Below are 60,948 nucleotides of genomic sequence, written 5' to 3' on the forward strand. Positions count from 1 at the left end.
ATTGCCCCCCCCCACAGCTCCAGCAACCAGGCTGGGGCAGGGAATTAAAGGGCTGAGAGCTCTCCGCAGCGGCAGGAGCTCCGGGTCCTTTAAATCCTGGCTCCAGCCGGGTAAGGCTCAGGCTCCCCACAGCCATGGGAGCTCCGGGCCCATTAAATCCACGCTTGAACCTGGCTGCCAGAGCTGCGGGGGCAATTTAAAGGCCCTGGGGCTCCCAGCCACAGCCAATGCTCCAGGATCTTTAAATCTTGAGAGGCCCGCCCCTTCGGGTTGAGGCCACACCCCCTCAGGACTCCGGCAGAACCGGTAAGTCCTGGAAGTTACTTTCACCCCTGACTTAATCATTCCTTTACCTGTGTTCACCTTGTGCGCCGGTGACTCCCCCGAGCCGCAGTCGCATTCCACCTCTAAGGGGGTGAACAAAGAGAGGCCACCATGCTCATTGGGGTGCTCGTTGGGTTTTGGGTTCGGGTTCCGGCGTATCCATCAATGGCTGGGCCAAAGGGCTCCCCTCGGTCGCTCCCTCCTCCTCCTCGGCACTGTCGCTGATGTAGCGCTTTCTCCACAGATGGTCAAAGACCCTCGGGGCGAAGACAGAGTCTGAAGTTCTCACAGGGGTGGCGAAGGACTCCAGGTTTCCTCTCAGCAGCCTTCCCACGATTTCTAAACCATGTGTCCTTGGCGAGAGATGGCCTCGTCCGACCAGCACTGGGAGTTATGAGGTGATGGTGCTGCACCCTGATTGGCAGAGGGCCCTGGGAGGAGTTCTTAGTGGGGTCAAACAGCCCACTCCCGGACAGGTCACCCTCCCCCAGAACTCGCCCTGATTGGTCAGGATGCCCTCTGGGGGTGGTCCTGTCAGGACAAAACCGATCCTAATTGGTTGAGGGCAGTGAGAGGAGTTCTTAGAGGGGTCACAAGACACACGTCGGGATAGGTCACCCTTCCACCCCAGAGCTCGCCCTGATTGGTCAAGTCTCCTCTTGGGGTGGTCCTTCCGGGAGGAAACCCATCCTGATTGGTAGAGGGTGGTGGGAGGAGTTCTTAGAGGGGTCACATGACACACCTGGCTTCCAGTCGTGTGGCTGCCTTGACCACGAAGTAATACCCCCATGGGGCGGGACTTCCGGAGACAGGTGGGAGGGACTAAGGGGTCATGGGGCGGGGTTAGGCTTTGATTAATGGTGGGGCCTGTCTACTGCTGCCGGGTGTTGAGTGTTTGCAGGCAGAACCGGAGCCAGTGTCCATGTCCAGGCCAGAGATCGAAGCCGGGTGGTCGGAAGTATGAGGCAAAGTCCATATCCATGCAGAGATCGAAGCCATGTAGTCGAAATTGAAGGGGCTGGGGAAGATCAGGCGGAGAAGGAGGTGGCAGGGCTGGAGCGGGTGGCTGGAGGGCCTGGAGCGAGGCTAGAGAAAGGCAAGGAGAATACTGAGCCGGGGTTCAGAACCCAATTCTGGAGCCAAGAAGGGTCACACCAAAGTCATAGCCAGAGACCGGAGTCAAGAGTCCAGCCAGAGTCAACAGCGAGAAACCAGAGGGCAGGGCAGGGCAGGGCAGGGCAGGGCAGGGGGTACATGCGGGCGGGAATGAGGATGACTTACTGGAGCCCTGGAGACCCCTCATCGGGAGACTCCCTTCCTAGCAATAACAGAAGGACAGCGGGGTGACAAAGATGTCTCTGAGCCTGGGCTCCAAGCCAAGGGGAGCTCCCATCCAGGCTGTGTGCCAGGACCCCGTCCCCCTCCCTGTTCATTTCACACTCACAGACCCCCTGGCCGGAGGGGAGAACAAAGGGCAGAAGCGAAGGTGCCCCTGGGGGAAAGGCTCTAGGCCGGGACCCAGTCCACTTCCCAGATCTACACCCAGGATTGTGTGACCAGGCCCACAGCCCTTCCTCTGCATCTCAGTTCCCACCTGCCACATGGGGAGGCTCCTCCCCTGCCCCAGGGTGTTCGGGGGGAGTTTCATTCCCGGCTGGGAAGGGCTCAGATACCAGGTGGGTGGATTGGGCCCCGGCTGGGGGATGGTTGGACATTCGCTGAGTCAGGGGTGACAGGGGCCATGGGAGGGTCTGAGCAGTGATGACGGGGGAGGGGCCCCATGTCAGGCCACCCCTCCCAGACTGCAATGGCTATTGAGCACAACCCCTGGCTCTGCGGATGCTCTCACTTCTGGGCCAGCCCCACAGCCTGATTCTTCCCAACCAGTATCTGGCCTGGCCCCAGCCCCAGGGGTCGGGTGGGGCAGGGTGTCCAGAGAGAGGTGCTCGGCCTTGGTTTCTCTCAGTGCTGTGGGGGGCTCTATGGCCGCTCCCCCCAGCCCCTCCCCCCAGGCACAGTGAGACAGAGCAGTACCTGCGGCAGGGGGTCCGAGCTGGTCATGCGAGGGGGGGGTCTTCAGTGCTGCCCCACAGAGCACAGCCCCTGCAGGGCATCGGGCACCTGGCCCAAAACCCTGATGTTAAACAGCTGGACCTTTATGTAGGCTGCGATGTCCTCCTGTTGCAAGGGAACAAGGATCAATCAGAGACTCCGACACCCACGAGAACGAAGGGTATTAACGGCACCGGGAGCCAGCAACATTTCCTCCCCATGTCTGAGGGATGGATTCCCCCACCCAACCCCCGAGACAAAATCTTCTCTGTTCTCTAGTGACTTCCATCCCCTCTTCCGCCATTGTGGAATGAACTCCTTCCCCCACTCCTCTCAGTCCCCCTGAGAGCTGTTCTACCTCCCAACCCAGCGGGAATCCAGCTCCGCTCCCCAGAGTCCCCTCAGCCACCCTCGCCCCCTCCAGCCGGGGGCTGGGAGGCTTTGGGCAGTAGTGCCGGCGGGTGAGAGGAAGTGGACACCTTTCCCCAAGAGATCCCCATGTCCTTAACGTGATGCCATGGGCAGTGGCTCTGGTGAATGGGGCACTTATGCAGCCTCTGCTGACTGACTCCTCCAGTTCTCCCAGAGCAGGTGGGGGCTGGGATAACACGATACCAGAGCTCTAGGAACCGGCCTGAGGCCCCGAGGGGGATGAAAAGCTCACAGAGGTGGCTAGGGGAGTTGGCAGCCCCTAGTATGAGCAATGGCAGCGTGTCGTGCTGATGTGACGCCTGTTAGGAAATAGCCTTGCTGGGGAGCTGGGTCTGCCCTGCTTTGAGCTGCTCAGGGGAGAAGCTGGCACCGACCAATGGCACCTGTCTGGGGTCACCCTCTCCTTGCTCCCTGGTCAGCGCATGGGGATGGGATGGAAGTGATTTTCAATGGCCTGGAAGTGAAAGGCCCTGGGGGCGTCTCCCCAGGTGACCCCTCTTTGGTTACCTCGTCCTCTAGCAGCTGGCCGGCTTCCCCCAGGATGGAGTACGTCAGCAGCAGGCCAGCCTGGCTGACGCAGAGTAGGGGGTGGTGAATAGCCAGCAGGCCCGCCTGGAGGAAAGACCTTTCCTGCTCTTCTGTGAACAGCTCGCCAAAGGCCTAAAACCAAAAGAACCAGAGCCCTTACAATGGCCCAGAACCAGGCTCCAAATCCCTCGAGTGTCTCACAAGGTGGAGAAGAGTCCTGGGGCAGCCAACCTTTGGGGCCCCATGGACCAGGAACCCCCTTCAGTAGGAGGCTGCAGGCACTGAGGCCTCCAATAGCTCTTATGGAGCAGGATTCACCGCAGGTGCCATGAGATGCTGGGAATGTGTCTGCGCGCTCTGGAACCCAGCTCACACAGACAGCCCAGGACCCCTGCTGCTCCCAGCAGCGATAGCTGCTGCAGCTCACCCGCTAGAGGTTCAGGGTCTTTTAGATCTGGTTCATTCCCACACCTCACCCCACGGACATTCCCAGGAGCCTCACATACTCTGTGGAAATAAGGAGCAGGCTCTTGCCCTGTGTCCATGACACACTCACTGCAGCAGGAGACAGCTCCACACCTGAGCTGCTGCAATGCACCGGCGCAGAGTCCTTACCTCTCCCACCCTGGCCAGATTTCTATACCCCAGGCGCTCGGGGTCATGGAGCCCGTCCCGGCACCACAAGTCTGGGGCCTCGCTGATGTTGAGCCCTGGGGGAGAAAGACACACCCATTGGGGAGGTTTGGCCTTCCGCTTTCAGTGCCTGTTTCCTTCTGGGTGCACACTGGCCAGGCTCCTCCTGGCATCCGCAGCCCAATGGAATCACAGGGTCCATGCCAGGCGGGTTAGTACCAGAAGGGGGATTTGTTTCAGCCATCACCGTAATCATGTGACCCTTACGGTCATGGGGGTGTCTAATACTGAGAACCCCCCACACCCACTGAAGTCAAGATCTGGCCCTGGTTACCCAACTGGTGACACCCTACAAGCTTTGTGTCCGTCCCCTGTGGTGCCTGCTCCTGCCCCTGCCCTCATGATGGGCTCTTTCCCTCCATGTGTCTCAATAGCTCCATTCCTGTCCCCTCATGAGCTGGCTGCCCCGTACTGGGTGGGCTGATTTCCCTGGGCTGGGGGACAGAGCCGGGCTCTGAGATAAAGCAGCCAATTTCCTTGGCACTTTCACACTCATCTCCCTAATTCAGAGAGAGGGGGAGAGAAAGAGTCACCATCTAAGCTGGGGTTGGTCTCAGAGGAGGGGGCTTCTTTCTGCAGGGTCCCACTGCCCAGCAGAGGGAGTCTCAAAGGAGGGGCCTTGTTTCTATTGGGATTCCTCTTCCCCGCTACAGCGGGTCTTAGCAGAAAGGCCTTAGTTCTAGAGGCGTCCCAATGGCCAGCTGGAGCTAGTCTCCCAGAGGCTCGTTTCCATGGGTCCCATTGCCCAGCTGGGTTTCTTACCCCTCTTCCGGAGCAGGAGCCAGTAAAGCCAGTAGATCCCACCCCTGGCATGCCGACTGATGTTACTGGCTGGGTGGGATATCCAGAGACCAAGCTGCAGCACGAATTCTCCTGCCTTGGAGAAGGCGGAGGAGGTCTGGTGGAAGGAGGAGGAGAGGGGAATCCATCACTATTCTCCCTTCAGCTCCCCAGCGCCCCTGGACCTGAGCTCTGTTCCCACCCCTCTGTAGGAGGCGCTGGGGGAGAGGAGTGAGAGCCCTCTTCCTCTCTGCTCCCAAGGGAGCTCGGAGCAAAGGGAGCAGGGCAAGGGCCCTCGCTGAGCACTCGCTGCCTCGCGGCTCCAGAATAGCAAGGGCCCTGAGGCCAGGCACGACCCTGCCACCGAGCGGCCTATGGAACGCAGTCCCTTACGGACCCGGGGGGACCAATTAGCCAGGGGATGAGGAACTTGACTCTGCAGGACGCTGGGGTCAGAGGTCACTTACGTCAAATCCAGGCAGGGAGGTGGCGAACTGGAGCAGGGCCGCGCTGGTCTGGACGGCCCTGGCTCTCTCCTGGGGGTTGTTTGCCAGGAGAGAGCGATGGATGTGCTGCAGGAGAAGGAGGCAGGGGAGGGTCAGCGGGCAGGCGAACATGCTCTACAAACCAGCCTCTCCCCCTCCCCAAGGGGCTGACACTTTGTGCTCAGGGTGGAGTAGCCGAGCCCTGGTGGCAGAGCTTGAAAAGGGGGTTCAGTCTCTCAGGCCCCAGCCAGGCCTGGTGCTCACTGTTAGTGCTTAATGCAACCGTGCAGAGCTCTGGCTGACAGTCCCAGCTCCTTCCCCCTGCACTGGCAGCTCTGGGAACGTGTGGCCGGCTGGGTCCAAGCTGGGAGGACACAATGGAAACGTGGCTCTTCTAGCCTCTCCTTTACTGCCCTCCCACAGGGCTCAGGGCAATTCCACCCCAGACCGTCCATTCTACTCACCTCCAGGAGGTGCTGCAGCTTCTCCACGGTGGGGGTCTCTGTTAGCTGGCTCCTGAGGATGGTGTCCAGGCTCCGCGAATAGTGGTTGTGCAGAGCCTGCAAGAAGAGGGAGCACCCGTCAGTCATGGGACATGGGGCTACATCAGTCAGGGGACAATGAGGAGGATTCTCCAGGAGCCCTGGCAAGACTCAAAAGGCACATCCTGGCCTCTCCCATTCACATCACTCCAGGGACACTTCGCAAGAGTTCATGGCCGGATGCCTGCTGCCTCGTCAATCCTTGCTCTTCGCAGTTCTCTGTGCAGGGCCTGGTACCCAGCAGAGTATGGACCAGCCAAACTGCAATGGGTGGGAGGTAGGATCCCCGGGAGAGTCCAGGCAGGAGATCAGAGAATGAGGAGAGGAGGGAAGGCTGGGATCAGCCACGGAGGGGTAACGCAATCCCCTCTGAACCCCTGATCCATGAACAGCACGTCAGGATCAAGGCACATGCCCTGGACCCCACACCCAAACCAGCTCCAGGGCTCAGGACCTCCATGGGGTTGGACAGGGAAAGCCGCCCCCTTCCCGAAACCAGTGTCTCCCTGCGCAGACAGGGGTTGGAAGTTGGACAGTGTCTGCGAGGACCTTGGCCTGTGTGGGACAAATGTCCCCACTTTGGGGTGCCAGATAACAGAGGAGATGTGTCCCCCCATTGGGGGTGAGGGATTCTCTGGTGCAAGACCCCCCTGCCTGGGTGGGGACGGAACAAGGAGCAGGACAGACTGGGGGGCAGCGCAGCTGGGGGATTTTTGTACCTCAGCTCCGCCCTGCAGGTGCTGCTGGATCACCAAGATGATGTCTTCCTCAGGGCAGAAATCCTGCTCCTCCTGCTCCTCCTCCTCCTCCTCGCACTCCTCCTCTTCCTCCTCCTCAGGCCACGACACCTGGGCACTGGGGGTGTCTGCACCAGGGAGGGAAGGAGAAAGTTTAATCCCTTCTGCTGCTGGGGGGATGCAGTGGACAGAGAAGGCTCCATGTTTCCCCTTTCTCTGTAAGGAGCCCCATGGCGGCGAGGGCCCCACCCTGCCCCTCCCAGAGACGCCCTCAGCCCCATCAGCCTCAGGCCCCCCCCAACATGATCAGGGAGGCTGGAGCTCCCCGACTCCACCCAGCATCCCCTGCCTTGGGGCATGGCTGTGCCACCCCCACTGGTGTTAGGGGGGCTCATGTGGGTCAGTCCCGGCGCCTTGGCGAGCCCATGGGCACAGGGTGTTACCAGTCCCCCACCGCCCCAGTCCTCCTCCCTTTCCCCTGGGTCTCCCCTCACCTCCAAAGAAGGAGCCTTCAAAGACCGGGCTGCCAGACCCCACGGAGGAGCTGCTGGCCCCGCAGGAGTACGCGGAGCTGCTGGAGTTTGTCCCGCAGTCACTCAAATCCTGCTCGCGGCTGTTGGGATGCTCCTCTATGGCCAGGGTGGGGCCGGCGGGAGGCTCCGCAGTCGCCGGGGTGGGGCCGGCGGGAGGCTCCGCAGCCGCCGGGGTGGGGCCGGCGGGAGGCTCCGCAGTCGCCGGGTGGGGCCGGGCGGAGGCTCCGCAGTCGCCGGGTGGGGCCGGCGGGAGGCTCCGCAGTCGCCGGGTGGGGCCGGGCGGAGGCTCCGCAGTCGCCGGGTGGGGCCGGCGGAGGCTCCGCAGTCGCCGGGTGGGGCCGGCGGAGGCTCCGCAGTCGCCGGGTGGGGCCGGCGGGAGGCCCGCAGTCGCCGGGTGGGGCCGCGGGAGGCTCCGCAGTCGCCGGGTGGGGCCGGCGGAGGCTCCGCAGTCGCCGGGTGGGGCCGGCGGGAGGCTCCGCAGTCGCCGGGTGGGGCCGTGGGAGGCTCCGCAGTCGCCGGGTGGGGCCGGCGGAGGCTCCTGCTGGGCCCTGGGCGCAGCTCCTGGCTCCTTGGCTTCCTGCAAAGGAAGCCCCAGAGCTGCCGCCCCGGCTCCTGCCCTCCCTGGCTCTCTGCTCCATGGCTGAACCCGGGCCACCTCCGCTTTCGCCCAGAAGGTGCCTCCGGGTCAGCTAGAGGAGCTGCTGTCTTCCGCCTCCTCCAGCAGGCGAAGCAGCTCCTCCCTTTCCCCTGGGCACGAGCCTCTTCCCTGCCCGCGGGGACAGAGGGGCCGCTCTCCACCTGGGCAGGCCGGCTGATGTTTGCTGGCCGTGGATCCACCTGCCCGGCCTTCCTCCTCAGCATCTGCCGGATTCGCTCCATCCTGGAAGTGAGTGGGGAGCAGCCATGAGTCTGGCTTCAAGGCAGCCTCTCATTAACGAGCCTGCCTGCTCCCCTGCCCACCTCCCCTCTGCTGAGGCAATTTCTCCTCCTGACACATCCCACCCCAGGGCACAGGAACCCTCATCCTGGGGAACAAACCCTGACAAGGGACGGGCTGGGAGCCCTAGTGGTGGGATATTCCCACCACACGGGGGATGGTTCTGGAGAACTCCACTTACTTACTCTAGATCGGATGGAGCAGGATGGCAGATGCTGAGGGTTGCTCCTCTCTTCACCCTCCTCGATCTCCTGCACCCAGGTGGCCGGCAACGGGTGCCGCTCAATGCCCTGCCCGCAGGGCAAGGGGTAGACACCAGCGATCGAAACTGGCTGTGAAAACAATACAATGCCATTAGCGGAACGCTCCTGGGACACTCCATAGCTGTACCGGGGCCACCTCCATTTGGGCCCAGAAGGTGCCTCAGGGTCAGCTAGGGGAGCTGGGCTCTTCTTCCTCCTCCAGAAAGCCAGAGCTGGGAAGTGCCAGCAGGACTCGATTCCCAGTCTCCCTGGCTCCGAGTGTGACCTGTTGTACTGACTGATGGATTTGCTCCTTGTCCCCCATCCCAAGCCAATAACACATCTCTGGGTTGGCAGTCATGAGTTAGACCTTCTCAGCACCCCTCTGTCTCCCGCAGCCCTCAGCTGTTCCTTGGACTGCGGTGGCTTGGACGGTAACAGGAGTGGATATTGTTACTGGCTCACTGGGTGGTTCTAGCCAATGAGGGTCTCAGTCTAGCCTCAGAGGCCCACACCCCCAGACACTACAGGTCAGGGTGGATTGATTTCATTCCAAATGTTTTGTAGTTGTATTTTTTAGTTATTTTCCTAACGAGGGATTGATTCTCATGAAATTCTTAGTGGTGGCCGATGACAAAACACGGAGCAATGGTCTCAAGTTGCACTGTGGAAGGCTTAGCTTGGCTATTAGGAAACACTAGTTCACTAGGAGGGTGGTGAAGCCCTGGAATGGGTTCCCTAGGGAGGTGGTGGAATCTCCATCCTTACAAGTTTTTAAAGGTCAGCTTGACAAAGCCCTGGCTGGGATGATGAAGTTGGGGTTGGTCCTGCCTGCAGCAGGGGGTTGGACTAGATACCTCCTGAGTTCTGTTCCAACCCTAGTCTTCTATGATGCTAGGAATAGGGATCCATTCAAACATGTTGACTTGCTGGTTTTGCAGGATACAGAAAAACAAAAAGGTTGACAGAACCATTTGTTTTCATTTCAAACAAACTGAGGTAAGGAAGTATCTCTAGTTCGTGCACTGAACTGATTGTTCCTGCTCATAATGTCCTTCCAGATTTTAGAAGTAGTAGCTCACACCTCCTCCTCTCTAGCCTTTATTCATATTTTACAAGGGGAAAAGAAGCCTTCATCCTTTTCCAACTCCCAATCAGTTTCTTACATTTGAATGAAGTAGCTGCATCAACTGGAATGAAGAAAATATTCTTTCTGCACCCGCAGAAGAGGTTAGTGCTGCCAAAATCTGGCTGAGTGTTTCAATCACTTCTGGACCCCCAGGTGCTTAGGCAATGACTTCCAACAGTTCAGTGCTTTGACTTCCTCTGACACTTGGCAACAAACATGGACTTCTTCATATATGTAGTTATTTAAATTACTTTAATAGGCTGGAGCAACTAGAGGCCTTAACATCACTTGTCATCATTTCAAATTTTATACTGGATAAGTTTAAAAAAAAACTTTTTCAATATAAATTTAAAACACCCAGTTTAAATAAAAATAAAATCTCTTTTGGGGGGCGGGGGTTGGGCTGTGAAAAAGCCACTGATTGGTCTTGCCCTTGATTTTAAAAGAACGACTTCATCTGAGAGAATCAGAAACTGCTTGTATTCTAGTCAAGGAGAGGAGGCTGCAAAATTCATCCTAGCAGTAATTTGTTGGGCTTTATTTGCTCAGTCTCAAACAAACAAGTGCGCAAAACTCTAGCTAGTCTCTTTTATGTAGGCCCAGCTAAGAGGTGGTGGGAGGGGCAGGAATGCTGTCTCCCTCCCGGATCCAGTAGCAATTGCACAGGATATTGCCACAAAACCTACATTTTACTGCCAAACTCTCTAAGCCAGTCCTCTTCTGCACTTCCTGGGTTCTAAGTTTCAAATCCACAAAACCTTCCCCTTGACAGTCACTGCCCAGGTGGTGCAGCAGGCAGAGGAACCTGAGCGGTAACATTGTGACACCAGAGGTAACTCAGCCACCTGTCGCTCCCTGACTCCACGAACCCTGAGCATAAACCCAAAGCCTGAGCCCTGCCTTGGGCATCGCTCCCACGGAAACCTGCAGGTTCCTTTACTGACTTATGCAAATCACCTGTGGAGAGTTAGCACTGACTGGCTGAATTCACTCCCAAGTCACAACGCCCTTCAGTTTACAGCACGAATGGAAGGGGCACAGGGTGGAAATCAGGCTTTTCTGGTGGCCCGTTTTCCAATTGAGAAGAAGGGACAAGAGGGAAGGAGGAAGAGGGAAGCAAAATGGCCACATTCCAAACGCCCCCAGCGAGTCACAGGTTAATTCCAAGCCCAGAGAAAACCACTGTCGTCTGACTTTCTCTTTCACTTCGGCCATAGAATGTGCCTCAAAATAATTCCCATAGGAATTAGAGCAGGTTTTTAGTAAAACACCCAAGCTTGATTTTAAAAGAGGCCAGTTGTGGAAAATCCAGCACAACCCTCAGGGAATTGCTCCAAACTCTGATGTTAAAAATGCTCCTCGCCTTCTTTCCAGTGTGTATTGGTCTAGCTTCAGCTTCCAGCCATTGTCTGCTCATAACCTTTCTCTGGTAAAGGGAAGATGGAGGCTTGTGGTAGCAAGGCTACAGGGATCTGCGAGGTTCCCCCTGCCCCGCATCCCTGTCCTGCCTGGCTGTTGGCAAGGGAGCTCTGTGAGGTCACAGACGCCTCACTCATAGAATCATAGACTATCAGGGTTGGAAGGGACCTCAGGAGGTATCTAGTCCAACCCCCTGCTCAAAGCAGGACCAATTCCCAACTAATTGTCTTTGCTCAATGGGCTGAGTTCCTGCCAAAAGCTTTTGTGAACTCACTGCCACACCCACCTTTCCCTGGCAGGCCTGACCTCTGCCCCTGGCCAGCCCAGCTGGATGTTTGAGCTGCACCCCGGATCACCCCACTTGCTCATTATTGATTCTGGGGAGCAAGCAGGCTACCCAGTAAAACAGCAGAGTCTGTTCCACACCCCACACTGAGTTTTTCATAGAGGCATCGGTTGTGAAACAATTCAGTCTCCTAATCGGGCCTCTATTTCACGGGCTATGAAATTTCACACTCTTAGCACCCTATTGAGCCCAATTGCTTGTAATTCACTAAAAGGCACCTTCCCAACCAGTTATGATGGTAGGACACCAGGAAACAGAGACTCCACCTCTCCCCTGGGTAATTTCTTCCAGTGGCTAGTCTCCCTCACTGTCATCATTACACTGGAAATTGACAAGCTCTGATAAGGGCCCAGTTTATGACAAACTTTTAAATAATTTAAATAGAAGAGAAAAAATAACATTCAGTAGAACATGTTCACTGCCAAGTTTTTCAGACAGTCGCACCACTGATGTGATAGCTAAGGCCCTGGAAGCAGAGTTAGCTGAAATGCTAACCCAGCTTTGGGCAGCAGTAGCTTCCTTGAAAGGTGCAGAAAATATTGTCTTCCTTTCACTTTATTCAAATCGTTCAGTTCAATCGACTAGTTTGTTGAAATTCAAGAAAGCCATTGGGAATTCACAAAACAGGCAAACTTGTTTTCCTCCCTCAATCTAGGGATAAAAACTAGGGGATAGATCTACTGGTTCATCAATCTAGAAACTCGTGGAGACAAGAATGTATCATTTCCCTTCACTAACCACACATCAAATTGCCTTTGTTTAAGAAATTGGTTAGTTTAAAATGCAAAACATTTTGATACAACTTCTTTCTTATGCTTCTCTTTCTAGCTCTGGCATGGCCTTGCTGTGTGACCAAAGAGAGGTCACTTCTTTTCTCTTTCCCTCGGTATCATGGGGGATGGAGAAAATTCTCTCAGCCCTAGCAGGAGAGAGATTTGAGCAAGTCAGGCGCGTTAGGGTCCTCGTGCTCTAAAGGACAATGGGCGATTGTTGTTTGGGGCAAGAATCCCAACGGATTTGTTACTTGTCCCCCAACCAAAGCCAATAACACATCTCTGTATTTTCAGTCATGAGTTAGACATTCTGTCTCCCGCAGCCCTCAGCTGTTCCTTGGATTAGGGAGGCCTGGATGGTAAGAGAACTGGAATTATTTTAACGGCTTCTTGGGTGTTACTAGCCCATGAGGGTCTCAGTCTGGCCCCCAAGGCCCACATTCCCAGACACTAGAGATCAGGAGGGGTTGATTTCACTCAAAGTGTTTTGTAGTTGCGTTTTTGAATTATTTTCCTAATGAAAGATTGATTCTCATGAAATCTTAGAGCTGGCAGATGACAGAACAAGGAGCAATGCTCTCAAGTTGCAGGGTGGAAGGCTTCGATATTAGCAAAACTTTTTCCCTAGGAGGGTGGTGATGCCTGTGAATCTGCTAGGATAGAGTCCCTATCTTGTACTTAGAGCCTATATTTTTCTTACCTTCTACACAGATGACAACGTCTTGGAAATAAATACACACGGGAATGAAACACACGCACTGAATCACCTGCACACCAACGGCTCTTGGGCTCGGTGAGAGGCCGCGAGCTGGAGGCTTGCTGCAGCAAGGCTACAGGGCTCTCCGAGGTTCCCCCTGCCCCGCATCCCTGTCCTGCCTGGCCGTTGCCAAGGAGCTCTGTGAGGTCACAGACGCCTCATCATCGTTGCCCAATAGGCTGAGTTCCTGCCAAAGGCCTTTGTGACGTCACTGCCACACCCACCTTTCCCTGGCAGGCCTGATGTCTGCCCCTGGCCAGCCCAGCTGGGTGTTTGAGCTGCAGCCCGGATCACCCCACTTGCTCATTATTGATTCTGGGGACCAGCCAGGCCACCCAGTAAAACAGCAGAGTCTGTTCCGCGCCCCACACTGAGCTTTTCATAGCGGTTATGAAACAATTCGATCTCCTAATCTGGCCTCTATTTCACAGGCTATGAAATTTCACACATTAGCTCCCGCTCCCCTCCCAGAACCAGGGATGGAACCCCGGATCCCTGAGTCTGTTCCTGGCTGGTCTCGATTCGCCTCAGCACCTGTGCAGGGAACAGAACTAGGGCTGCAGTGCAAGCCTCGCCCACTGTCCCATTGCTCCTCCCATAGTCTCCACCCCAAGCCACAGGTGGCTACCAGGCATCAGTAGGTTTCAGAGTGACACCAGCATGACATGAAGAGGGGCTGCTCCAAGCTCTCTCAGGGCCACACCTTTTTTTTCCACCCAGCCAAGCCCACAGGAGCTCTGGGTCAGGACAGCCCCACGCAGCCTCCAGCGAGCGGAGCAGTCAGCCCCTGGCTTTGAGGCAGCGGGTTATAAGCCCAGCTGGAGGCACTGCATTGGAGTGGGGGCTGATTTTGGCCAGCCCCCAGTTGCGGGTGTTGGTGCTGAGGAAGCCACCGCATCTCTGAGCCCGTTATCACTGATCCCACGGCTCTCTGGCTCGGAGCCCAGCGTTTTCCTGCTTAAATCTCTGATTTACAGGAAAGCGAAAGCAAAAGCTCCCAGACCCTCATTTCCCCATCGTGAGAGCTGCCTATTTGCAGCTCAGCCGGCGGCAGGATGCTCCTGGCCAGTGCTCTGGGCTCAGGATCCCCTCAGCTGGCCCGTTCTTCCGCACCCCCCTGACCCCTGCTCCTCACCACTTCCAGGGACCTGTCCACGCAGCCCGTTTCCAGCTGGCCATGGGCACCGGACAGACGGCTCGGCCCGGCTACCTCCCGGGAAAACCTGGGCAGGTGGCCACCCGCCTGGGGATGGTCTCACAGAGCAGGCCCAAGTCACAGCCCTGATTTCTCCTCCCCCGAGAACGGCCCAGCAAGGACCAGATCTCAGCTAAGCCACGCTGGCCAAAATGGGTCAATGGTGCACGAGCATCCTGGCAGCTTTCGCAATGGGGCGGAGGGGGCAGACAAGGGTCCATGAGCTTCTGCTTTTGCTTTCCTGTAAATCAGAGATTTAACGAGGAAAACACTGGGCTCCGAGCCAGAGGACCCTGGGACTGGAGATAAGGGGCTCAGACTTGCCATGGCTTCCTCAGCATTGGGGGGCTCTGCTCTGAGCTGGCTGCGCTGCTGGTGCTGTCGTCCCCAGCGCATGGTAAGAGAGACCAAGGGATCCAGAGAGGGACACAGTCACGGGGAACAGACCAGAGGGGGCAATCCTGCCCCTAGGGGGGTAATTGACTGGAGGGGACGATCTTGCCCCACCCCCGGGGGGGGGAAGAGAATGAAGGGGACAACCCTGCCCGTCGTGTACAAACTCTCTCTGAGAGGTTCCCATTGTACACAGTTCCCAGGGTAATCCTTGTGAGTGGGTGTATCCCCCTTAATGGGCCATCAACGCTGTCTGGCCTTTTCATGGCTTTGGGGGTTCCCATCCTCACAACATATTTCAGTCCCACACTCATAGCAAAACCTCATAATTCCAGATACAACAACAACACATACAACTCAACAGGGTATTAATATTCAGCCGATGGAGACTTTTAAAATGATGCATCACAAGGCATACTTTGTACAAACCGTATCATAATTATATCACCATAGTGAATAAGGGGGTGGCAGGGTGTCAGCGTTCACTCAGAAACCTACTGACACACAGTAACCATCTGTGATTTGAGGCAGACTATAGACATTGTGGGAGGAGCTGGGGATCATGGGCAGAACTTGTATTCCAGCCCTTTTCCCCACCTTCCACCCTCCCCAACAGGGGCTGTCTGCTCCGCTTGCTGGAGTCTGAGCTGCTCCTCCCCCAATGTCTCTGACTCTGTCATGTCTCCCCAACATTTCCATCCCTCCACAGGTGCAGTGGAGAGTCAAGCCCAGCCAGGTAAAGAGTCTGGACTCCTGGGTCCTATCCCCAGCTCCGGGAGGGGAGCGGGATCTAGTGGTTAGAGCAGAGGGAGCTGGAAGCCAGGACTCCTGGGTTCTGTCACCTGCTCTAGGAGGGGAGTGGAGTCTAGTGGTTAGAGCAGAGGGAGCTGGAAGCCAGGACTCCTGGGTTCTATCCCTGGCTCTGGGAGGGGAGCGGGATCTAGTGGTTAGAGCAGAGGGAGCTGGAAGCCAGGACTCCTGGGTTCTGTCACCTGCTCTAGGAGGGGAGTGGAGTCTAGTGGTTAGGGCAGAGGGGCTGAGATCCAGGACTCCTGGGTTCTATCCCTGGCTCTGGGAGGAAAGTGGGGTCCAGAGATTAGAGCAGAGGGGGCTGAGATCCAGACTCCTTGGTTATTTCCCAGGCTTGGGGCAAAGAGTGGGGTCTGTCAGGTGAGAGCAGGGGGACTGGGAGCCAGGACTCCTGGGTTCTCTCCCTGGTTTTGGGTGGGAGCTCTGCACTTTGTCCCATGTTAACATGGCTCCCTGGTTTGTGCAGTGTTCAGTTGTATCACAGGGGGGCAGGATGCCCAGGAGGGTTGATGGCCCTGGCAGGTCAGTGTGCAAGTAAATAGTCACCCCACCTTGTCTCTCTAACAGCCCGGGATCAAGTCGGCTACAGCACTGCAAACAGCTACAGTGAAACTAACATTTACTAAAAGAACTGGGGTACTTGTGGCACCTTAGAGACTAACACATTTATTTCAGCATAAGCTTTCGTGGGCTACAGCCCACTTCTTCGGATGCATAGACGGGAACATATAACAAGAGTGTGTATATATATATATATATATATATATATATATATATATATATATATATATATATATACAGTGGCAGAGCTCTGACCTTGCTCCCATGGGTCCTGCGCTTCCAGGCGGTTTATGCTGCCTCAGTGGCTCACTGTGACCCTCCACGTAGCCCTTCTCTCTCTAGGGCCAGGGTTACAGTCTACTGAGCCCTTTTCATCACAGGCTGCAAGGCAGTTGGTGAGAGAACTCCCACAGTCTCTGTTCAGCCTCCTGTCCTGACAGGGACCTGACTTCCCCTCCCAGGAGCTGTTCCTGTAGTGGTGGGTTGGGGGGAACCCGGGCCCGCCCTCTATGCCGGGTTCCAGCCCAGGGACCCTAATGGTAGCAGTTGTTGGCAGCCAACCTTTCACTGCCAGAGTTGCTACATTTCCCTGGGCCACTTCCCCACAGCTCTCCTGCTTCTCCCTTCTTCACCCTTAGCTTAGGGCTCCTTTAACGATGGTTTGGGGGTGTGTTCATTCACCAGCCCTTCAGCCGCACTTCCTCTCCTCTGGCTCCCTGACTCCCCTGCCTGACTGGAGTGAGCCCTTTGTATAGTATCAGCAGGGCCTTAATTAGAGTCAGGTGGTCACATTAGCTTAATGGCCTCACCTGACTCTTTGCAGGTTAATTACAGTCAGGTGTTCTCATTAGCCTGGAGCAGCCCCTGCTCTGGTCAGTCAGGGAACAGAAAACTTAATCCAGTGGCCAGTATATCTGCCTTCTGCTACTCTGCTGTACCCAACTGGCCTGGGTCTATCACACTATATATATATACACATACAGAGAAGATGCCATACCAGCTCTAAGAGGCTAATTAATTAAGATGACCTGTTATCAGCAGGAAAAAAACTTTTGTAGTGATAATCAAGATAGTCAGTTACAGACAGTTGACGAGAGGTGTAAGGATAGTTATCATAAGGAAATAGATTCGAGTAGTGTAATGACTCAGCCGTTCCCAGTCTCTATTCAAACCAGAATTAATGGTATCTAATTTGCAAATCAATTCAAGCTCAGCGGTTTCTCGTTGGAATCTGTTTTTGAAGTCTTTCTGTTCCAAAATTGTCACCTTCAGGTCTGTTACTGAGTGCCCAGCAAGATTGAAGTGTTCTCCTGCTGGTTTTTGAGTGTTAGGATTCCTGATGTCAGATGTGTGTCCGTTTATTCTTTTGCATAGAGACTGTCCACTTTGGCCTATGTACATGGCAGAGGGGCATTGCTGGCACATGATGGCAAATATCACAGTGGTAGATGTGCAGGTGAACGAGCCCCTGATGGCGTGACTGATGTGATCAGGTCCTATGATGGTGTCCCTTGAATAGATACGTGGACAGAGCTGGCATCGGGCTTTGTTGCAAGGATAGGTTCCTGGGTTAGTGTTTCTGTTGTGTGGTGTGCGGTTGCTGGTGAGTATTTGCTTCAGGTTGTGGAGCTGTCTGTAAGCGAGGACTGGCCAGTCTCCCAAGATCTGTGAGAGTGAGGGATCATCTTTCAGGATAGGTTGTAGATCTTTGATGATGCGCTGGAGAGGTTTTAGTTGGGGGCTGAAGGTGATGGCTGGTGGCGTTGTGTTATTTTCTTTGTTGGGCCTGTCCTGTAGTAGGTGACATCTGGGTACTCTTCTGGCTCTGTCAATCTGTTTCTTCACTTCAGCAGGTGGGTATTGTAGTTTTAAGAACGCTTGATAGAGACCCTGTAGGTGTTTGTCTCTGTCTGAGGGATTGGAGAAAATGCGGTTGTATCTTAGAGCTTGGCTGTAGACAGTGGATCGTGTGGTGTGTTCTGGATGGAAGCTGGAGGCATGTAGGTAAGTATAGCGGTCAGTGGGTTTCCGGTATAGGGTGGTGTTTATGTGACCATCGTTTATGAGCACAGTAGTGTCCAGGAAGTGGATCTCTTGTGTGGACTGGTCCAGGCGGAGGTTGATGGTGGGATGGAAATTGTTGAAATCATGGTGGAATTCCTCGAGGGCTTCTTTTCCATGGGTCCAGATGATGAAGATGTCATCAATGTAGCACAAGTAGAGTAGGGGATTTAGGGAACGAGAGCTAAGGAAGTGTTGTTCTAAGTCAGCCATAAAAATGCTGGCGTACTGTGGGGCCATGCGGGTACCCAGAGCCGTGCCACTGACTTGAAGGTTTTCATTGTCCCCAAATGTGAAATAGTTGTGGGTGAGGACAAAGTCATAAAGTTCAGCCATCAGGTTTGCCGTGGTGGTATCGGGGATACAGTTCCTGGCGGCTTGTAGTCCACCTTTGTGTGGAATGCGGTGTAGAGGGCTTCTACATCCATAGTGGCCAGGATGGTGTTTTCTGGGAGATCACCGATGGATTGTAGTTTCCTCAGGAAGTCAGTGGTGTCTCAAAGGTAGCTGGGAGTGCTGGTAGCATAGGCCCTGAGGAGGGAGTCTACATAGCCAGACAATCCTGCCGTAAGAGTGCCAATGCCTGAGATGATGGGGCATCCAGGATTTCCAGGTTTATGGATCTTGGGTAGCAGATAGAACACCCCTGGTCGGGGTTCTAGGCATGTGTCTGTACAGGTCTGTTCCTGTGCTTTTTCGGGGAGTTTCTTGAGCAGATGATGCAGTTTCTTTCAGTAATCCTCAGTGGGATCAGAGGATAATGGCCTGTAGATTGTGGCGTTAGAGAGCTTGTTATATGTTCCATTCTATGCATCCGAAGAAGTGGGCTGTAGCCCATGAAAGCTTATGCTGAAATAAATGTGTTAGTCTCTAAGGTGCCACAAGGACTCCTGTTCTTTTTGCGGATACAGACTAACACGGCTGCTACTCGGAAACCCAACATTGACTGATACAATTCGAATCCTTCCCAGGCTGGTAGCGCAGGAGCTCAGGCGAGGTGATCACCATGGTCCCGTCTGGCTTGAGAATCGACGTGTCTGTGTCTGTGTCTGGGCTTTCGGACGTGACCCGGGCAGCATCCCAGGATCACAGGACGGGGACTGCAGCGAAGAGCAGGCCTGGCTCCTCGCCCCGATTTCTCCTCCGAAGGGAAACAGCTCGGACGTCAGATAAACCTCCCGGGGCCAACGTGAGGAAACAGGCAGGAAACATCCTGCTGCCGATTTGGCTGCAAACCTCACGGCGGCGGGGAGGAGATCTGGGGGAGAGCAGCTGTTCCGAGCAGCCCCCCACTGTACCTGCCCCTCTCCCCTCTTCTGCCCACATGCCCTGCCCCGCCAGCCACTCCCTGCAGTCTCTCTCCTAGTCTCCTTTTCCCTCCACCTCCTTCTTCGCTGAAGTTTAAGCCCAGATGCCAAGGATCCGCCATTCCTCTCCCCCCTTCCCCAGCAGGGATCAGCAGCAGAGCGGGCTGGGAGGAGGGAGAGGCACACACGCAACCAGGCTGGGGAGGAGGGAAAGTTACCGGAAAATAAAAGCAGGTGGCGTTTGCTTTTCCTGCCCCTTCACAATATTCCAGTGTCAACAAGAGGACACTGACACTCAAACAGTGGAGGAGGGGGACGGACCTGGAGCAGGAAAGCGGCTGCAGAACCAAGGGAGGGAACGAGCTCTCAGCTGGGGAGGAAGATGGATTCGCCCTTGCCAAGGCTGGAGTAGCTGAAAACGTTTATGTAGGGAAAAGGGACGTGATTTTTTTTTTCCTGTCGGTCCAACTCTCTCCATGTTGAAGGGGGGAGCGTTCCAACAGGGCAGAGCTGAGCGGGATTTGAACGGTCCCTTCAAGAGCGCAGCACCGTCTTCCTCCCCTGGGGGAAAGACCTTTAAAACCAGCCTTAAATAACCCAAACCAAGGGCCACGGTTCAAACGAGCGTTGGCGGCAAACGGCTCCAGCCCCGCTGCTGAAGCATTGTTGAAACTGCCCCCGAGTTATACCCAGGACGATGCCCCTGAGCCATGTGGGGCCACCAGGGGTGTAAATCAGGGCAGGAAAAACGCCTGGTGCCTGAACCGAATTCCTTTTGCTATTAAACTGCACCTCCCAAGCGCCTCCTTACTTGTCAGGATCAGCGGTAAATGCTCTATCATAGAGAGAACAAAAGGCCATTTGGGGTTGATGGGCCAGAGCGGTGGCAGGCAGGGGCCTGGATGGGGGCTGGACTCAGCGATTGGTATCAGCTGTTTCCTTCTTGTCATTCAAATGGCTCAGGGGTCATGGCTGACATCCGGCCATCATGTCAAACGCTTCCCTGGGGCCTTTTGACAGGCACCCCCAGGCATCTCACTGCCGAGCCCCTGTCCTAGGAGGAGAGGAGAGGGGGATCCCCCCCCTCCGTGCAGCCAGGGGCCAGTGCTTGCCACTGCCACGCTGGAGCCTCCACCTTGATTTATGGACAACATTGTGCAGAATTTTAAAATATTCTGCACAGAATTTAACTTTTTGGTGCTGAATTTCCCCAGGAATATGGGGCGCTGGGCAGTTGGGGGAGGGGCTGTGAGGGGGCGCTGGGCAGGGGGCTGGGGGAGATCGCTGGGTAGTTGGGGGCTGTGAGGGGCGCTGGGCAGTGGGGCTGTGAGGGGCGTTGGGCAGTGCAGAGGGCTGGGGGAGATCGCTGGGTAGTTGGGGGCTGTGAGGGGTGCTGGGCAGTGGGGGCTGTGAGGGGCGCTGGGCAGTGCGGAGGGCTGGGGAGATTGCTGGGTAGTGGGGGCTGTGAGGGGTGCTGGGCAGTGGGGCTGTGAGGGGCGCTGGGCAGTGCGGAGGGGCTGGGGGAGATTGCTGGGTAGTGGGGCTGTGAGGGGCGCTGGCAGTGCGGAGGGGCTGGGGAGATCGCTGGGTAGTTGGGGCTGTGAGGGGCACTGGCAGTGCGGAGGGGCTGGGGGAGATCGCTGGGCAGTGGGGCTGTGAGGGGTGCTGGGCAGTGCGGAGGGGCTGGGAGATCGCTAGGTAGTTGGGGCTGTGAGGGGCACTGGCAGTGCGGAGGGGCTGGGGAGATCGCTGGGTAATGGGGGCTGTGAGGGGCGCTGGGCAGTGCGGAGGGGCTGGGAGATCGCTGGGTAGTGGGGCTGTGGGGCGCTGGACAGTGCGGAGGGGCTGGGGGAGATCGCTGGGCAGTGGGGCTGTGAGAAGGGTGCTGGGCAGTGCGGAGGGGCTGGGGAGATCGCTGGGCAGTGGGGGCTGTGAGGGGCACTGGCAGTGCGGAGGGGCTGTGGGGAGATCGCTGGGCATAAGGATCTGTCGTGGAGATCTCTGGGTGAGGGGCCCCTGGGCATGGGGTTGCTGGGTATAAGGGGCAGGAGGGGACTGGGCAGGGGGGCGGTGTAGTGGGGCACACTGGCAGTGCCGGGCTGGGGTTGAGTGACATAGTGATACGGACCAGAGTTCCCAGCACAGGGGAGGGTGGTGTCTCCAGCCTGTCCCGAGAGCAAACAGTCCTTTCCCACACACGGGGTGACAATGCGGCATTCAGGGGAAACTGAGGCACGGCTAGAGACCATAAAAATGTTTCAGAAAATTCCCACTTTGTCACACTTGGTCTGGGGAGTCAGAGCTGGGCCTGGCACGACGGGGACCCAGGTTTTGGTGGGGGAGGGAGTCTGTGCAGTGCCCAGCATGATGCAGAGATGGATCTCAGTTCGGGGGGGGGGGGGGCAGGTCTGTGCCCAGGGGCCCTGATCTTGGGCAGTGTCTGTACAGCGCCTGACACAACAGGGGCCCCAATCTTGGTCGGGGGAGTCTGTGCAGCACCCGGCGCGATGGGCAGTGCCGGCACTCTGCCCTCCCACAGCTAACACCAAGCCACCGAGCCCACGGGAGGCTGTGGGGGTGGCAGGACTGGCCCTAGCGGGAGGTGGCACCAGCTGCGACGGGGCAAGTCGTGGTTGCTGCCAGGAGAAGACAGAATTTGCAAAGCCGATTTATTGACGATTTTCAAAGCACAAGTCCCGAGATCAGAATGGCTACGGGGCCCTTCCCCATCGGCTTCCCAGTCACCCCGGGGGGCGCTGCAGAGCTGCAGGGAGGGCTGGATGAAACCCCCCACCCCTACGCTCCCCATCCCTGTAGCACCCCTGAGCTTCCATGCACCAGCCTCTCCCAGCCGCGTCCCGTAGACCCCAGCAACGTGGGGCCCACACACGGTGCTAAGGGGGGGTCTATACACACCCCAGCTGGCAGGGGGCTGCCAGCTCTGCTCTCTCTGCAGCTCATGCTCAGGAGGGGGGTTCTGCTCCCATGTTATCTGGGCCGGGGGGTTGGCGCGGGGGGGGAGCCCCAGGGGGCAGGTCACAGGGCCGGCAGCAGGAGCCCAGCAAGGAGCAGAGCCAGCGCTAGGCATGAGCAAATTAAGCCATTGCTGAGGGGCCCCGGTGGGGTGGTACCGGCACTGAGTACGGCAGGAGAGACGATCGAGAGGCCGGTGCCACCCGTGACATTCTGGATCCAGTTGACATAGACTGGGACCCGGACGTACACCCCTGGTGGGACAGGTGTGGACTGTGTGCACTTAATCCCCCAGCTGACGAGCCCAGCCAGGATGAAGTTGCCATTCCTTGGACAGACCAGAGGCCCCCCGGAGTCACCCTGGGTCAAGAGAGAGGGACATAGCGGTCAGAGAGGCTCCCTTCCCACAAAGAGGCTCCTGTTTTTCCTCTAACAGATGCGGGGAGAGAACCCAGGAGTCCTGGCTCCCAGCCACCCCTGCTCTAACCACCAGACCCCACTCCCCTCCCAGAGCAGGGGAGAGAACCCAGAAGTCCTGGCTTCCAGCCCCCCTGCTCTAACCCACCAGCCCCCACTCCACTCCCAGAGCCAGGGATAGAACCCAGGAGTCCTGGCTTCCAGCCCCCCTGCTCTAACCCACCAGCCCCCACTCCCGTCCCAGAGCCGGGGAGAGAACCCAGGAGTCCTGGCTTCCAGCCCCCCTGCTCTAACCCACCAGCCCCCACTCCCCTCCCAGAGCCTGGGAGAGAACCCAGGAGTCCTGGCTCCCAGCCCCCCTGCTCTAACCCACCAGCCCCCACTCCCCTCCCAGAGCCGGGGATAAATCCCATTTCCCTCTCATGCCATGTCCTGCTGCCCTGCCAGGGCAGAGCTTCCATCCTTGTTAGGTTTGTTTTCTCTGGCATTAAGATCAGGTGAAGTTTAACCCTCTCAGTTCGGTGGGGCCGGAGCTCAGAGAGTTTCCCCCCATCCTGGGGTGACTTGAGAGATCTCCCAGAATGCACTGGTGCTGGAAGAGCTGCTTTCTCCATCAATGAGACGCGGCGGACGATCAAATTAAAACATCACCCACCTGGGCCTTGTTTGAGAGCAGGGGAGGAAGGGCCAATGTTCGCAAACAGAACAATGGGCCAGATAATTTCAAGCAGCCCCAGTGCTGCCCCCTAAGCAAAGTATCTCACCTTGCAGGGGCCATTAGGGTCACCCCTGGACCCAGCGCACAGCATGTCATCTTGGATCCAGTGGCTCTGTTCCCTAAAGTGCTGCCCCCCTAAGCCAAGCAGCTCACCTTGCAGCTATCGCGATTGACTTCAGACCCAGCGCACAGCATGTCCTCTTGGATGGGACGTTTGCAGTCCCGAAAGTGGTCTCTGCAGGTTGACGAGTCGACGAGAGGAACCCGCAACTCCTGAAGCGTCTGGGGCGGCGGAAGCGTATCTGGAATGAGAGAGCCGGGGATGGAGCCACTGAGAGGATGGGGGAGCTGGAAAGGACGGGGACGGGCTGGGGAAAATCTCTCCCAGTCAAACGGACTGGCCGAGCCTGTGAGCAACGCCGCCTTCTAGGAGCTGCAATTCACAGTGCACATAAACGTCACAGGGGAGAGTCTTTGTGTGTGTGTGTGTGTGTGTGTAGTGCGGCCCCCTGCTGGAGAGGACTGGGGCAGTGTGTGTGTACAGTGCAGGAGGGGATCAAGGCAGTGTGTGTGTGTGTGTGTGTGTGTGTGTGTGTGTGTGTGTGTGTGTGTGCAGTGCTGCCCCCTGCTGGAGAGGACTGGGGCAGTGTGTGTGTACAGTGCAGGAGGGGATCAAGGCAGTGTGTGTGTGTGTGTGTGTGCAGTGCTGCCCCCTGCTGGAGAGGATCGCAGCTGTGTGTGTGTGTGTGTGTGTGTGTGTGTGTGTGTGTGTGTGTGTGTGTGTGTGGTGCTGCCCCCTGCGGGAGAGGATCGCAGCTGTGTGTGTGTGTGTGTGTGTGTGTGGGTGTGTAAAGTGCCCCTGCTGGAGAGGATCGCAGCTGTGTGTGTGTGTGTGTGTGTGTGTGTGTGTGTGTGGTGCGGCCCCCTGCTGGAGAGGACTGGGGCAGTGTGTGTGTACAGTGCAGGAGGGGATCAAGGCAGTGTGTGTGTGTGCAGTGCTGCCCCCTGCTGGAGGGGATCGCAGCTCTGTGTGTGTGTGTGTGTGTGTGCACGGTTTCCCTCTTGTGGCTACACACCCCTGTGTGTTCAGAGCTCCGGGGAAGGGCTCTCAGACTCTGGAGGCATTAGCCAGCCCTTGGGATAGGGGCTGAATACCAGCCCCCCCAATCACCCATTAGACCCATCACATTCCCATCCCCCCCTCACCTTTACACCCCCATCCAATGAGGCCCCAGCCCGTGACCCAGCACTTTTCCCCGGCTGGGAACTGGGTGGAGGGGCCCGGCAGGGAGACGGGGCGGATGGTGTCCGTGAAGGCGACAGGTTCTGTCAGCTGCACCAGGGCGACGTCGGCGACGCCCGTGTTCTCGTTGTAGTCGGGGTGCCGGACGATGCGACGCACGGGGGACGAGATCCGGGTGGGGGAGGGGTTGGAGAGCTGGTGCTCCCCCAGGTTCATGCGATAGGCAGAGACAGGGGTAGAGCTGGAGGAGTGGGGACAATGCACCTAGGGTTACCAGATTTCAAGTTCCCCAGAAGAGGACCCAGCCGGGGCAGGCGGGAGGCGGAGGGGTGGCACAGCTGGGGGTACCGGAAGGGGGGGTGTACTATGAGGCAGTATTTCAGGGTGCTGGCGGGGGTACCCGTGGCCTCACTCTCGAGGTGGAGGGCAGCTCCAGCTCATCAGCATCTCTCAGCTCCGCTTACCTGGCCAGCTGGCCAGGCCACGGTGGGCTGGATCTGGCAGCCGCGGATGCAGGGGAGGGACCAATCGGGGAACGGAGACAGCTCTTTCTGAGCTGCAATGTCCGCTCCACAAAAAGCCTCTTCTTTGAAAAATCCACCCGGACAGAGAGCAGGAGATCAAAAAAGAAGAGATGTCCAGGAAAACCCAGTGGCGAGGGGTGGGGAGGGATATACTATGAACCTAGGCAGGAATGCAGCCAATTCTGCGGCACAGTGTCTGGGGAGCAGCTGCACAGCAAAGCACTGGCTCCTCTGGCACTGAGATGCGGCCACCTCTGGGGTGGGGCAGCAGGGGAACAGCCGCACCGTACCATGGGGATGGCGGACTTCCCCAAGAGCGGGATGTCAATGGTGTCTCTGAAGCCAAGTAAGGGGAACCTGGGACCCACCCTCTCCCTCAGTTACTCACAGATCGAAGCAGTGAGCAGCTGACACCACCCACTGGGCTGAGATGAGGGATCCTCCACAGATGTGGTAGTATTCACGCTTGTTGTCATATTGCTGCACACTGACCTGCCAGGGCCATATACCCTCCTGTGCATCCTGCCCCCCTATGATACGGCTGAACACTGCACAAACCAGGGAAGCCATGTTAACACAGCACAAAACACACGTCTCCTGTCCATAACCAGGTATAGAACCCAGGAGTCCTGGCTCCCAACCCCACCCCATCCCACTGTGACCCAGTAGACCCCACTCTCCTCCCAGAACCAGGGAGAGAACCCAGGAGTCCTGGCTCCCAGCGCCCCCCCCCTTGCTCTAACCACTGGACCCCACTGCCCTCCCAGAGCAGACAATAGAACCCAGGAGTCCTGACTCTTTACCTGGCTGGTCTTGACTCTCCTCAGCACCTGTGGAGCGAACGGAAATGTTGGGGAGACATTACAAGTCGGGGCCTTAGGGGAGGATCAGCATTAGGGTCCATTGAGGGTGGGAGGCTGGGGAAAGCACTGTCCCATGGCTCCTCCCATAATCCCCATACACCACCCCAAGCCCTATTTGGCTACCGTGCGTCAGTAGGTTTCAGAGGGAACGCTGATATGAGCTGAGCAGGGGCTGCTCTCAGCTCTCCGTGGCCCACACATCCTCCCTGTACCCACCAAGCCTGAGGGCAGGGAGGGTTTGGGCGCAGCAGCTGGCAGGGGGGCAGTGACTCCCGTGGGAATGAGTCAGAGGGGCTGGAGGGGTCATGCCGGCCCCTGGCGCTTGGGGGTGGGATCAGGGTGGGTCCTTCATGCACCGCAGAGCTGGGCAGCAGCACAATCATTTGTGCCCCTCACTACACAGGATCTGTTTTGCTCACCTCCCCCCAGAGCCACTAACTGTTGAACCCAGACCCTGGCAAAGAGCCAGAGCCAGGCCACTGGGGCAGGATCGTCCCCCCCAGTCTATTCCCCCTGTAGGCTGCAGGGTCACCCCCTCTGGTCTGTTCCCCGGGGCTCTGCATCTCTCCAACCCTCGGTCTCTCTTACCATGTGCTGGAGACGGCAGCAGCAGCAGCAGGAGCAGCGCGGCCAGCTGGGAGCAGAGCCCCCCCATCATCCTGCCCCACAGGAGCTCTGGGTCGGGACGGCCCAGCTCAGGTTCCAGCCAGCGGAGCAGACAGCCCCTGGCATTGAGGCAGCGGGTTATAAACCCAGCTGGAGCTGCCCCATGGGGGTGGGGACCGATTTTGACCGGACCCCCAGCTTCCTGGGAACATCTGATTTACAGGAAAGCAAAAGCAGTTCATGGGAGTTCAAGGGGTTGGGGGTTCATCAGAAAGGACGTAGGTTGCCCCCGCGGTATCCGTGCAGTTAGGTTACAGTTTGTCAACAACAAGAGGCCTGTTCCTCTAACCAAGGCCTGCCCAGCCCTGGCGCTTGTGCACGAGGGATACAGACTGTTGGGGCACCTGGAGCATCGCAAAGCCGCCCCAGAACCCTCTTAAATCAAACCGTCTTCTGCTTCGGCTGGACCTTTTCATTTCCCACCCCAGGCCCTCCGCATTCGGACTTAATCATGCCCCCTCTGATTTCAACAGTGTCTCAGGTCTCTCGTCTACTGGTTCATATTATTTAATGCTGTACAGAATTTATAGCAGGGACAGGCAACCTATGGCACGTGTGCCGAAGGCCGCACGTGAGCTGATTTTCAGTGGCACTCACACTGCCCGGGTCCTGGCCACCGGTCCGGGGGGCTCTGCATTTTAATTTAATTTTAAATGAAGCTTCTTAAACATTTTAAAAACCTTATTTACTTTACATACAACAATAGTTTGGTTATATATTATAGACTTACAGAAAGAGGCCTTCTGAAAATGTTAACATGTATTACCGGCACACGAAACCTTAAATTAGAGTGACTAAATGAAGACTCGGCCCACCACTTCTGAAAGGTTGCCGACCCCTGAACTAGGGTTAACGTTTGCATAAAAGTGTTTTATAAAAACAAAACAAAAATATATTCTCTAGGGGCTTAGCCAAGATAATGATGAACGAAATTGTAATTTTTGCTTTGCAGGCCCTGCTACAAAGTATCTTTAAGTTTGTTTTTGTTAATATTTCTGAGAGGCCGTAGGATGGGGGAGATAATACCTCGGAAATTGGGAAAGTGCTTCCGAATGACAAACACTTGCCCGTGCTAAAGCATAACAATGAGCACAGAATGGCTGTCTACAAATCTGTTTCACTAAAAGAGTTATCAACGTTCCCCCTAAAACTCAGGACAGCTTTCTTATCCCCATGGCCTGACTTCTGGGGCTGTGGAGTTTTTAAAAATTTGTTTGTCCTCGGTTTTGATTTAAAAAAACACATCTGTAAACTCCCCATCCATTGCCAGTTTTCAAATTCTTACCCTGTTGCTGTTTTGGTACTTTAAAAACACTATTTTGAAAAGGACAGGCTAGTCTCTAAAGACTTTTTAGTTCACTAAACTTCTATAAAATATCCCTAAGTGGGGCCTTGTTTTGTTACAGCTCAGGCAATGCGGCTTTTCCATGTTCAACTTTAAAAAACAAAACAAAACAAAAACTCATAATGCTTCAAATAGGCCTCACTGCATACAGAATAATAAAAGCAAAAAGCTAATCTAATACCACCAAACCTGTGAGAGCCGGTGTCACTGATGCACTCTCGGGCGTCAGCCTCAGGCTGAGCCTGGCTGGGACAGGGGTTTTGAAAGTCCTCGGCTACAGGAAAGCGCTGCAAGTGCACAGTGCAGGTCGGGGTGGGGAAGAGAGCCAAGGCTGGGCTGCCGTGAGGAACAAACTGGAGTAGGCAGTATTTCTTTGTTTAATACGTAAGTTGCTATATTCTTCCCTTCCCTGTTGCTTGTAAGGATTGATAAGGACGCAGCTGCAGGAGAAATGTAGCTGTCAAATAAATGCCATCTGTGTGAGAGAAGGTAAAAGAAATGTTCTCCCCCTCCCTCCCAGCTACATAAACAAGCCCTGGCTCAGGCCCCTTCCTCCCTCCCCTGAGAACTGCTCATGAGGGAGATTTATGGCAACAGATTGTTGCAAAGAAATGTATCTTCAAGGTCGAATGCCTGCATGACGTGTAATGATAGATAGGGGTAGGTTTACTATCAGTGGGTGGCCACTCTTTTTGTTTTGGTTTAGTATGTATGTCCCTACATCCATTACAACACCCCCAAAACCCTGATTCAGTCATAGAATCACTTCCCCACTATATTTTTTAAATTCATGTGACCTTTCTGCCTGTCTGAGTTGGCAGCAACAAGGGCCGGGTTCAGCATCCAGGGGTTCCGTTTCAATAATGCAGTGCAAAACCGGCTTGAGCGACCTGTGACCTGGGACAATTACATACCCCCCCTCCCCCCCGGGTGCCTCTAGGAGGCAATACTTCCCCTCTCGCAAGCACAGTCCGAGTGTAGCAAAGTCCTTTTAATAAAGGAGGGAAACAATGCGGCATTATGTTGGGGAAACACCACAAACAGGATTCATAACACAAACCATGAGCAAAAGACCCACCCCCAAGTAAGTTTGGCAGTGTCCTTTTCCCCTCCAGCAACCCAAAAAATCACCCAAAGTCCCAAAAGTCCAACACCCCAGTGCAGCCCCAAAGTTCAAAAGTTTTACCTCCCAGCCTGGGTGGAAATGGGGGGGGGGGGGGCACAGATGTGTTTAGGGGCACCGTACATGGTCCGAGGCCGACTGCCCCACCTCTCTGTGTGGTTCTGCTACAGCCTTCACCCCAGCCACTGCGCTCCACCAGCTGTCCTGTGAGCTGCTCCGCTCAACTCTACTCCACCAGCCATCCCTTGAGCCACTCCAGCTGTCCTGCAAACTCCTCTGCTCTGCTGCCCCCCCCCAGCAATTTCAGCTCTTAGCAATTCTAGCTCTTTAGTGATTTCAGCTTGTAGTAGGGGAGCCTCAGTGCTGGTGCACCATTGGCCTAAAGTGAATTCAGCTCAGTAGTTTGTAACTAGACTCTTAATAGAATCAAAATTAGCTCTGATACTCCACACTGGAGAAAAGTGGTGGTGGCGGTGGTGGTGCAATAGATATTTAAGGTTCTCAAAAGGACACATCCCACCAGATCCCAATATCTGTACCTAACCCTCTCAATTCACTGGGTTTTGGAACCCATGTCCCTTGTCTAGCGAGTGCTACTTAGTTGATGGCGAGTCCCTCTGTCATGAAACAGTTCCACTGGCCTTGATTCACATAATCAGGGTAACAACACTTTATTCTTCCTGACCCAATAACAGAGAAAGTGGGGACCCCACAGCAGCCACAGTGACCATTTGGGCTCATGCTAGGCGGGGTGGGTGTGTCTATGCAAACAAGACCAACCCCTCAAGTTCTTTTCCACAACTTGCCACAATTCACCACCAGTCTCAGGGTAGAGCTCAGCCGGACTCTGCTTACATTCATATGGACCCTCTTTTGCTAGCAACCCAGCAGGTCCATGAGTTATTAAACTCTGTGGGGCTTTGCAGGGAGGGTTAAGGGAGTTTCCTAGCTTGTGGTTTTCTGTCATGTTAGATAACGATTCCTACACTGGACAGCTCGCTTACTCACCAGATCAGTGGTCTATTCAATCTTGATAACAGTCGGCTGCATGTGTGTTCCCTCTGTGTGTTGCCCCAGCTCTGCAGACCGCTGACACAGCAGATTTCGAGCAAACTGCCCAATGACCACAGACTCCGATAAGGTACGAAGGCTCCCGGCCAGGTTTATTGCCAAACGAAAAACAGTCTCTAGCTCCCCGGATCAGATGTCTACAGTTCTGCTAGTACAGATGTGCTCCCGGACAATGGACCGGCTCAGTCAGTGGCAGGACTCTCCATTGCCCCCTAGGCTGGACAAAGACAACTCCTCGGGGGTCCATTTTTTCACACAGGTACAAACAAGTTACACATCACTCCTGATGTATTGAGGTATAATCCCTCCTTGTACATGTTGGTTCAATTAAAACAACTCTGTCCATCATGTTACCCTTTGCCTCTCTCTTTAGGATGGGTCAGCCGGTTCCTTGTTATCTGTGTGGAATGTGAAAGTATCAGAGCTCTGGTACCATCCTGGCACATGTTTATATCTCTAGTGTCCAGCACCTTTTAGGTGTGTCTCTTTGTCCCTTTCCTTGCCAGCTCCTGTGAGCAGGGCCTGCCTCTGGCTCACAGCTTCACTTTGCTTCACGTTAGCAAAGTCTTGACCATTACTTTAGCTCAGGCCTCAGGCCTCATACCAGGCCTCTGATATAAGGGTTTATGTTTCAGGGCCTCGTCTTACCACAGTTTGTAGAACTTTGACTGCAAATTTAGTTTTGTTTCTTAAGTAACCAACTCTGATGTCTGCGCCTGCTGCTTATAATCACTTAAAATCGATCTGTCTGTAGGTAATAAACCAGTTTTATATTTTACATTAAAAAGGACGTTTTGGTTGAAGTGTTTGGGAAATTTCAGCTCAGTTTACAAAGGCTGGTGCATGTCCTCTGCAAACTGAGAGAGGGGTGAACTGGGTAATGAACTCATACCAGCCAGGCTTCTGGCCACTGCCAGACAGGACAGCTCTGGGGTGCAAGGCGGAAGGGAAATTGACTGGGGCCTCTCAACTGTTGGTTCATGAGTGGCTGGGAGAAGCATCCATGTATCTCAGATGGGCGGATCCCTGCCTGGGGGTGTCTGTGTGGGTGCAGCACCTGCCAGAGGCCTGTACTTGTCACAGCATCACAGCGTGAGAGGCTCACCCCAGGTCAGTGGGGCAGAGGGCTCCGTGGTCCCACAGTCCAGGTTGCACCCCGTGAGGAAATGGCTTGGGTGAAGTTCAGAGCAACAGTCTCTAAAGTGCAATAAACTTTACAGTCACAACAAATTTATGAGTCCGGTGTCTTCTTCCAGGACCTGGCTGTGCTGCGGCTGGGGTTCCCCTGGGATGCTTTTGGGGTCTGTGTAATGTAACCCCCTCCGAACCTTCAGTGAACCTTCATGAACCAACAGTCGAGAGGCCCCAGCCAGTTCCCCCTCTGCCTTGCACCCCAGAGCTCTCCTGTCTGGCAGTGGTCAGAAGCCCGTCCAGTGCGAGTTCATTACCCAGTTCACCTCCTCAATTTGCAGAGGAGATGCACCAGCCTGAGCTGAGATTTCCCCAGCACTTCAACCAAAACTAACTTTTTAAGGTAAAATATAAAACAGGTTTAACTACAGCCAGATCAGTTTTAAGTGATTATAAGTAACAAGCACAGAAATCAGAGTTGGTTACTTAAGAAACAGAAAATAAATTAGCAGTCAAAGGTCTACAAACTAAACAGGATTTGAATGAAGCAGAGTCTCCCCCTAACAGATGGTACAAACTGGTCAAAGATCCTCAATACATAGGCTGGGACTCTTTCGCAGCCCGGGACCACCCTGCCCTAATTCAAAGTCTTTGTCCTCCAGACGTGTTTCCAGGTGTCAGTTCCCTGCTTTTATAGTTTCTTCCAGCTTCCTGGAAAGATCCTTGCTGTGAAGTGGGGGTCAAGCAGTCTCCATTGTATACGTGTTCCCACTGAGAAGTCTTCACTGTATGCATGATCCCTCTGAGAAATCTCCATTGTCTACAGTTCCTGGGACAGTGGATTCTTTCCTTGATGGGTGTTGATGAGCCATTGACCCGCTGTCTAGCTGTTTATGGCTACTCCTTTGTTGTACCTGAAAGGCTCGTTGTGGGTGTCTCCCTGCCTCAACATTTTTCAGTGACACACACATAGTAAAGCTTCATAACTTCACATACAGTGGCAGCACACACAACTCAACAGGATATTAATGTTCAACAGATCAAGACTTTTCATATGATGCCTCAGAAGGTATGTGTGACGGGTTCAGTCAGAGAAACCCCCTTGGGACTGTCACCTGATGTGCTGAGACTGCCTCTGAGCCCATTTTCCCTGCCAGCCTGGGACTCCAGAACCCTGCCTTGTTGAGCCAGACACGCTCGCCTGCTGCAACACAGACCCAGGGTCTGAACCACGCCCCCAAAGCTGCAGACTTAACTGAAAACAGCTTAGCAAGTAGTCCTGTCTCCAGCACCCAGACACCCAGCTCCCAATAGGATCCAAACCCCCAAATAAATCCGTTTTACTCTGTATAAAGCTTATGCAGGGTAAACTCATAAACTGTCCGCCCTCTGTAACACTGATAGGGAGACATGCACAGCTGTTTGCTCCCCCAGGTATTAATCACTTGGTCTGGGGTTAATTAATAAACAAAAGTGATTTTATAAAGTATAAAAAGTAGGATTTAAGTGGTTTCAAGTAAAACAGACAGAATAAAGTAAGTTACCGAGCAAAATGAAACAAAACATGCAAGTCTGAGCCTAATACATTAAGAAACTGATACAGGTAATATCTCACCCTCAGAGATGTTCCAATCAGCTTCTTTCACAGACTAGACTCCTTCCTAGGCTGGGCCCGATCCTTTCCCCGGTACAGTCCTTGTTAGCTCCTGCTCAGGTGGCAACTAAGGGATTTCTCATGATTGGCAGCTCCCTTTGTTCTGTTCCACCCCTTTTATATCTTTGGCACAAGGCGGGAATCCTTTCTCTCTCTCTGGGTCCCCACCCCGCCTTCTAAATGGGAAAGCACCAGGTTTAAGATGGATGCCAGTACCAGGTGACATGGCCACATGTCCTGTGAGACCCCCCAAGCCTTCATTCTTCCCTGCCTGACTCACAGGAAGGCTTTCAAATAAACAGAGCCATTTACAACCAATTGTCCTGGTTAATGGGAGCCATCAAGACTCCAAGCCATTATTAATGGCCCACACTTCACAAAGTTACAATAGGACTTTAGAGTAATACTTCACATTTCTAGCTTCAGATACAAGAATGATACATTTGTAGAAATAGGATGACCACACTCTGTAGATTATAAGCTTTGTGACGATACCTTAAAGGAGACCTTTTGCATGAAGCATATTCCAGCTACATTATAGTCACACTCATTAGCATATTTCCATAAGACTTATGGAGTGCGTCACACCAGGCCCTGCACAGACCCCCCGCACTGAGATCCGGGCCCCCCTCATGCCGGGCTCTGCACAGACCCCCCTGACTGAGATCGGGGACCCGTTGTGCCAGTTGCTGCAGAGACTGACTGCGTTTGCGGCTGGGATACCTCAGCCAGGGCTGTGCAGGGGAGAGGGTGTGAAGTTTTGGGGGATGGGGCAAAGTGAAGCAGCCACAGCAGGGTAAAGGAGAAACGCTGCTCTGAGCTCAGTGGTGGCGTCGTGTTTCTATAGCCCCCCCATGTACCATCCCCTCCCCACCTGCTACCCCCTGCCACCAAACTGCTGCATGGGCAGGAAATCTCTCTGGTGCCCCCGGCTGCTGGAGACCAATGAGCGAGAGCAGCATGGGAGGCTGCTGCCTGCGACACCTGCCTGGGGAAAGGGCTGCACGGCCAGGTCCCTGGAAGTGGAGGGGAGCGGGGGGCGTGTGGAAGAACTGGCCGGCTGGGGGGATCCTGACCCAGAGCACTGGCCAGCCGTGGGCACCGAGCACTGGACAGAAGGCCCAACCCGGCTACCTCCAGCAACGGGACAGTCCTGGGAGAACCTGGGCAGAGTCCACTGACTGGGGATGGCTCCACAGGGCAGGCCTGAGTCACAGCCCTGATTTCTCCTCCCGACGGGTATGGTCCAGCAAGGATCCAATCTCAGCTAAGCCACACAAGTGGTGGGGGAGAGACGAGGGTCTGTGAGCTTTTGCTTTCACTTTCCTGTACTTCAGAGATGTAAACAGGAAAACGCTGGGCTCCGAGCCAGAGAACCACGGCGCCAGAGATAAAGGCTCAGACATGCCATGGATTCTTCATACACATGCCTGTCGGTTAAGTGGTCTGGCAGAAATCACACCCCACCCCCACGGGGCGGCTCCAGCTGGGTATATAACTCCCTGCTTCAAAGCCGGGGGCTTCCTGCTCCGCTGGCTGGAGGCTGAGCTGGGCCGTCCTGACCCAGAGCTCCTGTGGGGCAGGATGATGGGGGGGCTCTGCTCCCAGCTGGCCGCGCTGCTCCTGCTGCTGGTGCTGCCGTCTCCAGCACATGGTAAGAGAGACCAAGGGTTGGAGAGATGCAGAGCCCCGGGGAACAGACCAGAGGGGGTGACCCTGCAGCCTGCAGGGGGAATAGACTGGGGGGGATGATCCTGCCCCAGTGGCCTGGCTCTGGCTCTTTGCCAGGGTCTGGGTTCAACAGTTAGTGGCTCTGGGGCGAGGTGAGCAAAACAGATCCTGTGCAGTGAGGGGCACAAATGATTGTGCTGCTTCCCAGCTCTGCGGTGCATGAAGGGACCCACCCTGATCCCACCCCCAGGCCCCAGGGGCCGGCATGACCCCTCCAGCCCCTCTGACTCATTCCCACAGGAACCACAGCGCCCCTGCCAGCTGCTGCGCCCAAACCCTCCCTGCCCTCAGGCTTGGTGAGTACAGGGAGGATGTGTGGGCCACGGAGAGCTGAGAGCAGCCCCTGCTCAGCTCATATCAACGTTCCCTCTGAAACCTACTGATGCACGGTAGCCAAATAGGGTTTGGGGTGGTGTATGGAGAGTATGGGAGGAGCTATGGGACAGTGCTTTCCCCTGCCTCCCACCCTCAATGGACCCTAATGCTGATCCTCTCCTAAGACCCCAACTTGTAATGTCTCCCCAACATTTCCGTTCGCTCCACAGGTGCTGAGGAGAGTCAAGATCAGCCAGGTAAAGAGCCAGGACTCCTGGGTTCTACTGTCTGCTCTGGGAGGGCAGTGGGGTCCAGTGGTTAGAGCGGGGGGGCTGGGAGCCAGGACTCCTGGGTTCTCTCCCTGGTTCTGGGAGGAGAGTGGGGTCTACTGGGTCAGAGCAGAGTGGAGTGGAGTTGGGTTGGGAGCCAGGACTCCTGGGTTCTATACCTGGTTCTGGACAGCAGACATGTGTCTTGTGCTGTGTTAACATGGTTCCCTGGTTTGTGCAGTGTTCAGCCGTATCATAGGGGGGCAGGATGCACAGGAGGGTATATGGCCCTGGCAGGTCAGTGTGCAGAAATATGACAAGCGTGAATACTACCACATCTGTGGAGGATCCCTCATCTCAGCCCAGTGGGTGGTGTCAGCTGCTCACTGCTTCCATCCGTGAGTAACTGAGGGAGAGGGTGGGTCCCAGGTTCCCCTTACTTGGCTTCAGAGACACCATTGACATGCCGCGCTTGGGGAAGTCCGCCATCCCCATGGTACAGTGCGGCTGTTCCCCTGCTCCCCTACCCCAGAGGTGGCCGCATCTCAGTGCCAGAGGAGCCAGTGCTTTGCTGTGCAGCTGCTCCCCAGACACTGTGCCGCAGAATTGGCTGCATTCCTGCCTAGGTTCGTAGTATATCCCCCCTACCCCCCGCCACTGGGTTTTCTCGGACATTTCTTCTTTTTTGATCTCCTGCTCTCTGTCCGGGTGGATTTTTCAAAGAAGAGGCTTTTTGCGGAGCAGACATTGCAGCTCAGAAAGAGCTGTCTCCGTTCCCCGATTGGTCCCTCCCCTGCATCCGCGGCTGCCAGATCCGGCCCACCGTGGCCTGGCCAGCTGGCCAGGTACGCGGAGCTGAGAGATGCTGATGAGCTGGAGCTGCCCTCCACCTCGAGAGTGAGGCCACGGGTACCCCCGCCAGCACCCTGAAATACTGCCTCATAGTACACCCTCCCCTTCCAGTACCCCCAGCTGTGCCATCCCTCCGCCTCCTGCCTCCCCCGGCTGGGTCCTCTTCTGGGGAACTTGAAATCTGGTAACCCTAGGTGCGTTGTCCCCACTCCTCCAGCTCTACCCCTGTCTCTGCCTATCGCATGAACCTGGGGGAGCACCAGCTCTCCAACCCCTCCCCCACCCGGATCTCGTCCCCCGTGCGTCGCATCGTCAGGCACCCCGACTACAACCCAAGCACAGTCATCGCCGACATCGCCCTGGTGCAGCTGACGGAACCTGTCGCCTTCACGGATACCATCCGCCCCGCCTCCTGCCGGGGCCCTCCACCCAGTCCCCAGCCGGGGAAAAGTGCTGGGTCACGGGCTGGGGCCGCATCGGATGGGGGTGTGGAGGTGAGGAGGAGCTTAGTGGGGCTAATGGGTGAGTGGGGGGCACTGGTATTCAGCCTCTATCCCTGGGGGTGTCTAACGGCTCCAGAATTTGAGAGCCCTTCCCCAGAGCTCTGAACACACAGGGGTGTGTAGCCACAAGAGGGAAACTGCACACACACGCCCACAGTCCTGATCCTCTCCACCAGGGGGCAGCGCTGCCCAGCCCCACAGACATGAAGAATTTCTCGTGGGACTCCTATGCGCACAGTGAGCTGCAGCCCCTAGATGGCGACGTTGCTCACATGCTCGGCCGCAGGGGAAGAGATTTTCCCAGCGCGTCCCCCCCCCCCCTTCCCGCTGCCTCCGCCTCCCAGTGGCTCCATCCCCGGCTCGCTCATTCCAGATGTGCTTCCGCCGCCCCGGACGCTTCAGCAGCTGCAGGCGTCTCTCGTCGACGCGTCGACCTGCGAAACGCTCTTGGGGAGCTGCAAACTGTGGAACCAACCCACGATGCTGTGCGCGAGGGCCCAAGATCCCCGGAGTGGCCCCTGCAAGGTGAGCTACCTGGCTGGGGTGGGCAGCCCTGAGGTGCTTGAAATTATCTGGCACATTTTTCAAATGTGCCCCTTCCTCCCCTGTTCCCCCCAAAGGGCCCATTCTGGGATGTTTTCACTGGATCGCCCCTCCCTCCCCTGACATTGATGATGAAAGTGGCTCTCCCAGCAGCAGTGCATTCTGGGACATGGGGGGGATAGTTCAGTGGTTTGAGCCTTGGCCTGGTGAGCCCAGGGTTGTGAGTTCAATCCTTGAGGGGGGTCTTAGGGAACTGGGGCAAAAATCTGTCTGGGGTTTGGTCCTGCTTTGAGCAGGGGGTTGGACTAGATACCTCCTGAGGGCCCTTCCAACCCTGAGATTCTATGATACCACTAGGCTCCATAGGTCGTGGGGTGGAACTGGCTGAGACAGGTCACATTTAACCTGAGCTTGACGCCAGAGAAAACAAATCAAATGAAGGGATAATTCACCCTCAGTGCTGATGCAGGACATGGCAGGAGAGGGAAGTGGGTTGGAGCCAAGACTCCTGGGTTGCATCCCCTTGACCTGGTAGAGGAAACAGTCCCTTTCTTTTCCCTAGGGTGATTCCGGGGGGCCTCTGGTCTGTCCAAAGGGAAACAGCTTCGTCTTGACTGGGATCGTCAGCTGGGGGACTAACTGCACAGTCACCACACCCCGCCCAGGGGTGTACACCCAGGTCTCGGTCTATGCCAAGTGGATCCAGGAGGTCACGGGCAGCACTGGCCCCTTGGCCTTCTCTCCTGCTGTACTGCTCCTTGCTGGGCTCCTGCTGCCAGCCCTGTGACCTGCCCCCTGGGGCACCAACCCCCCCCAGCACAGACGCCTGCCTGAGCTAACACAGCAGCAGTGCACCCCTCCGGGTATGGGCTGTGCTTCCTGGGCATGGGCTGCAGGGAGATCGGAGCCGGCAGCCCCCCGCCAGCCAGGGTGTCCATAGACTCTCTTGGTACTGGGTGTGGGCCCCACATTGCTGGGGCCTGGGGGACACAGCTGGGAGATGGTGGTGGATGGCAGCACAGGGGTGCTATGTGGGTGGGTAGGGCAGTGGGGGGGTTATATCCAGCTCTTCCTGCAGCTCTGTAACACCCCCCAGAGGTGACTGGGAAGCTGACGGGGACGGGCCCCGCAGCCCCTATGATCCCGCAACTTGTGCTCTGAAAATTGTCAATAAATCGGCTTTGCAAACTCTGTCTCCTCCTGGCAGCAACCGCGACCTGCCCCACAGCAGCTGGTGCTGCCTCCCGCTAGGGCCAGTCCTGCCACGGCAGCAGCCTCCCACGGGCTCCGCGGGTTGGTATTAGCTGTGGGAGGGCAGAGCGTAGGGGCCACCCGTCGCCCCAGGTGCTGCACAGCCACCCCCTCACCCAACTGAGATCAGAGACCCCATCACCCTGGATACTACACACACCCCCCCCCAACTGACTGACACTGAGACCCCATCACGCCGGGTGCTGCACAGGTCTCCTTGACCGAGATTGGTGCCCCATCGGACCAGTCCATCGAGGCAGTCACAGCCCTTACAAGCTAAGACACAAGATACCAGCTGGAGACAGACAGACAGACAGACGGGGAAGCACCAGGGACCAACGAGGCAGGTGCTTTGTTCTCTGCCCATTGTCACTCACCCCCTGCCCTGGGAGAGGTTCCCTGCTGGACACTCAGCAGGCGACGGTGTGAGGGTCTCACCTATAGGTGCCAACTCTTGGGTGCTCTGGGGCTGGAGCACCCCCCGGGAAAAAATGGTGGGTGCTGGACACTCACTGGCAGCCCCCCCTCAGCTCCCTTCCTTCCCCCCCACAGTGCCTCCCACCCACCAGCAAGCCCCACCAATCAGCGCCTCCCCCTCCCTCCCAGCGCCTCCCCTCCACCGTGATCAGCTGTTTCCAGGCAGGCAGGAGGTGCTGGCGGGAGGGGAGCAAGGGCATGGTACACACGGGGGAGGGGATGGAATGGGGGGAAGAGGTGGGGTGGGGAAGGGGTGGAGCGGGGGCAGAGCCAGGGGTCAAGCACCCCCCAGCACCTTGGAAAGTCGGCGCCTCTGGTCTCAGTACACCAGGCCCCATGTGCTTTAATCCCTTGGCTGAACAGAGCCCAGGCACGGCCCTGGCCAGGTCCCCAGGGGCCCCTCTGTGCGAGTTTGGACTTTGAGCATTTAAACAAATGTATCGATTGAAATGTTCACACTTGTGGGAAATGAGGAGGTGGGTCTGACAATGGGGGGAGGGGGTGTCAGACAATAATTATTTAATTACATTGAAATGAATTGAAAGCGAAAGCCCTAGAACACCAATTGCCAACATCCCTTGTCCAAAAATACGAAGCCAACAGCCTTAAAGCAAAGTCTAAGAGGTTGTGGAGCTGCCTTTTTCTCACGGCGGCTGCCTGCGCATTTCAACCATTGCTGATGGGAAAGTGTGTGTGTGTGTGTGTGTGTGTGTGTGTGTGTGTGTGTGTGTGTGTGTGTGTGTGTGTGTGACAGAGAGAGAGAGAGACTTTTCAGACATGACCCGGGCGGCATCCCAGGATCACAGGACGGGGACTGCAGCGAAGAGCAGGCCTGGCTCCTTGCCCCAATTTCTCCTCCGAAGGGAAACAGCTCGGACGCCAGATAAACCTCCTGGGGCCAACGTGAGGAAACAGGCAGGAAACATCCTGCTGCCGATTTGGCTGCAAACCTCACGGCGGAGGGGAGGAGATCTGGGGGAGAGCAGCTGTTCCGAGCAGCCCCCCACTGTACCTGCCCCTCTCCCCTCTTCTGCCCACATGCCCTGCCCCGCCGGCCTCTCCCTGCAGTCTCTCTCCTAATCTCCTTTTCACTCCACCTCCTTCTTCGCTGAAGTTTAAGCCCAGATGCCAGGGATCCGCCGTTCCCGGGGGGGGGGGGGCCGCCTGGAGGGGGCAAATCTGTCCCGGGGGGGCGGACTCGACGGGCGGGGGCGATCCGGCCCCCCCCCCGGGGATGGCAGTTCCCTCCTCCCCGTGACCTGCCCCACAGCTCGCTCTGTCTGCCTGGAATTTTTTCCGGAAGAACCGAAAGTAAAACCTCCGCTGGTTTCTTAAAGACTAACAAATGTATTTTAGCATGAGCTTTCGTGAGCTAAAGTTCATGCTAAAATACATTTGTTAGTCTTTAAGGTGCCACAAGTACTCCTGTTTTTTTTGTGGATACAGACTAACACGGCTGCTACTCTGAAACTGCTGGTTTCTGTTTCCTCCTGCCCCGCAGCCGGGCGCTGACCCCGCAGGAGATCGGCTCCCAGGGGCGGGAGGGGTGTAGCCAGAGGGGAGGCTGTTAATAGCCACTGCTGGTGGGGGCTGGGAGCCAGGACTCCTGGGTTCTCTCCCCGGCTCTGGGAGGGGAGTGGGGTCTAGTGGTTAGAGCAGGGGGGGCTGGGAGCCAGGATTCCTGGGTTCTCTCCCCGGCTCTGGGAGGGGAGTGGGGTCTAGTGGTTAGAGCGGGGGGGCTGGGAGCCAGGACTCCTGGGTTCTCTCCCCAGCCCTGGAAGGGGAGTGGGGTCTAGTGGTTAGAGCAGGGGGGCTGGGAGCCAGGATTCCTGGGTTCTCTCCCTAGCTTTGGGAGGGGAGTGGGGTCTAGTGGTTAGAGCAGGGATGGGGCTGGGAGCCAGGGCTCCTGGGTTCTGTCCCCAGCTTTGGGAGGGGAGTGGGGTCTAGCATGGGGGTGTGTCCCAGAGCTCCTTGGTGCTTTTTCTTTCATAAAATGGAGCTAAAATTGATCGTCAAAACATTTTTCAATCGGTGGGATTTCTTTCCTCCTGCCGAAACAGCTCACAGCTGAAAAAAAGTGTCAGCTGAAATCTTTCCTCCCGCCTTGTGCTGGGGAAGGAACTTTCTGCTGCCATCTAGTGATGGGAGTGAAGCGCCAGCCGGTGATGAGTCCAGGGATCGGCTGGTTGTGCCAGAGACACTGAAAAAGGACACTCTGGAAAGGATCATGCCACGATCTTAAAATCACTGGACACTTCGGGGTTGGAAAACCCGTAGCCAAGCGAAGGGCGAATTTCTGCGGGTGGATGTAGAAATCGGAGGCAGGAAACGTGATGCTGCTTGTGAAAACGAGCTCCCCTAACACCGGCAGCACCAGGACGCGGCGGTAACTTGTTGGGGGCACTGATGGGGCCCGTTGCTGCTGACGTGGTTTGGGGACTTTGCCTGAGACAGACTCTAGTGGAGAACGTTGGCAGGTCGCTGTGGCCACCTTCACAAACCGGCCCCTAAGAAATCCTGAGGCTGGAACAGCCGCCGGGGCCCAGGGAATGAATCCTTCACCAGGTCTGGGCTCCCAGGTAACTTACGCACAGATCATGGGTGAAGCTTTGAATCCAAAGTGTTTCAGCAGGATGGTGAGATTCTAGAGATCCACTATCAGGGTCAATCTACTCTCAGGGCCGTTTGGATCAGGCTTCGCAGGGAGGCTGTGGGATCCCCGTCACTGGAGGCTTTTAAGAGCAAGTTGGATGAACCCCTGCCAGGGCTCATCTAGATTTACGTGGTCCTGCTTCTGCACGAGAGGCTGGACTAGGTGACCTCTCGAGGTCCCTTCCAGCCCCACAGCTCTCTGGTTCCCTGTAAGGTCATGTGGGGAAACTTAGAAGCGGGGCCTGCTCGGGTCCCACAATCCTAGGGAAAGGAAGGGTGAGAGCCCAAAGCTGGATAAACCTTGTGGGGGGGGACCCTCCACAGCACTGAGCTGAGTAATTAAAGTGGTGTGTAGGACAGAGTGGGGTCCCAGGACTAACCCCAAAGCTCCCCAAAGGACCATCTGAGGGCACTTGGGGGGGCAGGATTTCAGCTTGGCAGCCCCCCAAATCTGAAAATGTAGCTGTGGAAGCTGAGGCTGGAAGGGTTGTGACACTGATGAGTCTCTCATTGGAACAGATGGGGTAGGGATTGTCTGAGGCTGCTGCTCTCGCAGACATAATTGGCCCCTCAGGGGCCCGTTGAGCCCATCTGGGAACGCAGGAGCAGAGTCTGATGCAAAAACATTTTATTTTTGACCACATGTGATGGGGGTGCAGCGTCCATATATGCAGTCACACACAGGGTCTACCTATAAACCTTGCCCCCCCGAGACCGCCCATCTCCCAGCGAGCCAACCCCAGACATTCCTGGTCTGCATGCCCCCGCGCTGCCCCCTAGAGGTGCTTGGAGCAGTGCCCCTCCTCTCCAAGTGATTAGGCTCTCTGAAGACTCAGGCAGCATCGCTGCACCAGTTACACTTGTGCCAGTTCACCCCTCTCTGTGAAATCAGCCCAGGTTCTCTGGAGATGCAGCAAGTGTTGCTGTTTGGGTCACAAGCAATCAGCTCAGGCTCTCTGCAGACTCAGGCAGTGTTGCTCTCAATCACACTCAGGGCAGCCCTCCCTTCTCATTGCAACAGGGTCAGGCTCTCGAAAGACTCAGGCATTGCTGATAGGTCTCAGATCCTCTCCCATCTCCACCTCACACTGCCCCCAGACAGTGGAGGGTTTCAGTGGAGGGTGAACGGAGGAGGGAGAAATGGGGGGGGATGTCACAGTGACATCAGGAGAGTGGTGAAGAGAAGTGTGTAGGTGCTGAAGGAGGATCTGGCGTCATTTACTCCAGAGGTGCTGTTCTCCATGGATGTGGCTTGGCCCCCGGACACCACGTGCCCCCATATCCATTCACCGTAGGCCACTGTCCGGACATAGACACCGGGACGATTGGGCTGGCCACAGCCGTCCCCCCAACTCACAACCCCCATCAGGAACCAGGTCCCACTGCGGTCACAGGCCAGCGGCCCCCCTGAGTCACCCTGGAGGAGCAGAGAAATTGGGATTAGTGAGAGTCTCCCCCTCATCCCCACCCCGAAGCATCCACAATCCAGCCCCTTGGGCTGTAGGCATAGGGGCCACCCTATGCCCCCCCATATATTTTGTCCACACCAACATGAGAAGTGAAAGGAGCATGGTGTGCTTTTCCCACGCCCTTTCCCTGAAGGAGGCATTGGTGGTAGAGGTGGTGTCCCCGCTACGTTCACAGGGGCTGGGGTGGCTGGGTTCTTCCTCTCCTGCCTTACACAGAGACCAGTGGCAGGGCTCCCCAGAGCAGTGGGGCTGGGAGTTAACACCCTCTATATTGATACATCGAGTATTTACCCATCTCAGAGTGACTGGCTCAGGCTCTCTGCAGACTCAGGCAGGCTTCAGTTACCCTCTAGCCACATTGTGCCTCTTTTCTACCCAACCACAAAGGCTCTACTATTATTTTAATAAAAAAATAAAAGCTGGGTCTCTGCCCTAATCACAGGACTCCAGGAGCTGGGGCCTAGGCACAGCGCTGTGACTCCACCTGGCTCTAAAAGTCAGAGGTGCTCCTGTCTCTCGAAGGAAGCTGGGTCCAGCGCTCCGGGGCTGCGGCAGACGTTCTGCTCACTGCAGGCCCTAGATGGCGACAGGGAGCCAGGCTGGGGCTCAGGTGCATCCACCCAACCCAAACACCTCCCTCACCTGGCAGGAGTCCCTCTGCCCTTCGGCGTAGCCGGCACAGATCATGTCAGGTTTGACGGGGTCCCTGCCGATGTTCGGGGCCGGGTCGATGTTGTAGAGGGCGTTGCAGGCTGCAGTGTCCATCAGCTGGACCGGAACCTCCTGCAGCGTCTTGGGGGGCGGGAGAGAGACTGGGGGGGAGAGAACCAGGGTACTGGATCCATCGCCTCCTGCAACCCACCCCCATGCCTGACAATTTCCTGTCCCCATCTACCTCCCCCACCCACTCCCCTCCCCTCTAGCCATCCTCCACCCCATCCCCTCCCCATGTCCCATTCCCTTCACCTCCCTGCATCCATTCCCCACCTCCACCCAGCTTCCAGAGCTGCACCCAGCCCCACAGGACCCAGTCTGTGCCGCACTGCCCCTAGAGGGGGTTTCCTCTGCAGGATTCAAATCAGGGACCACCTGTATCTAACACACAAGGTTCCCACCTGAGATCAATAGATGAGCTGCCTCACAGATGGCTCTGAGGGATACAGCCAGTCGGGGGTAGCCAGCTGGCAGAGGACAGCAGAGAGCTGGGCGGGGGTTATTACAAATGCAGCAGGAATCACAGGGCTCCAGGAGCACGGGGGTTGAGTCACAGAGTGATAGTGCATCTCCCCCGGGGCATGGTCTTACCCGAAAAGGCTGTTGTCCCCCAGCCGGTGACCCAGCACGTGTGGTTGCCAGGGAAGGAGTGGGAGGGGCCTGGCAAGCAGATGGGGAGGATTTCGTCGGTGTATCGCACTGGCTCCGTGAGCTGCACTAGGGCAATGTCAGCTGAACGGGTCCCCCTGTTGTAATCGGGGTGGACGAGGATCTGGCGCACAGGGGATGAGACCCGGCTCGGGGAGGGGTTGGACAGCTGGTGCTCCCCGAGGGTCACACGATAGGCAGACTGGGGGAAAGAGCTGGGGAGCAGAGGGACAGCAACGATCAGTGGGGGAAACTGCATTGCAAATACGGGCAAAAATGCAGTTGGGTCCAGGGAACACCTGATGGTGAGAGGTGGCCACTTCTGGGACAGGGCAGCTGGGGAACAGCCACACAGCGATGCCATCCAGGGATGGTTTCCCTGGCATAGATCAAGGCAGGATGCCTGACTGTGCAGCACCAATCCCTACCCATCCCAGTTACTCACAATTGGAAGCAATGAGCTGCTGACACAACCCACTGGGCTGAGATGAGGGACCCACCACAGAAGTGCTGTCTATTGTACTGGATGCTGACCTGCCATGGCCACCGGCCCCTTGCGGCGTCCCCTCCCCCAACAATTCGGCTGGAGACTCTGGGCTGGCCACACCCTGGAGAAGAACAGCATTGACATGGGAGGAGCAAAGAACCAGGAGTCCTGCCTCAAAGATCCTGCGCTGCTCTAACCCCCTAGACGCCACCCTCCTCCCATACCTGGGGTTAGAACCCAGGAGTCCTGGCTCCCAGCCTCATTCTCATGGCACATGCCCAGGGCAGGTGAGGTTGGAGTTTTGCAGTGGGTATCTTACCTGTCTGATTCCAGCTCCCCTGAGCACCTAGCGAGTGAAGAAAGAGAAGGGAAAAATATGAATGTGTGTGCTGGGGGCGAGGGGGGCTATTCACAGGCATTGCAGAAGGTGTGTGGAGGGGACTGAGTGCCAGTAGCTCCACCCATAATTCCCAAGCTCCGCCCATTGCCCCAGAGCAGCCCTGCCATCCTCAGCGCCAGCCACAATTCTCACCAATAGGTGCAAGAATCAACACTCCCCATTGATCTGAGAGGGGCAGCTCAGGACTGAAGGCACCAATCCAGGCTGGGTGGGCCGGGGGGTCTATGAAGAGCCAAGGGGTTGGATCCCCCTGTTATTCACTAGCCCAATTCCCTACCCCACAACCTGTATCTTGCTCCCCTCCCCCTGGGAGGGAGGGGCTGGTCCCTACATCCCCACCCCACACTCACCCTGCAGCAGGGTCAGCGCCAGCAGTGCTAGAGCCAGTGGGGAGCGGAGACGCCCCATGGTTCAGCCTTCCCCAGGCCTGTCTTGGCTACATGCAGCTGCCTCCAGTGCTCCGACCAAAGCCCGACTGGGGAATGCAAGTGCCAGGGCAGGTTTTTATGGGACTCTGTGTGCCCCTCCCTAGATCTATAGAGAATAATGGAGACTGATTTTCTGTGAACCTAAGCAAGGAAATAACAGCTGCTAAATGTAACATGCTGAACAGGTTGTGACCGCTTTTGTTCTGCTCTGCCTGGTGTCACCCCAGTACGAGCATCCGAGAAAACCAAACGAAAAGGTGGGATGGCCCAGGTCACTGCGTGGTGATTTTCACTTCCCTGTGTCATTGCCAACTGAGTATGCTCAGAAGAGAGTGACAAAGACAGTACCTAGGTGAGGGATGTGGTTATCGTGGGGTGAAGGTTATCATGGAGTTAGGGTTAAGGGTATCGTGTGGATTGGGGTTAAGGTTATAATGGGATTAAGAGTATTGTGGGGTTAACATGAAGGATATCATGGCTTTGAGGGTTAAGGTTATCATGGGGTTAAGAGTATTGTGGGGTTACGGTGAAGGATATCATGGGGCTTGGGGTTAAGGTTATTATGGGGTTAAGATTAAGGGTATCATGGGAGTTGGGATTGAGTTTATAGTGGGGTTTAGGTTTAAGTGTCATTTTCCACCCCTGTTTTTTTGGCCCTGTCGCCCTTCTCTTGGCACGACTCCAGCGACGATTTGGGGATCTGCCCCATCCAGCTCGGGAATTCCAGCTGATCGTGTAAAGTCGGCATTATGAAATTGTTGGGCTGTGAAGCCTTCATGTGGAGTCCAACATTTCTTGACCGGGGAGGGCTGGGTCAGCAAGACTAGGGGAAGTGTTCATTCGTTAGACCTTAAATGGGCACCCGTTCAGGCAGACACACCTTGGAAATTGGGTTCTCTGAGATTGGCAGGATTCACCCCTCCGATTCCTCTGCAAGCAGGGGGAAGCAAAAAAATCAACCAGGGAGGAGCAAACACACCAGGTGCTGGGATGGGGACACGTTAAGTGGAGAGAAGACTCACAGAAGAAAAGCCACGAGCTGCGGGGAAAGGATATGGGGCACCCCACGGTACTCTGTCCAAAGCCAAAGCACTGCACACTCCCCAGCAGTGAGGAACCCAAGCCAGGGAAATGCACGCAGGTGTGCTGGCTGCTTTGTCTAGAGCTGTGTATTTCTTGTGCTAGTGCGCACAGCTGAGTGACAGCGTTTGGAGGGATGGTTTATTCCCTGAAATATGTAGTTTGGGGTCAACTAAAACGTCACATATCCAGATTGAATTCGCCAAATAGTTTCAGATGAAAAAAAAATTCAGAGAAGTGGAAACGTTTTTGGACATATTCCAAATGAACCATCTGCACTTTTCACTTTGAAGCAACACTTTCTTTTGAAATTTAGCTAGATTGATATTTTTTTTAAAAAAATCTTAATAAAAAGGGGAAAGAAAGAAAGAAAGAAAGAAAGAAAGAAAGAAAGAAAGAAAGAAAGAAAGAAAGAGAAATGCCACATTTCAATCCAGAACCTCACCCCCATGAGAACCTTCAGCCAAGGATACTCTTAACCCTGACCCCATTATAACCTTAGCCCTACGACAACCTTAACTTTTGTCCCTAACCCCAATGATACCACTTTATCCCATCTCACTCCCCTCCCACAGCTGGGATCAGACCCAGGATTCCTGGCTGCCAGCCTCATTCCCATGGCACATTCCCAGGGCAGATGTGGAATTTTGGCTGGTGTGAGGACAGCAGGGCTGTCCTGGGGCAGTGGGTGGAGTTTGGGGGATTGTGGTGAGCTAATGTCCCAGCAATTCCTCTGGATGTCCCCACCCTCATCTGCTCCTACACACTCATTAATATCTTCCGCTTCTCTTTTTTTGCTCCCTAGGTACTATGGGGAGATGGAATCAGACAGGTAAGACACCCACCGCAAAACTCCAGCCTTACCTGTCCTGGACACATGGCGTGAGAATGAGGCTGGAAGCCAGGACCCCTGGGTTCTCTCCCCAGCTCTGGGAGTGGAGTGGGGGCTGGTGGTTAGAGTGGGGGGGCTGGGAGCCAGGACTCCTGGGTTCTCTCCCCGGCTCTGGGACAGGAGTGGGGTCTAGTGGGTTAGAGCGGGGGGGCTGGGAGCCTGGACTCCTGGGTTCTCTCCCCAGCTCTAGGAGAGGAGTGGGGGCTGGTGGGTTAGAGCAGGGGGACTGGGATCCAGGACTCCTGGGTTCTCTCCCCAGCTCTGGGAGAGGAGTGGGGGCTAGTGGTTAGAGTGGGGAGGGCTGGGATCCAGGACTCCTGGGTTCTCTCCCCAGCTCTGGGAGAGGAGTGGGGGCTAGTGGGTTAGAGCACATGGGGCTGGGAGCCAGGACTCCTGGGTTCTCTCCCCAGCTCTGGGAGAGGAATGGGGGCTAGTGGTTAGAGCAGCTGTTTTGGGGAGTGAGGATGCTGGATTCTTTGCTCACCCCATTGTCAGGCTGTCCCGTGTGGTTCATGACTCTGAGTGCCTATCTCAGGGCAGACTGTCAAAACCAGGGCAGACACCCCAAAGTGGTGGTATGTTGCATAATTTCACCAGGCCAGTAACAAATGTGACAGTCTCACCGTGGGGTCACAGACAGGCCCCTTAGCCTCTCCCGTCTAGCTTCCACCCAGACAAACTGGACTTCGTGGTGAATGGTCCCCAAAATCACACCACAGTCAGGCTGGCTGCAGTCCCAGGGCACCAGTCACTAACCCCAGCTCAGCTGGTGCCCCAGACCCTACGCCAAAGATAGCGTCTTCAGCCAGTCCTGTAACACACGAGCGGAAGGTTTATTCGCTGTGGAAGAGGGAGACGAGAGTTCTTGACTGGCTAAAGCGAGTAACCAGACACGCACCAGTCAGTCACCAGCTAACACCTGAGCGGGACAGCGGTGTGGAGCTCCGGCAATTCAAAGTGTGTCCCAGGGCAGCCACCCCCTCCTTACCCTGGGGCAACCATTTGGTATCAGGGTCCCTGTGCAGCTGGCAGCTGGGGACTTTCCCCAATGACCCTTCTCTGGGGTCTCCTGTCCCTCCCCTTCTCCATCTCCTGTTCCTGGTTTAGCTGCTTCGCATGGTCTCAGCTTGCTCCTTCTCCCGGCCAGCTAGTCCTGCTGCCGCCTCCGTGGCTCTCAGACCCTCTTGGCTCCCTGCCTGGGTCCAATCAACCTTCTCCAGCTGTGAAACCAGCGCCGCCTTGTTGAGCTCGCCGGCACCCACCCCTCCATTCCTTCACAGTTTGGTGATATTCTTCTTCGGGAGCTGGTTATCCGCCATTCTCTTCCTGTTTCCTTTGACTACCCTCGTTTTACTGCTGCAGGTCACAATACTCCTAGTGCATTCGGTATCCCACTTCTGCCACCATCTGTCACAGAGCCACAGGATCGGTGCTACGGCCCCAGCTTTGGAAGCATCTCTAGGACGATCCCCTTCAGCAAAATACTTGGGTTTGTTGGTCACCTGGCACACAGCACATGGGGTTCTTTGGGGAGCACAGGTAAACCATGGTCCATTCTGGTCAGCCCAGAGGCCCAGCCATGCTGCAGTGAACCCCACGTTCAAGCTCTGTCTGACCCCCTGGGTCAGTCCCCAGGTGTGAACCCCGACTCCCTCCAGCACTCAACCCTTATCCCCCCCCCACCCCTCCCCAGTCCTTTCTTCTGGAGCTGGGGGGTACTTCTCGGCTTCCCTGCGGAGAGGTGGGGAAATCCATCTCCCACCGGGGCGCTGGCCACCAGGTGTCAATGGCTGGTGGTTGGATTTTCCGTCATCTTCATGGATTCTCCACCAACGTGGGGTCGGCCGGTCCTTTTCCAGGACCCCGGCCTGGCTCAGGCAGCGAGGCGACAGTCACGCCTCAGGGCTTGGCTACACTTGAAATGCTGCAGGGGTGTCTCTCATCAGCATAGTTAATCCACCTCCCCGATAGGCCGTACGCAGGGAGAATTCACCCACTGACCGAGAGCTGGCCACACCCGGGGTTAGGTCAGTTTAACTTGCCCGGGGGTGTGTGTGGATTTTTCACACCCCTGAGTGACATAGTGATACTGATCGAATTTCCCAGCGCAAGGGGAGGGCAGTGTCGCTAGCCTGCCCTGAGAGCAAACAGTCCTTTCCCACACACGGGGTGACAATGAGGCATTCAGGGGAAACTGAGGCACAGCTAATGACCATAAAAATAGTTCATAAAATTCCCACTTGCTCTGGCGAGTCAGTGCCACGATGGGGACCCAGGTTTTGGTGGGGGAGGAGGTCTGGGCAGTGCCCAGCATGATGCAGGGACTGAGTTCAGTTTGTGGGGGGGGGGCGTGTCTGTGCCCAGGGGCCCTGAGCTTGGTCAGTGTCTGTACAGCACCTGACACAACGGGGGCCCCAATCTCGGGGGGGTCTGCGCAGCACCTGGCGCGATGGGCAGCCCCACACTCTGCTGTCCCACAGCTCATCCCAAGCAGTGGTGGCGGCAGGACTGACCCTAGCGGGAGGCGGTGCCAGCTGCTGCCAGACAGGTCGCGGCTGCTGCCGGGAGGAGACAGAGTTTGCAAAGCCGATTTATTGAGGATTTTCGGAGCACAAGTGGCCGGATCAAAGCGGCTGCGGGGCCCTTCCCCACCGGCCTCCCAGTCACCCCCGGGGGCTGTGTGCTGCAGCGTTGCAGGAAGGGCTGGCTATGACCCCCTGTGCCCACTCCCCATAGCGACCCCCTGAGCTTCCGTCCACCACCCTCTCCCAGCCGTGTCCCCCAGGCCCCAGCAATGCGGAGCCCACACTGGGTGCCAAGGCAGGGTCTATACACACCCCTGCTGGCGGGGGGCTGCCATGTTACCTGGGGCTGCGTCTGGGCCGGGGGGTTGGCGCGGGTGGGAGCCCCAGGGGGCAGGTCACAGGGCCAGCAGCAGGAGCCCAGCAAGGAGCGGTGCAGCCAGAGCCAGCGCTAGGCATGAGCAGACTAAGCCATTGCTGCAGGGCCCCGGTGGGGTGGTACTGGTGGTACTGGCATTGAGTACGGCAGGAGAGACGATGGAGAGGCCAGCGGCACCCGTGACATTCTGGATCCAGTTGACATAGACTGGGACCTTGACGTACACCTTGGGGCGCAGGGGTAAGGAGTTGTTGCCCCAGCTGACGATCCCAGTCAGGACGAAGCTGCCGTTCCTTGGACAGACCAGAGGCCCCCCGGAGTCAAACTAGAGAGAAAGGGACACTAGGGTCAATGAGAGCGGCCACTTTGCCTGCCTTCCCACAAAGTGCCTCCTGTTTTTCCTCCACCAGAGCCGGGGAGAGAACCCAGGAGTCCTGGCTCCCAGCCCCCCCTGCTTTAACCCACGAGACCCAACTCCTCTCCCAGAACCAGGGAGAGAACCCAGGAGTCCTGGCTCCCAGCCCCCCCTGCTTTAACCCACGAGACCCAACTCCTCTCCCAGAACCAGGGAGAGAACCCAGGAGTCCTGGCTCCCAGCCCCCCTGTTCTAACCCTCTCAACCCAACTCCTCTCCCAGAGCTGGGGATAGAACCCAGGAGTCCTGGCCCCAACCCCCCCTGCTCTGACCACCAGCCCCCACTCCCTCCCGGAGCTGGGGATAAATCCCATTTCCCTCTCATGCCATGTCCTGCTGCAGTGCTGGGGCAGAGTGACCACCCTTGTTAGGTTTGTTTTTTCTGGCATTAAGCTCACATTACGTTTAACCTTCTCAGTTCTGTGGGGCCGGAGCTCAGAGAGTTTCCCCCCCATTCCTATGGTGACTTGTGAGATCTCCCAGAATGCACTGGTGCTAGGAGAGCTGCTTTCTTCATCAATGAGATGCGGCGGACGATCAAATTAAAACATCACCCACCTGGGCCTTGTTTGAGAGCAGGGGAGGAAGGGCCAATATTTGCAAACAGAAAAATGTGCCAGATAATTTCAAGCAGCCCCAGTGCTGCCCCCCCTAAGCCAAGAAGCCCACCTTGCCGGGGCCATTAGGGTCACACCTGGCCCCAGCGCACAGCATGCCATCTTGGATCCAGTGTCTCTGTTCCTCAAACTGTTCTCTGCAGGTCGACACATCGACGAGAGGAACCTGCACCTCCTGGAGAGTCCGGGGCGGCTGAAGTGCATCTGGAATGAGAGAGTCGGGGATGGAGCCTCGGGGATGCCGAGGGAGCTGGAAAGGACGGGGACGTGCTGGGGAAAATCTCTCCTAGTGTAACACGGCGGCTCGGCATGTGAGCAACATCACAATCCAGGGGCTGCAGCTCAGAGTGCGCATAAACGTCCCCGTCAGGGGAGATTGTGTGTGAGCGCGTGTGACGGAGCTGTTCTGGCGGGACCCAACTGAGAGTGCCAAATCAGGACCAATTGCTCAAACAGGGCAGTCACAGCTCTAGGCTGGGGTTTTTCCACCTCTAAGGCAAACCAAACCAGCCAGACAAAAAGGACTTTGGTCTCACCCCACTGGCTAACCACAAGTCACACAAGCAATTTCCTTAGACACTCCAGTCTCCCAGTATCACCACCAGTGCACTCGTCCTGGGGATAAGTGGTTATGAAAACCAACACCCCAATAAAAGAAAAAGGTTCCCTCGATCCCAAAGGACCAAGCCCCAGACCCAGGTCAATATACACATCAGATCTTACCCACAAATCACGCTGTTGCCAATCCTTTAGAATCTAAAATCTAAAGGTTTATTTACAAAGGGAAAAAGGTAGAGAAGAGAGGTAGAATTGGTTAAATGGAATCAATTACATACAGTAATGGCAAAGTTCTTAGTTCAGGCTTGCAGCAGTGATGGAATAAACTGCAGGTTCAATTTAAGTCTCTGGAACATCCCCCGCTGGGATGGGTCCTCAGTCCCTGGTGTAGAGCTTCAGTTTTTAGCAAAGTCCCTCCAGAGGTCAGAAGCAGGATTGAAGACCAGATGGAGATGAGGCCTTAGCCTTATATAGACTTTTCCAGGTGTAAGAATCCCTTTGTCTTCACTGTGGAAATTTACAGCAAAAATATGGAGTCTGGAGTCACATGGGCCAGTCCCTGCATACTTTGCTGAGTCACAAGGCGTGTCTGCCTTCTCTCCATGGGTCAATTGTGTAGCTGATGGCCCTTTAATGGGCCATCAAGCCAGCTATGCAGGGCTGACATCAGCTTGTCTGGGACACTTCCCAGAGGCAGAGCATAATACAGAATATAGACATTACAGAGCCAATACTTATAACTTCAACTACAAAATGATACACAGACATACAGACAGCATAATCATAACCAGCAACCCAGAACCTGGTCTTAGACACCTTAGATGACCCCCTTTACCTAAGGTTTGGTGCCACTACAGGACCTTGGTTGCAACCCATGTTCTATATGGTCCCCATTTATATCAATAACGTCACACCCCCAACGCAAAATTGATGCAGGAAGGGATGACAAAACATCGCTGACTGCATCCCAAGAGCCCCCTTTCCTTGGGTCTGTCTCACTACAGCTAGTGTTGGGCTAGAGGCCGTACCAGTGTATAACCGAAATGGTTTATCAAAGTCATGTTCAATAACATGAATGGATCTCTTTACAAACTTAAGGTATAACTTGGTTAGCTTTTGCAGCATGGTTCCTGTATGTTTCATGTGATCTTGCCAAGAGCTAAAGAAAACAGCTACTTTATCCATACCAGCTTTGGCCAATGTTTGGAACCCAATTAACATTAAACCAATGTAGATATTGATGTTGTTCATAGAACAGGAATCTTGGCATTTAGCCATGAAAGCAATATGGTAGTGTGCCTCAGTTTCCCCTCTCATACAGCACATCAGGTCTGGAATGTATTTTCCCCTGTGAAAAGTTCCAACACTGTTTACAGGCATTAACTGTGAAACATCAGTATAGCAAGGCCCTTTAACATAAAGTGTGTTTTCATGTATTCCTTTCAACATGTTTCATCGATTTTCCAAATGATTAGGCACATTGTACATTGTTACAGTTCTTGGCCATAGCAACACATTAGTTACAAAAATTAGCATTAGCAATAACAACAAATTCATTGCAAGTGTCCATTTACAATCATGTTTGTCATGCCACACCCTTGGCTCAATACCATTGGAGTTTGGGCATTTTAGGGTTAACCTGTGGCTTCCCTTTGCAAAATTCAGTCTTCTCTTTCCTTCTGGATTAAACCCTGATTTCTCTTGCTTAACAGAATTCACTGGCTGATGGGGCGGGCCCTCTGTGCTAACAGCTATTAGCAATTCTGTCTTCTCCCTGCCAGCCAAGTAATTCGCATCAACACAGACACTAGCTTTTAACTCTTCAGCTGCTATGGATTCCAAGGCTGGACTTTGTCTCACAGAGATACCACACCAATCCAAAGAGTCTGAGGGTGAGAGCTGGCTTGCTCTCCCCTGCCTCCTCAAGCATTTAGCCATACAACTGTTCTGCTCTGAAACACCAGTAACTGAATCTGTCCTCAGATCCTGAAGCACAGACTGCTCACTTACAGATTCAGCATGGAGACATTCCTGTCCCAACAGCATTGTCTCCCCACCAACAAGCTGGCCACACACAGCCAGGTGGTTATAGGGCTGCTCAACTTCCTTAGCAGCTTCTACTCCACCTGAGACCTTTTCAAAGCTGCCCACACTGGATCTCTCAAAAGGAAAGTCAGTGGATCCATTCACAACAGAAAATTTCTGGCTGTTAGGAACTGAAACTTTCTTGATTAAATCACTTTTACACCCTTCAGTTGCAGTAAACTGCTTGCACAGGCTACCATGAGGATTCCTTTCCCTAGGAGCTTCTCTAAGCAGCAATTCACCCCTCTCAGAAATTTTGTCCTTCCCTTCTTCACCTAGGGCTTGCTCTAAAGGAACACTTCCCTGAGCAACCACAGATGCTACAGACTTTCTAGATAACAGGTCCGAAGCAGTCTCCTTCCCTTGGCCATGAACAAGTTCAGGAATCTTTTCCTTCTTGCTACAAGTTGTCAAACTGTCAGTAGGTAACACACTTAAATCACCTTCATGCTCTCCTTGTGCCCCGGCTAGGGTATCACCCTGATCAGACAGAGCTGCTGCACCCTTTTCCAACCACACATTAGCAACTGGCAAACTACAAGCACCAGAACTGTCTGGTCTCTGGGATTTTGCTAAGACACTAACTGGATGCAACCTAGTCACAGTGCCATTCTCCCCAGCAGACACAAACTCAGGACTATTCCCTTCCTGGGCTTTAGCTGTATTTACAACCAACTTTGAGACAACTGAATCACCCTCCACCATCACAGGCTGACAGGCACCTTCTGTCTGCTCCACAGACACAGAAGAGCCGGAGACACATTCTCATTCACCAGACACACAGCTTGGGATCTCATTTCCCTTGTCCCAGCACACAGGGCTGTTCACAGACACCTGCTTGGAGACCGAGGTAGCTCCCTTCATAGGCAAGTCAATACCCCTGACAGAGACAGGCACATTCCCCTCACTGTCACATTTCTCCACACAGGAAACAGGTAAGGGATATGGACACTCATCTTCCACTATCTCTCCCTTCCCAAACTGCTGATTAGACAAAGCCATCAGCTCACAAGGCTGCCTAGGCTCCCCCAAACTTTCCCTACCAGGCACATTGCCTCTCCCAACAGATAAGCTGCTGCTCTTTTCACTACACTGAGCTACTTTTAGCAAATCACAGTTACCCATTTCAGGTTTACTTCTACAAGCTGCACTAGCCAACAATCCATTACCCATTACAAATTTACCCTCTCCCTTCTCAGTTAGGGATTTAACCTGAGAAACATTTTCCTCCCCAATGAGATCTTTCTGCTCTTGATCTAACTCCAGATTTACTTCTGAAACATTAGACAGACATTCAGAATCTTCATTTACAGCCACACTGCTTTCTTGCACAGACAAACAGATATTTCTCCCCAGGTTAGAACTCCCATCTCCCCAGCCATAGCAAAACTGGTTAAACACAGAAAACTGCCCAGAGTAACCCCATATATCAACACAGTCATAAACTGGATTTTCAAGAGGATACAGTTTCTGCTGTTCTTCCATTGCTTTTTTGACTTGGAGTTGGAGTCTAGCTGTCTCCTGTTGCATCTGTCGAGTTTTCTCCTCAGCAGCCAGCAACTCCAGACGCCTCTTACGAGCTTTTTCTTCCCTCTTAGCAACTTCTTTCTTTCTCTCATCAGCCTCTTTCTCCATTCGAATTTCTGCCAGTTCTTGCTCATAATCAAACTGCAGGCTGTCTCTCAAGGCTTGCAGTTTCCTTGCTTTTCCTGATGCTTTCTGTCTCATGGTCACTGATCTTTAACCAACCAAACTCTCAATCCCAAAGTTAAAATTTGGACAGCGTGGGGTTCTGACCCAAAGCTTAATTGACCTGGTTCTGTGGATCCTGCCGACTACGCCACTGTGACGGAGCTGTTCTGGCGGGACCCAACTGAGAGTGCCAAATCAGGACCAATTGCTCAAACAGGGCAGTTACAGCCCTAGGCTGGGGTTTTTCCACCTCTAAGGCAAACCAAACCAGCCAGACAAAAAGGACTGGTCTCACCCCACTGGCTTACCACAAGTCACACAAGCAATTTCCTTAGACACTCCAGTCTCCCAGTATCACCACCAGTGCACTCGTCCTGGGGATAAATGGTTATGAAAACCAACACCCCAATAAAAGAAAAAGGTTCTCTCAATCCCAAAGGACCAAGCCCCAGACCCAGGTCAATATACACATCAGATCTTACCCACAAATCACGCTGTTGCCAATCCTTTAGAATCTAAAATCTAAAGGTTTATTTACAAAGGGAAAAAGGTAGAGAAGAGAGGTAGAATTGGTTAAATGGAATCAATTACATACAGTGATGGCAAAGTTCTTAGTTCAGGCTTGCAGCAGTGATGGAGTAAACTGCAGGTTCAATTTAAGTCTCTGGAACATCCCCCGCTGGGATGGGTCCTCAGTCCCTGGTGTAGAGCTTCAGTTTTTAGCAAAGTCCCTCCAGAGGTCAGAAGCAGGATTGAAGACCAGATGGAGATGAGGCATTAGGCTTATATAGACTTTTCCAGGTGTAAGAATCCCTTTGTCTTCACTGTGGAAATTTACAGCAAAATGGAGTCTGGAGTCACATGGGCCAGTCCCTGCATACTTTGCTGAGTCACAAGCGTGTCTGCCTTCTCTCCATGGGTCAATTGTGTAGCTGATGGCCCTTTAATGGGCCATCAAGCCAGCTATGCAGGGCTGACATCAGCTTGTCTGGGACACTTCCCAGAGGCAGAGCATAATACAGAATATAGACATTACAGAGCCAATACTTATAACTTCAACTACAAAATGATACACAGACATACAGACAGCATAATCATAACCAGCAACCCAGAACCTGGTCTTAGACATCTTATATGACCCCCTTTACCTAAGGTTTGGTGCCACTACAGGACCTTGGTTGCAACCCATGTTCTATATGGTCCCCATTTATATCAATAACGTCACAGCGCGCGCAGTGCTGCCCCCTGATGGAGAGGACGGGGAAGAGAGAGAGTGTGTGTGTGTGTGTGTGTGTGTGTGTGTGTGTGTGTGTGTGTGTGAGCGCGTGCAGTGCTGCCCCCTGATGGAGAGGACGGGGAAGAGAGAGAGAGTGTGTGTGTGTGTGTGTGTGTGTGTGTGTGTGTGTGTGTGAGCGCATGCAGTGCTGCCCCCTGATGGAGAGGACAGGGCAGAGAGCGAGAGTGTGTGTGTGTGAGCGCGCGCAGTGCTGCCCCCCGATGGAGAGGACGGGGAAGAGTGTGTGTGTGTGTGTGTGTGTGTGTGTGTGCGCGCGCGCGCACAGGATGTCCCTCGTGGCTACACAGCCCTGTGTGTTTCGAGCTCAGAGGAAGGGCTCTCAGATCACCCCCAATCACCATTAGACCCACCAAGCTCCCATCCCCCCCTCACCTTTATTCTCTGGCCCGGTATTCCCCCAGCCCGTGACCCAGCACTTTTCCCCGGCTGGGAACTGGGTGGAGGGGCCCAGCAGGGAGACGGGGCGGATGGTGTCCGTGAAGTTGACAGGTTCCATCAGCTGCACCAGGGCGATGTCGGCGAAGCACGTGCTCTGGTTGTAGTCGGGGTGGCTGATGAAGCGACGCACGGGGGACGAGATGCAGGTGCGGGAGGCGTTGGGGAGCTGGTGCTCCCCCAGGGTCACGCAATAACTAGATTCACTGAGATAGCTGGGAGAGGAGGGGCAGAAAATACTGATCAAGGAGGAAAGATAGACTGTGAACATAGACAAAAATGCAGCCACTTCTGGGGCAGCGAGGCTGGGGAACAGCCACACAGCAACGCGATGCCTCACCCAGCACTAAGATGCAGCCAGCTCTGGGGTGGGGGCAGCAGGGGAACAGTCACACTGCACCATGGGGATAGTCTGACCAAGAGCAGGAAGTCAGCGATGGAGCTGAGACCATAGACAGATGTCACTGCAAACCAAGTCAGGGCAGCCTGGGATCCCCTGCCAGGATGACTCACCGATTGAAGCAGTGAGCGGCTGACACCACCCACTCGGCTGAGATGAGGGATCCTCCACAGATGTGGTCGTATTCCTCTTTTTTGACATCATATTCCTGCACACTGACCTGCCAGGGCCATCGACCCTCCTGTGCATCATGCCCCCCTATGATACGGCTGAACACTGCACAAACCAGGGAGCCATGTTAACATAGGACAAGGTGCACACCTCCCGCCCCCCAGAACTAAGGATAGAACCCAGGAGTCCTGAGTCTTTACCTGGCTGGTCTTGACTCTCCTCAGCACCTGTGGAGGGAACAGAAATGTTGGGGAGACATTACAGCATCAGGGCCATAGGGACAGGAGCAGCATTAGGATCCGAAGGAAGGCAGGAGGATGGAAGGTGCGGAACTACTAACTGTGGTGTATAACTGTGGTATGTATCATTTCAGTCAGCTTCTGGACCCAATGAATGGAGGATTAGCTAATGTGACTCCAGAGGTGATCCCAGAAATTACAGGCCCGTAAGCCTGGTTTCAGTACCGGGCAAACTGGCTGAAACTATAATAAAGAACAATATTGTCAGATTTATAGATGAACATAATTTGTTGAGGAAGAGTCAACATGGTTTTAGTCAAGGGAAATCATGCCTCACCAATCTACTAGAATTCTCTGAGGGGGTTAACAAGCATGTGGACTAAGGGGATCCGGTGGATATAGTGTACTTAGATTTTCAGAAAGCCTTTGACAAGGTCCCTCACCAAAGGCTCTTAAGTAAATAAAGCTGCAGCGGGGTAAGAGGGGAGATTCTCTCAATGACTGTTAACTCGTTAAAAGATAAGAAACAAAGGGTGGGTATGAATGGTCAGTTTGCAGAATGGAGAGAGGTAAATAGTGGTGTCCCCCAGGGGTCTGTACTGGGATCGGTCCTATTCAACATATTCATAAATGATCTGGAAAAGGGGCTAAACAGTGAGGTGGCAACATTTGCAGATAATACAAAATTATTAAAGATAGTTAAGTCCCAGGCAGACTGCGAAGAGCTACAAAGGATCTGTCAAAACTGGGTGACTGGGCAACAAAATGGCAGATGAAATTTAATGCTGATAAAGGCAAAGTGATGCACATTGGAAAGCATAATCCCAACTATCGATATAAGATGATGTGGTATAAATTAGCGGTTCCCACTCAAGAAAGATCTTGGACTCACTGTGGAGAGTTCTCTGAAAACATCCACTCAATGTGCAGCAGCAGTCAAAAAAGCCAACTGAATGCTGGGAATAATTAAGAAAGGGATAGATAATAGGACAGAAAATATCATATTGCCTCTGTATAAATCTATGGTACGCCCACATCTTGAGCACTGCATGCAGATGTGGTCGCCCCACTCACAAAAGATGTATTGGAATTGGAAAAGGTTCAGAAAAGAGCAGCAAAACTTATTAAGGGTTGGCACAGCTTCCGTATGAGGCGAGATTAATAAAACTGGGGCTTTTCATCTTGGAAAAGAGGCGACTAAGGGGAGATATGATTGAGGTCTATAAAGTCATGACTGGTACAGAGAAAATAGATAAGGAAGTGTTATTTACTACTGCCCATAACACAAGAACTAGGGGTTGAAATGAATAGGCATCAGGTTTAAAGCAAACCAAAGGAAGTATTTCTTCACACAACGCACAGTCAACCTGTGGAACTCCTTGCCAGAGGATGTTGTGAAGGCCAAGACCATGACAGGGTTCAAAAAAGAACTAGAGAAGTTCATGGAGGGCAGGGATGGTGTCCCTGGCCTCTGTTTGCCAGAGGCTGGGAATGGGCGCAGGGGATGGATCACTTGATGCTTCCCTGTTCTGTTCATTCCCTCTGGGGCACCTGGCACTGGCCACTGTCGGCAGACAGGACACTGGGCTAGATGGACCTTTGGTCTGACCCAGGATGGCCATTATTATGTTCTTATCAGGCTGGAATACAAGCCCCACCCACTGTCCCATAGCTCCTCCCATAATCCCCATACCGCACCCCAAATTGTAGGTGGCTACCATGTGTCAATAGGTTTCAGAGTGAACATCGACATGAGATGAACGAGGGCTGCACTCAGCTCTCTCAGGGCCACACGTGCTCTTTCCACCCAGCCAAGCCTGAGGGCAGGAGATTGGGGCACAACAAATGGGAGGGGGACTGGAGGCGGTGGCTCCTGTGGGGGGTTAGTCAGAGGGGTGGGAGGAGTCAAGCCGGTGATGCCTGTGGGGATGGGGATCAGGGTCCCTTCATGCACAGCAGGGCCTGGGGACCGGCACTGTCATTTCTCCCCCTCTCTGGGCAGGATCTGTTTTCCTCACGTGCCCCCAGACCCACAAACTCGCAAACCCAGGCCCTGGGAAAGAGTCAGAGCCAGTCCACTGGGGCAGGATCTGGATCTGATCTTCCCCTTCTGGTCTGTTCCCCGTGGCTCTGCATCGCTCTGGATCCCTTGCTCCCTCTTACCATGCACTGGGGACGGCAGCAGCACCAGCAGCAGGAGCAGCGCGGCCAGCTGGGAGCAGAGTCCTGCCATGATCCAGCCCCACAGGAGCTCTGGGTCGGGACGGCCCAGCTCAGCCTCCAGCGGGCGGAGCAGGGAGCTCTGGCTTCGAGGCAGCGGGTTCTAAACCCAGCGGGAGCCGCCCCGTGGGTGTGGGGGCTGATTTTGGCCAGATGTGCTGATGCTGAGGAAGCCATGGCACCTCGGACTCTGGTTCTCCAGCTGTCTGGCTCGGAGCCCAGCAATTACATTTCTGATTCACAGGAAATTGAAAGCAGAAGCTCATGAACCCTCATCTCTGCGCCCCACCCCATTGTGAGACACACCCGTTCACAGCCCGGCTCCCCTCTGCACAGAGTCTCTTTTCCTCACATCCCCCGACCTACAAACCCACGAGCCCAGGCCCTGGGAAAGGGACAGAGCCAGGCCACTGGGTCAGGCTCATCCCCTCTGGTCCATTCCT

The 60,948-nt window shown here is 55.1% G+C and overlaps 3 protein-coding genes, 2 long non-coding RNA genes and 1 pseudogene across 5 annotated transcripts; 1 reads left to right on the forward strand and 5 right to left on the reverse strand.

Moving 5' to 3' along the window:
* Positions 1 to 995: 995 nt before the first annotated feature.
* On the reverse strand, positions 996 to 3,387 carry LOC120403364. The gene is made up of 3 exons (XR_005597525.1): positions 3,316 to 3,387; positions 2,359 to 2,502; positions 996 to 1,410 (listed from the first exon to the last, which is right to left on the reverse strand). It is a non-coding gene; the product is annotated as an uncharacterized LOC120403364 (long non-coding RNA).
* Positions 3,388 to 7,904: 4,517 nt separating this feature from the next.
* LOC120403365 lies at positions 7,905 to 12,705 on the reverse strand. Its single transcript, XR_005597526.1, has 3 exons — positions 12,653 to 12,705; positions 8,229 to 8,375; positions 7,905 to 7,986 (listed from the first exon to the last, which is right to left on the reverse strand). It is a non-coding gene; the product is annotated as an uncharacterized LOC120403365 (long non-coding RNA).
* Positions 12,706 to 21,729: 9,024 nt separating this feature from the next.
* LOC120403321 (serine protease 27-like) lies at positions 21,730 to 26,502 on the reverse strand. The gene is made up of 6 exons (XM_039534301.1): positions 26,363 to 26,502; positions 25,715 to 25,741; positions 25,300 to 25,459; positions 24,351 to 24,628; positions 23,298 to 23,446; positions 21,730 to 22,369 (listed from the first exon to the last, which is right to left on the reverse strand). The coding sequence occupies exons 1-6, from the start codon at positions 26,430 to 26,432 to the stop codon at positions 22,073 to 22,075; spliced, it is 981 nt and encodes a 326-aa protein (XP_039390235.1). The 5' UTR covers positions 26,433 to 26,502; the 3' UTR covers positions 21,730 to 22,072.
* A 7,767-nt stretch (positions 26,503 to 34,269) lies between these two features.
* On the forward strand, positions 34,270 to 37,764 carry LOC120404120 (annotated as a pseudogene).
* A 4,306-nt stretch (positions 37,765 to 42,070) lies between these two features.
* Positions 42,071 to 45,483, reverse strand: LOC120404121 (serine protease 27-like). Its single transcript, XM_039536119.1, has 5 exons — positions 45,426 to 45,483; positions 44,634 to 44,796; positions 44,132 to 44,403; positions 43,469 to 43,638; positions 42,071 to 42,774 (listed from the first exon to the last, which is right to left on the reverse strand). Exons 1-5 carry the CDS (start codon positions 45,481 to 45,483, stop codon positions 42,511 to 42,513), a joined length of 927 nt encoding a protein of 308 aa, XP_039392053.1. The 3' UTR covers positions 42,071 to 42,510.
* Positions 45,484 to 50,333: 4,850 nt separating this feature from the next.
* Positions 50,334 to 60,558, reverse strand: LOC120403357 (serine protease 33-like). The gene is made up of 6 exons (XM_039534349.1): positions 60,449 to 60,558; positions 58,247 to 58,273; positions 57,989 to 58,151; positions 57,413 to 57,690; positions 51,461 to 51,612; positions 50,334 to 50,701 (listed from the first exon to the last, which is right to left on the reverse strand). The coding sequence occupies exons 1-6, from the start codon at positions 60,516 to 60,518 to the stop codon at positions 50,396 to 50,398; spliced, it is 996 nt and encodes a 331-aa protein (XP_039390283.1). The 5' UTR covers positions 60,519 to 60,558; the 3' UTR covers positions 50,334 to 50,395.
* Positions 60,559 to 60,948: the final 390 nt, after the last annotated feature.

This window comes from Mauremys reevesii, linkage group 4 (assembly GCF_016161935.1).
Source record: "Mauremys reevesii isolate NIE-2019 linkage group 4, ASM1616193v1, whole genome shotgun sequence".
NCBI classification, from domain to species: Eukaryota; Metazoa; Chordata; order Testudines; family Geoemydidae; genus Mauremys; species Mauremys reevesii.

Bases quoted from the DNA above. Each gene is read 5' to 3' on its own strand.
- LOC120403321 (XM_039534301.1), bottom strand. From the start codon at position 26,432: ATGATGGGGGGGCTCTGCTCCCAGCTGGCCGCGCTGCTCCTGCTGCTG. The intron at 25,742-26,362 runs GTAAGAGAGACC...TTCGCTCCACAG, and splicing joins GCTGCCGTCTCCAGCACATG to GTGCTGAGGAGAGTCAAGAC. The intron at 24,629-25,299 runs GTGAGTAACTGA...CCACTCCTCCAG, and splicing joins GCTGCTCACTGCTTCGATCT to CTCTACCCCTGTCTCTGCCT.
- LOC120404121 (XM_039536119.1), bottom strand. From the start codon at position 45,483: ATGGGGCGTCTCCGCTCCCCACTGGCTCTAGCACTGCTGGCGCTGACC. The intron at 44,797-45,425 runs GTGAGTGTGGGG...GTTCTTCTCCAG, and splicing joins GGCGCTGACCCTGCTGCAGG to GGTGTGGCCAGCCCAGAGTC. The intron at 44,404-44,633 runs GTGAGTAACTGG...TCTGCTCCCCAG, and splicing joins GCAGCTCATTGCTTCCAATT to CTCTTTCCCCCAGTCTGCCT.
- LOC120403357 (XM_039534349.1), bottom strand. From the start codon at position 60,518: ATGGCAGGACTCTGCTCCCAGCTGGCCGCGCTGCTCCTGCTGCTGGTG. The intron at 58,152-58,246 runs GTAAAGACTCAG...TGGTTTGTGCAG, and splicing joins GGAGAGTCAAGACCAGCCAG to TGTTCAGCCGTATCATAGGG. The intron at 57,691-57,988 runs GTGAGTCATCCT...CTCCTCTCCCAG, and splicing joins GCCGCTCACTGCTTCAATCG to CTATCTCAGTGAATCTAGTT.